The following is a 72,089-nucleotide window of genomic DNA, read 5'->3' on the forward strand; positions in this document are numbered from 1 at the left end:
AATTATAATCACAATTAAAAATATATAATACACCAAAAAATCATGAACCTTCAACAGGTAGGAAGGACTTCCTTGATTGTTTCCTTTGTGACCTGACTTAAATAAAACAAGAACTATTAGTGCATTTTTTGGGGTAAAATAACCAAATACAGTGAATGCATGGGGTTTGCTATAATTAACAAACCCTTAGCAGAAACCTATGATCCAATACACCAAAAAACTGTCATGCTCCAAACCCATAATCCTCCCAGATTTCCTAAACTTCGTTAATGTGTTTGAGTCAGCTGTAGAAACAGACTACCCCAAAGAATAAAGATTTTTAGTAATAATACATTTTTTTTTTTACTATTTTTAAGACCTTAACCCTGGGTTGTCTACTTACTATATACTGCTATACCACAGTATGGCAGTATATAGGGATTTTCTCCATCAAATCGCACATTGTAATAGATAGCCTATAATCAGGTCTTTGTATGACCTGAGGCTGTCATGGTAACAGATCACCGCTCATCTGTGACGTCACAATCTCAGCGCTGATGGCTTTTTTATGCTGCCGGCAGCTGTGCAGGTAGAGTTTTAATAGTTAACAACCACAATTGGTGCTAGCACCGATCGCGAGTGTTACAGGTGTGTGTTTGCTGCAATATGCAGCAAACACTCACCGTGTAGGCAGAGGGCTCAACCGGGAGTCCTCTTCAAACGCTCGCAGCCAACTTGTGATGCAGTAATACATCAGGTTGGTAATGGGTTAAAAGATTTACATGGGAAGCAACTTGCAAGAACGCCTTCTTATGCACTTTTTCCTTGTTACATTTCCAATTTAATTTCTTGTCTATATAAATGCCAAGATTCTTATCAGTATCTATAATTTCAGTAGATTTTTCAGCAATCAATACTGATACAGTTTGAAATCTTTTTTCCCCATATAAATAATCAACTCCTTCATTTTCTGTGTGTTAAAACGGGAGACACTCTTTGAGCTTCACGGTATTCTGATTCCCCTTCAGAGGGGCAAATATCACGCTGTCATAGGAACATTATTGCAGTTGACACAAAGCCCCGTGGATAGGGACTAACTTTGCTTAGTGGGAAAAGCCCTTTAAGCTAATGTGTCATACTCTGCCATTTTCTAAGATCGAGAATCGAGAATTGCTTCTATGCCAATCTTTAGTGATGGCATCCTATTGTGGTGATCTAGCACCGGTATCATAATTAACCCCTTAAGGACGCAGGTTTTTTTTGCTCATTTCTCGCTCTCCACCTTCAAAAATCCATAACCTTTTTCATTTTTCCGTGTACAGAGCTGTGTGAGGGCTTATTTTGTGCGTAACAAATTTTACTTTCCCTTGATGTTAATTATTATCCCATGCCGTGTACTAGGAAGCTGGAAAAAATTCCAAATGTAGAAAAATTGAAAAGAAATACATGTGTGTTTTGTAGGCTCAGTTTTTACAACTTTCACTCTGCGCTCCAAATAACACCTCTACTTTATTCTTTGGTTTGGTACGATCGCGGTGATGCCAAATTTATACAGGTTTTATTGCATTTTAATACATTTTCAAAAATGAAACAAATGTGTACGAAAAAGAAAAATAAATTTTTGCCATCTTCTGACGCTAATAACTTTTTCATACTTTGGTGTACGGAGCTGGGGGAGGTGTCATTTTTTATGAAAAATGAGCCGACGTTTTCATTGCTGCCATTTTGAGCACTGTGTGACATTTTGATCACTTTTCATTACATTTTTTTATGTCATGTAAGAAGGTGTAAAAGTCGCATTTGGGACATTTGGGAGCCATTTCCCGTCTCGGAAGTAACCGGTGGTTATAGCCGTTTATATATTTTGATAGATCGGGCATTTTGGGATGTGGCGATACCTAATGTGTTTGTGATTTTTATTGTTTATTATGTTTTATATAAGTTCTAGAGAAAGGAGGTTGATTAGAATTTTTAATATTTTATTAATTTTTTAAATTTTTTTAAACTTTTTTTTTCACTATTTCTTAGACCCGCTAGGGTACATTAACCCTAGATGGTCAGATTGTTCCTACCATATACTGCAATATTACTGTATTGCAGTATATGGCGTTTTTGCATATGATTTATTACAATGAGCCACTGGATTATTGAAACGAATCTCCTGAAACCACGCAGCCTCAGGTCTGATGAAGACCTAAAACTGTCATGGCAACCGAATGTCGCCCCCCAATGACGTTCATGGGAGCAACAATCTGAAGAAACATGGCGGCGCCCATGCACCACCACGTTTTAAGTGCTGAGCGTGAAGGGGTTAATTATAATAATTCCTTTAGTTATATGGCGCACTAATTATGCAGTGCTGCACAGAGCTTGCCAGATCAGTCCCTGTCCCCACTAGGGCTCACAAACTAATCAACCTACCAGTATCTTTTGGAGTGTGGGAGGAAACCCACGCAAACATGGAGAGAACATACAAAGTCTTTGCAGATGTTGACCTGGGTGGGACTTGAACCCAGGTCTCCAGTGCTGCAAGGCTGTAATGCTAACTGAGCACTGAGCCACCGTGCTGTCCCATACAATATCAGCACATACATTAAGTAGGACACGTAATAATCCTTTCGCCAGATTTTGGTATCAATCAAGCTTTATTGAAAAGAAGTGTAACAATAACAAAAAAAAGCGTTACAGTTGAATATATTTCTTGTTAAAGATATGATTAATCTTAAAGGTAAGTATAGTTTGGACAAGATAACAGTAAAACAATAAGATTCATCACAATTATCAATCTTGTAAGATAAACCTGAATGGGATGGGGGAGAGGAGAGAATGTGCAGGGGGGGGGAGAGGGGTGGGGGATTTGTGTTCTAATTTGTAGCGTAGGTCTATTTTTCGGTATGTAGGTACTTTGTATTAGTCAGCTATGGTAAGGTATCTTGGGGAACTCATGAATGTAATCCATGGGGACCAGATATTTGAGTATTTGTCTTGGGTTTCTTTGTTTTCTATTCTGAGCTCTTCCATTTTCTGAAGATATAATATCTCCTTAAACCAGTCAGTGATGGTCGGTCTTCTGTTTGTTTTCCAAAGTCTGGGTATCAGAGTACGTGCAGCTATTAAGAGAAAGTTCGTTAATGTATATTTGTTGTCCTTTCCTGACAAGTTGGATAAGGAGAGCAGTAGTCTGGATGGGTCATTGGGTATGATGTGTCCTGTCAGGTCAGAGGTTATTTTGCAGATCGATTCCCAAAAGGGTTGGATTATAGGACATTCCCACCAAATGTGTAGCATTGTTCCTGGAGCTCCTCTGCATCTCCAGCATTCGTTTGAACATGTCGGGTAGATTTTAGCTAGTTTAGTTGGGACCCAGTACCACCTTGACATAATTTTATAATTTGTTTCTTGTGCCTTGGTGGCAATCGACATCTTATGCGTCTGATAGAAGGCCTTGTCCCAATTTACCGAGGTGAAGCTTTGGCCTAGTTCTTCCTCCCAGGCTTTGATAAAGTGGGGAGGTTCGTCCGCCCATTTGTCTAGGATAAGACTATATATTTTTGAAATTGTGTGTGTGATGGGAGTTGGGGAGATACATAGGTCTTCGAATGGTGTTAGTTTTCTATGTAGGTTTAGTTTGATTTTGGATTTGTGGTAGAAATTGGAGAGCTGCCTATAATCCCATTGGGTCTTTTGGTTACCTGGAGTATTTTTGGTAAGTTCATCCATGGTCTTAAGTGAGGTTGAGTCTAGGAAGCTCTTGAATCTCAGGGGGTTATTATCCTCTCTGAAGGGGAGAAGGAACTCCTTGTTGTTTCCCGGTGGAAAGTCTAAGTTATCTGTTATAGGGGTAAGTGGGCCGTTGCTTTCGAAGAGCTTTGATGTGTCCGGGGGTTTATTCAGTGTTTTCAGAGTTTGGGCTGTTATGAATGGGAGAGCATTTAAACGATGCGGTAGTGAGATTGCACTTGGTGACCATGGGAGGCCCTGCAGAGGCCATTGGTATATTTGTTCCTCCAATTGAATCCAAGGCTTTGAGTTGTGATGATGTAAGTCGAGTATTCTCGCCAGGTTTGCTGCATAGAAATAGCCTTTTAAGTCTGGTAGTCCCAGGCCACCCTGCGATTTCCTACGAATTAAAACATTTTTGGCTACTCTAGTGGAGGAGGGAGACCATATGAAGTGGTTTATTGCTGAAGTTAGTTTATTGAAAAAGGTCTTTGGAAGTGAGAGAGGAATCGTTTGAAATAAATATAGTATCTTTGGTAGTAATGACATTTTGATACAGTTTACTCTTCCTAGCCATGAGATTTTTTTTTTCCCCCATTTTGTAAGGTCTGCTTGTGTTGCTGCAAGTAAGTTTTTGTAATTGTGTTGGAATATTGTCTCAGTGTTTGCGGTGATTTGTACCCCTAGATATGTAAAGGATTCTTTTTTCCAGATGAATTGGAACTTCTTTTGGAGTGTTTTGAGAGTCTGATCATTCAAGTTGATGCCCATTGCTGTGCATTTGGATAAGTTGATTTTGTGGTTGCTGTAGAACCCAAATGTTTGAAGTGTCTCCATTAATTTTGGTAGTGTTTTCTCTGGGTTGGATAGGTATATCAATACATCGTCTGCATAGGCTGAGCAAACGTATGAGGCATTTCCAATTTTAATCCCTGTTATTTCGGGGTTACTTCTAATTGCAATAAGGAGGTGTTCAATGACAAGAGCGTAGAGTAGGGGTGATAAGGGGCATCCCTGTCTGGTCCCGTTATTTATTGTGAAGGGGGCCGAGTATGAGCCGTTAATTTTGATTTGGGCTTTAGGGGTATTGTATAACGCTGAGATTTTATTGATCATGTTGTGTCCTAGTCCTATTTGTTTTAGCGTCTCCCTGAGAAATCCCCAGTCCACCCGGTCAAATGCCTTTTCAGCGTCTAGTGCGAGGGTGAGAAAAGGCATAGCAGATTTGTTAGCATGGTGGATAAGTGAAAAAGTTTTCAGAGTATTGTCTCTAGCTTCCCTATTAGGGATAAAGCCCACTTGGTCTGGGTGGATCAGAGACTCCATTAGTGGGGAGAGGCGTTTTGCAATTAATTTGGCGAATATTTTGGCGTCCGAGTTTATTAATGAAATGGGTCTGTAGCTTTGACAGAGTAACGGGTCTTTTCCTTCTTTTGGGATTACAGTGATGTGGGCATGTAGGAAAGCTTGTGGGAATTGGGTTGAGTCTGAGACTGCATTAAATGTTTTGAGTAAAGGTGGAGTGAGTTCTTCCATCAGTGTTTTATAAAATATTGCAGTGTATCCATCTGGTCCCGGGCTCTTACCGTTCGGGAGGGATTTTATGACTAGGTTAAGTTCCTCTGTGGTGAAAGGGGCTTCTAATTGTTCCTCAATTGCTTTAGTTATGGTAGGTAGGGGTGTACCTTTTATGTATTGTGTCAGAGTTTTAGGAATTGACGGAGGTGTGAATGTTGTTGCGGGGTTTGGTAAATTATAGAGGTTTTTATAATATTCGACGAAAGAACAAGCTATCTCTTCAGATTTATGGACTGTGTTTCCTGCTTTCGTTTTTATGGCGGAGATATAAGAGGCAGCTTTTATGTCCCGGAGGGCTCTTGCTAGGAATTTACCTGGTTTATTGCTCCAGAGATAACATGTCTTTGAGCAGATCTGTTGAATTCTTTTTTGTTTGGTTTCTAGAATTGTGCTAATTTCGTGCCTAATTAATGTGAGTTCCCTTTGGGTAGATGATAGTAGAGACTGCTTGTGTTTATTTTCGAGGGATTGGAGTTTGTTTAATAATGTCTGTAATTTGAGTTCAGCTTTTCTTTTTATGCGTGATCCATGTTTGATCAAGATTCCTCTAAGGGAACCTTTCAATGTCTCCCAATGAATCGTGGGCGAGGATTTATCCTGTTTGTGATCTTTATTGAATTTATCTACCTCTTGTTTGAGTTCAGCGAGGCAGTCAGGATTTTTTAGAAGACTTTCATTTAGTCTCCAGTTGTATGAAGATCGTTTTTGTTGTGGTAAGCTGAGGGAGCAAAAAACTGGTGCATGGTCTGAGAGATAGATTGATCCTATTTTGGAGGTTTGAGTTATGGATAATAAGTTGTGGTGTATGAAAATGTAGTCCAATCTTTCGCCAGATTTTATCATCTCACTATTGAGCATTGTTATGCGCCATCTTTTCGCAATGATCTCCAGCATCACACAATATTTGCTTATATACAACAATAGGGCATGTAGTATGGACGACGGTCTCCGTTACATTGATTTAGATCAGTAAATCTGGTGTTGGTTACAACATAATTGACTTCCAAATGTTCAGCAGATTTTCATGCGCATGCATCTGTCACTTTATGGGTACATCATACTGTGTTTACTGCCGGAGAGAGTCAATTCTCATCCAGATCTTCTCGTTTGTCCATTTTCATTGCTCATAAAACATCAAACAAGAGGTTTAAAGATAACAAAGCTGCTTACTCCCTCTTAGCAATTAGTTCTGAAGAACATCCAAGGTCCTGAACTCTATTGAATTGGATATAAAGCTTCCAATGTGAGATGATTTGGACAATATTCTATTTTATGCAGATTTTTTTTCTCACTAAATGCTACAGAATGGCTGTGCCCTATGTCCAGTGTGTGAGCCGCTATAAAGAATAGTGTGTAATAAATGTCGTTGCTCCATGCGTTTCTGATTTTCAGGCCACGGCTGTCACATCCGTGGTCTGTTTTCGGCTGAATTCATTTATGTAAATGAGGATGAGCTGCTATAACAAGAACAGCCACTATACAATATACAGCACTGTGCTTCGAGTGAGAGACAGCAGGATTGGGGTCAGCACTGACCATTCTTCAAACAGTGAAAGGGGGAAGAGTTGTTGCCACTCCTTCCATATATCTGATATTGATCACCTACTGTTGGGGTGAACTTAAACTCCCTGCTGCCTGAGGCATGCTATAGGACGGCGGCCCCTCTGCCCCATTCAGATGTAATATATCAGGGGTTTTACATTGATACTGACATCAGGTGTGAAGAGACACTATTTTTAAGTGGCAGGTCCTTCTTTGTAGCAGTTTATTGCACCCCTGATGCTGCCCCCATCTTGCTTTTGGTGGTGCTGCCTGACGCAAGAGGCTCAACATGCCACATAGCTATTGCACCCTGTATCTTTATGATTCAACATATCTAATTTCCCACAGCATTCACAAAAAAATTGCTCCTTACTACATCCCTCCCGTGCATGTTCATTTTGCCTTTTGTAACAACCAGCGGGTATGACCCCATTATGCTATTCTACCAGCTCGAGCCACAAATAAGGATGGTATCCCTGGATCACCTATTCACCTTTATTATGGTTCTCCGTTATTTGTTGAGAGAACACAAGGCTGCTACCTCTTGTAGTGGTCCTGATGTGAATAGTAGCCAGCCCAGAAAGAACAGAGACACTATTAAGGCAAGAGAATAGTCAGGGGCAGTCTGAGATTAGAGCAGGCAATATTGCAGAAAAATTGGGAACAGAGACCCCAGACAGGCAGCACAGGATCATAGGTCAGAAATGCGCAGACATCACACACTAATCAGGAACATAGTCAGTGATCAAGCCAAGTATCAACATGTGGAAACAGCAGAATCAAATGCACTGTAGAGTAGGAACTCTGTAAATCTTTGCTCAGACACTAAGAAATAAGAAATACTGGACTATATTATCCCAGGTGATTGGCAGACCCAGGAGGTAGATACATACACTGGTGCACACATGCCCTTGAGAAAGTCAACAGAGCCCAGGAGCCTGACTGCAGACATAGAAGAGTAGATGTGAGGACAGTATGGGGCAGGTGATTGCAGGGTTCTTATAGTAGTGTCAAAATAGACCAATTGTATTCAACTTAACGCATCCATATGCAGATTTGGACTTTGCTGCAGGGAGCCACCAGGTCACTACCCTTTGAAAGTGTCTCAATTTCTGGCAGCTAATTCAAGTGGGTCAACAGATTGTGGTAAGCTGCATAAAATGTTTGCCCTAAAAATGTAACAGCAGTTGCACATTTCGATTCACCATAGGTCACTTCAGTTATCATAAACCACAGGGTAACAGATTATCACAGACGTACAATGTGTTCTGTGTATGTGTCCTGTGTAATACGGGAGAGAGAGACAGATCAGTTTGTGGCTATTAATATTAATACACAACTAGCATAAAACAATATCTTCAGCCCTGAAACGTGCGGACAAGGATAGAGCGGTAATGTAAATCTGTAGTACACAATGACCTAGTAAGCAACATTCTCCCTGTGATAGCAGATTTGATTTATGAATATATTTCCCAACCAAAGTACAAGTAACTTTTCTATTACACCTTGTGGCTATTTGACTTTCGATGAACCGCACAGCTTAATTAATAAGGACAGCTTGGATTGTAGCAGTATTGATTTGGTTTGCAAATAGAAACTCCCTGAGGATTCGGATTTCTGAAAGTTTGCGAGGTAGCACAAGATTCAGACGACGCTCTTAGCATTTTGGAAAGAAAGCAGAATTTTCAATAAGGGAAACTTAAGAATGTTCATCTACTTACTGGCAAATATTAAGTTTGCGTACATGTACAAGTCAACATAACCAGGGTTTAAGGAAAACTTACTACCACGGATCTACCTAATAAGGTAGATCAGCTGGTAGGTTCAAGCCGAAGCCCTCTTCCCCATAGTATTTTTTCTCAAACAATCAAATAAGTATCATTTGATAAAACGCTTATCTTAGTGTTATGTAAATTGACTCAGACAACTGGGGCGTGGAGTAATCCAGTAGCCTGAGTCAATTCTGCCAGCAAGTTTCTCTAAAGCATGCAGCTTCCTGCAGCTGAGTGTCCTCATCTGGGAAGCCGGAGTTCTGCTCAGTAGCTCTATACACCTACAAGCAAAACACATAGCCAATTTAGCCAAAAATATGAAACCTTTATTACGTTATTAGCTTACATAAAATATAATGATACATAAACAAAATCAACTGGGGGGATCGCAAACGGTCAATGAGAATATCACACCGGAACATTAAAACATATGGCACAGGAATAAGTCACATGACACAGTACATGAGTAGTCACATATCTAATGGTCAACTGTTTGTGCAAAAACTTGCAATAAAGTGCTAACAGTATCAGCCCAAAGCAACGTTACATAGTGACATACCCATAGTCATGGTGTGCCTCCCGTCTGCCATGATTAAATTCCCCGACGCGCATTTCGGCACTAGCCTTCATCTGGGGCTGACCGAGGTCGAGCAGCTGTGCTTGAGCGCTCTGCATAGACAGCTGCACGGCCTCGACTCAAAGCAGACGAGTGTGCACAGCCGAGTGTTTTTTTTTTTTTAGTTGTATCAATTTTGGACCACATAACGTTTGTGCACACTTTTTAAAACATTTTTTGTGAAGGGATTATAAGAAAAGTCATCTTTTTTGGCAAGTTTTGGGGGTTTTTGTTTTACAGTGTTCACCATGCAGGTCCCATTATTTCTCATATTGTACAGATTGTTATGGATGGGACATCCACAGGGTGTTTTTTTTATACTTTATTGGGTATTTCTATATTTATAGCTTCTATTTTATTTATGCATTATATAAATTTTAGTTACTCTTTTTATTACTTTTGTACATTTTTTTTAAACATGCTTGTTGAAGTTCAAATCACTGCACTTACTGAATGTAATGTAACTCAGGCATGCTTAGTTAAATAGTCAGGCCCTGCTTGGAAAAGGATTGGAACGCCCCAGTAAGTGGCTCAAGGGGTCTGATCCAGGGGGATTCCACGATTGTGGGTGTTAGTGGAGGGTTTCAACTTGTAAACTGGTGCCAGAAGCTTGACGTAATATTACTGCATGGCTCCGGAAGTCACTTCCACCTCTTCTGCACTATTACGTCCTGCGTTGGGAAGGGGTTAAGGGATAAAATAGTTACAGGAATTCAACCAGTATAAATAAAGCATAAAAAACACTGAAAATACTCACCTACGCTCCTCTTCATCTTGATCCCTGCGTTTGTCCTCTCTGAGCTTGACTCGTCGGGATCACCAAGAAAAGAACCTTATAAAAGCAGGCCGGATTGCAGGGATGAGATATGCTTCTGGCTGCTAATTATGCTAATTATGCACCCCGTCGTGACATCACCTCCCTCTCCCATGCAAGTGATTGTATGGAAGGTTCAAATGAGAACTGGGAGGTCAACACAACCCAAAGACAGATTAGAGTTATGCTGATACCTCCGACAGAAATGTAGATGTCAGGGTTCGGTCGTCCAGTTTTAGAACAATTAAAGAGGACCTGTCACCTCAATTTTCGGCACCAGGAGCTGGTTACTAAAGTAAGCAGCTCCTAGTGCTTGAACAAACGCCGCAGTGCTACAGTGATAGCGTTACCGGAAACCTCCGGTAACGCTATCAAACACTGCGGCGGAGTACAATGTAATCATCGGACAGCTCGCAAAGCTGTCTGATGTATTCATGAGGGGGCGGTCCGTGGTGCTGCCTCTTCCCCGGACCGCCCTGCTCGCTCCATAGGTCGGCAGTGACTGCCGTGCGCTAGGCGGCAGTCACCGCCCCTAGTCACACCCCAACCCCGCCCCCTCATGAATACGTCGGACAGCTTTGCGAGCTGTCCGATGATAACACTGTACCCCGGTTTCCGGTAACGCTATCACTCTAACACTGGGCGTCTGATCAAGCACTAGGAGCTGCTTACTTTAGTAAGTAGCTCCTAGTGCCGATAAATTGGGTGACAGGTCCTCTTTAAACTTCAGGTAGAGAAAGAACATAATGTTAGAGACATCAAAGAGACAATCATTGGAGTTCTACAGTAAGACAGGGGTGACGTTACATGCAAAAGTATAAAGTTGGGTATTAGCAGCGTAAAGATGAAGGATGCCCCCCACTGTATAAGGAGGGTGCACACAGACTAGGGGTGTCCCAGAGTTATATTTATTACATAGGGCGTTTGCACTTTAAATGGGGGCTGTATTTGCCACTTTCTCCTCCCTGCTGCTGCTCAACCCCTCCCATAGCTGAGCCTTTATAGAGCAGGCACTGGGCATGCACTTCCCATCTTCCCTACTGTTACTTGTTTTTGTGTTTTGATGTTTTCGCTTTTTCAGTGATCATCTCAAGTCGCAGCTGGCGGAAAAGAGAATTGATGTGGATTTTGCCAGGAAGTTGAAATGCTGGTTCAGGAGTACGGCTGAGCAAAAAGCTTCGGGCAGCTACGGTTTCCAAAGAAACTGAGAATGTGGTTAATTTTGAGAATATTAAAATAACAATAATTGTGTTTATCAGCAATAAATAGCTGTGGCCTTTTTCTACAGGAAGTCTTGTGTCATCATTTCTTATAGTTATGTTTAGTTAACAAGGTTGAAGGGAATAATGTTACTGTTATGGTTTGAGGTATCTTAACTAAAGTGCCTTAATGTGGAGTTAAGTTGGTAATGTTTACTACCTCCCAGCCTGCTACTGAAAATCAAATTCGCTAATGGTTTGTCCAAGGGGGGCAGTATAGAGGTAGAAGAGGACCTAGGACTGAGCCCATTGGGAACGTCATCAGTAAGAAGACATTAAAGTGTGTTCATAGTGATAGGAAGAGAACAAAGAGAACACAGGCCGATGGAGTGAAGCATCCTAAGGAGGAACTGGTGGTCCAATTTATCAAATGCTGTGGAGAGATCCAGAAGACTGAGGAGAGAATAGTCACTTCTTTGGATTGGAAGATCAATAGGAAAATCCCTTTAAAAATGCAGTTAATGTATAGCAGGGACAAACAGGATGGAGCACCTTTTTTCTGGGACTCCTCGGAAACTGCGGGTTGTCCCACTAGGATACAACCTGCATCTGTGCAAAAGTTAAAGGCAGGTGTTGAAAAAAGCTTAAAAGTAAGAATCCTATGATTAATAGTACCTTAAATTAACAAACTTCAAAGTGAATGAACTGAAGAGAAACCTAAATCCCATGAATATTTGATATGACCATCTTTTGTTTCCAAAACATCAATTCTTCAAATCATTTCTTTTAGGTAGAACTGTATGGTGCATAGTTTATGAAGGAAATTGGTAGGGAAGATGTTCCAAACACATTTGAGAACCAAGGCCACAACTTCAGTGGATGTAGGCTTCTTCTGTCTTTCCATGTAATCTCAGACAGAGGATGTTGTTGAGTTCATTTGCTAAGAGTTGTGGATTGCAATCCCAGGCAGACCAATTGTCTCGGGATGCGACTGTCTCACGCAATCATGCAGCGTGTACATTGACAAAATTCTGCAACCATTTGTGCAAGCCCTCCCATCCTACTTACAAGATACTATCAAAAAGATACAAGAACTTACACTTCCATCTAATGCTATGACTGCAAGTTTAGAGGTTGAATACATCCGCCTCTTGATGTATCGGGCTGTCAGCAGTGCAGCGTTTATCCTACGCCAGGCAGGGCATGGCGTAGAAAAAACGCAGCCGGCGACTTTTCACGTATGAAAAGTCGCCAGCAGCAGCGAGTGCGCAGGCGCGGGGACAGTAACGCCCCGCGCCAGCCCACTCCCCTCCAGCCCACTCCCCTCCAGCCGCGCCCTCCAGCCGCGCCCTCCACTCGGTCGGCCGCACCCCCCCCCCCTTCATGCTCCTTCACGCCCCACTGGCGTGAAGGTGGCGGATTGGGGAAAATAATCGCAAAAGTTAGCAATAAGCTAGCATTTGCGATTATTTCAGGGGCTCAGAGGTCCTGATAAATATCCCCCTATGTCTCCAAAAGGTTTGCCATCACTGCACTAATCTGTTTTAACTAGCAGTGTCAAATACCAAGTAGTTCTCGTGAGTGCCTGTGCATCTGTATCATTATGTAGTTTTGAGCTAAATGTTATGTTAGGTGTGACTAAAAATGAGGAGGCAGCGTTCTGCCAGTACCAGTGTGTGAGACGAGTAGACTACCCATGTGCGTTAACACTCTACGAGCACAGACTATAATTCATATACTAATGCAGAGCCCGATCTGCACTACGTCTATGAATACAGAACTGCTACAGTATAATACTCAGTGAGGCGCTAAATACATACACTATAGTAGAGACCGATTTGGTCTGCGTTCATGAATATAGAACTGGCACGGCATAATATTCAGGGAGACGTTAAATTCTCAGAACTGCATCTCCACTCGGGATCTGTGCATATACCACGAAGCCTTGTGCTTGAGAGTGCTCTCCTATACAATCTATTATTGAGTGCGCTGAGGGCTACTGTAGATGCAATTATAATATACATTTTGGTGCCATAATCCCGTGTTTTGGAGCCCCTAGGAGAGTGATGGCGGACCTTTTCAAGATCAAGTGCCCAAAATGTGACCCAAAACCCACTAGCTTTTCCCAAAATGTCAACATGGCAGTAACATAACTGCCTGAGTGCCCTAATCACACCTTCACACTATTCCTACAGTCCCAGGCAGCATAAGAAGGGTCTTTTTAAAATAACACAGACTACTGTCTAAGACTACAGTTTGCCATGTCTGGCAAACTCAGTGCCTGGGAAACAGACTGAGTGCCCACAGGGCGGTTTCTGAGTGCCACCCCTGGCACCCGTGCCATCGGTTCGCTACCACGTCCTTAGGACATATTTTATAGCCACGAGCCTTACTGGTCACGGCAGCCTGAACTGAATAAGTTACCTAGTTGGAGCCCTTCGGTGTATTTATCTGAGGAGCACGTACTTCAAAATTATACATCTGTGTCTATCAAGTTACTACCTCTACTTAGCCCCCATTTACAGTGCTACAACCTACCGTTTACGGGTGACACTCGACACCCCCTAAGGTGCATTACAACCTGCACCGATTAAGTTTGTCTCTTTTAGCTCCTATACAACTTACTCAAAATTGCGGATATCCTTGCGTTTTACTTAGACACAGACGAGACCCATGGTATTTAGTACACTGTGCGGCACATTTACTAAGGGTTTTAATAATTTTTCCGTTGTGCGCCGAATTGTGCGCCGGGTTTTAATAATTTTTCCGTTGTGCGCCGAATTGCCCCGGGTTTTTGGTGCACACGATCGGATTGTTTCGCATCGGCGCCGGCTTGCATGCAATGAAAAACGGGGGGGCATGGCTACCAGAAAACCCAACGGATTCGGAAGAATTGCGCTATTTAAAAAAAAAAGTGTCGCTTGACACACACTTACATGAACCAGGAATAGGATGGCGAACTCCGGTGAACCTCAGCGCAGCAGCAGCACCTGGTGGACATTGGGCGCACGACCTTAGTGAATTGCCGGAAGTCCTGAATCCTTGAATCCTCGTTGGAGAACTTGCCGCTGAATAGCGACAGGACCGGGTAAGTAAATGAGCCCCTATGTTTTTAATCATTTTCATCCCCTGAATTTCTCATACCAATTGCTATTTTTCTACTTATGTATGGTTATAATAAAAGTTAAATTTTTTGTCCGGATATGGGCATGCTTTCTGCCAATGGCAGTTTTGTAAAAAGTTGTTCTATATATACCTGCCGCGACGTGAGGTCTAGTTTTTTGTAATTTTGATTGCACGTGATTGGATTTTGGCGCAGCTGCGCTGGCTTCCATGCGACAGAAATTGGGGGCGTGCCATTGGACGATCACGACTGATTCGGACTGAGCGCGGGATTTAACTTTTAAATTGTAAAGCCCAAGCACTTACATGCACCGGGAAGAAGATGGTGAACATCCGGCGGACCTGATCGGGGAAGCGACACATACAGGATATGCAGGAATGCAGCACAGTGCATTATCGTAGGACAATTCACTTTCTGTGAACTCCGTCGGCCGGGTAAGTAAATGTGCCCCATAGATATGAGATAGCAGAATATCCAACATTATGTATAATGTCCATGTAGACAGTAGAAAAACCATCAAGAATAATAAAGGATATTTCTATTCTGCTTCTGGTTTTGTAATATTCTATGGATTCATGGATTACCAGAATTTCTGGATTATGAGACACCTGATTAAGTGAAGTATTAGCACAATATATTACACTGATTGAACCAAGGACATGTTTGGGATGGTCACCAAATCTAAAGGTTGGTCTTTCCATGACCCTCTAACTACTGTATGACGCACCACACAGTAAACAGGTGGGAGCAGATCTATGAATAATCTCCATGTGACAACAGACATGAATCTGATATATTATGTGCATTAAGCAAGTGACATTCTCTGTAATCTCCTCTAACAAGGTCAGATTGACGTATATATACCACAATGGCGGCTCGTCTGTAAACAATTCTTTTGTGAAATTATCCGTGTTAACATTAATTAGCGAAGATCAGAGAATGACGCTGCTTGAAGAATGCATGAAATTATTATGAGAATGGTTCACTGCTGCGTGGCACATCTATCTAAATGGAAAAATGCTGGAGATCATAGATTAAAGCACAGAAGCAGAAGTTCACAGAAATTATATTTTATAAACAAGTCCTTAAAGGGATATTCTATACTGAAACGGATAGAAATTGGAATATTGGTTCTGATTACCAGCACCCCCAACAAGCTCCTCTTCCCCTTAATTCTTTCACTTCTATTCAAGTGAAAGGAATTAGGTTCTGCTACTAGTAGTACGGTGCTGTACCTGGTCAACATATTGAAGTGATGGTGGAAGACTGGCCAGGGTCTCAGAAGTCAACCCCTGCCACCAACACTGGTCTAAAGATCAATCATCATTTTATTCTCTACCTATTGGGGCACATTTACTAAGGGTCCATGGACCGCATTTTCGTTGGGTTTCCCGACTTTTTCCATTTTGTGCCACATTTAACTGGCACACACAATCGGATTTTGACACAATCGCGATGACTTTCATGTGACACAAATCGGGGGGTGTGGCCGTTGGACAACCCGACTGATTCGGACTAAGCACAGGATTTAACATTCAGAATTGTGTCACAAGACATGCACTCACATACACCAGGAAGAAGAAGGTGAACTCGGCAGAGCTGAGTGGGGAAGCGACACATGCTGGAAATTGGACGCAGGATCTTAGTGAATCATGGCAGCTCCGAATCCTCGTCGGACAATGCACCTCAGGGATGGCGACGGGACGGGTAAGTAAATGTGCCCCAATGACACTTCAAGTATGTAACAATAGTAATAAATAACAATAGAAGCAACAATATTGGGGTGATCAGGATTGGCCTTTGGTAAGGCGGCCACAGTAGGGGTTCTGAAGGGTTCCCAAGGGTCTAGCTTCCGAGACTGTATGTAGTCATTGTATGTTAGTCTTATTAGAGCATTGCATGGAACTTATATATCTAGAGCTTTTGTGGAGCCCAAAAAGGTCACTCCAAAAGTGTACAGTGTGGCCTCTTTATGGTAAAGCAACCTTTCTTTCAATATAGGGGAAATTCATTGTATAAAGTTGTTAAGGAATAGAGAGTACAGATGGCAGAATATCAAGAAATCATGCTGTATCTGATCATAAAGCAAGACATATATCTTGACATTTTCAACCTTTTGGTGCAGGGACAAAGTTCCTCTATCTCTCCATTATGGGATGGAAAGCGGAATGGATTGTGTGGACAGGCATGGTGATAGTGGTGCTGCTGGTGGTAGTAGTGGTAATGCAAATACTAAGACTAGTACTGTACGGTTACTCTGACACAAATACTGTAGGTCTAAGACTGGTATTTTAATTTAATACTGTATGATACAGGAGCAGGGAATTGTACCGATAATGTGCCTTTAAGATATTGCTGGATGATGGTGGCAATGCAAATTCTTCTGAGACTGCACCTTGAAGATATTGCAGGATAGTGCTATAAATTCAAACTTTACTGTGACTGTCTTTATGATACTGCTGGAAGATCTTGGAACTGCAAACTATATTTAGACTGTGACTTTAAGACATTTCTGGTTATGCTGGAAATGATAATAGTACTGGCCCTGCAGCCTATCAGCAAATTAATGCAATTCTTTAGAGTACCCTATAAAGGGCAATTATTTAGGATTTCCACCTATCCCAAATAATAGCAGCCTGCTCTCCCTACCACAGTGCCCTGAAAAGGGCAATTATTGGTATTTGCCTGACTGACTATATGAAGAATTGAAACCTCTCCTGTTTATAATGGTGTCTGGAAATTTGATCCTGCTCCTATACAGCTATACAGTCATATGTCCCACCTCTCCAATCACAGCCATTCCCACAAAGGACATGGCTGTAATTTCTGAGGGGGAGCAAGCTTGTTATTGGCTGCTGAGCCCCAAAACACGAACCTGAGGCATAGACTCTAGATACAGTTCGGCTTCAGGGCCTTACGTGTTAAATCTGCAAAATTCGGTACGGACCCAAATTTGGCATTTCAGAGCCACTCACCATTAATTCTGACAAAACAAAGCCATAGATATTGTTAGATTTGGGCTTAAAGATCAGTGTAATCATATCTTTGAGTGTTTTAGCCCAACTTTGAAATGGCTTTATATTCCAGGACTTAGCTAACCCTAACCCTCACACAATTTTTTCATCTCTGCATTCAAGCTGCTTCCCAGCCCTTTTCCCTGCTGTAATATCTAACCAGAAACCACACAAAGGTATGGTTACAACAATTTCCAGGGTCAATACCTAACAATGTCTGATGCTTTGTATGTTCAAAACCACCGGTAGACTCACTTTAAAGGAACTTTACCACATGGATACAGTGAGTCTAACACTTACATGCTGACACGTTCTTCCTGAAACAGGATCTGTAATTAGAGAAGAGAAAATACACCAAGCACCAATTCACACTGATTTCGTAAGACAGTTAAAGGAAACCTACCACTGCCCGCATGATGAAATCATGCGAGCAGACCACCCGGTAGGCTACTTAATGCTGATGCCGGCACATAGTTTTGTTAGGCTCGGCAAACTTTACTTTAGCTAAAAAAACTATTTTCTTACATATTTAAATGAGCCCTCCGGTGCTACCCTGCGCCATCTTCGGGCTTGCGGTGGCTTCCGATGTTTAATTATTCCTCCTTCAGGTGCTTAGAGCCATGACATCACCAAGCTCTCGGCACCTATCGCCGGCCGGCTGTGCGAGACTTAGTGTCTGCGCATGCGCGATAGGTGCCGAGAGCTTGGTGACGTCACGGCTCTCGGCACCTGAAGGAGGAATAATTAAACATCGGAAACAACCGCCAGCCCGAAGATGGCGCAGGGTAGCACCGGAGGGCTCATTTAAATATGTAAGAAAATAGTTTTTGTAGCTAAAGTAAAGTTTGCCGAGCCTAACAAAACTATGTGCCGGCATCAGCATTAAGTAGCCTACCGGGTGGTCTGCTCGCATGATTTCATCATTCGGGCAGCGGTAGGTTTCCTTTAATATAGAAGTTTTAATCGAGTTACTGAGGAAGGAGCCGATGAATGGCTCAGAAACGCGTCTAGCAGCTGTCTCATTTGTTCCGTGTATCTATGCTCATTTTTATGGTTCTGGACTGTCATCGTTTACCAGTTTTTATGCTGCACCTAATCTAATCCAGCTACAAGCCATCAGACGGACACTTACTAACAGTCCAACGGCAGCGGCTTCCCCACATACCCGTGTGAGCTGCGCTCCTACACACCTGTGCGATTCCCTCTCTGACCGCGCTGAATGGAGTGACATGCATGTGCAGAAAAATCGGAAAGACGCTGATTGACACAGATCTGACTGCTTTGTTTGTGGAGGTAAAAGCTGATTAACCGTCCGAGGAGTGGACTGTATTGTAAATATACGCTTTCACTGTTAAACAACTGAGGGTAAGCACAACATCCAAATAAAGGTTAACCATGCCAGTATATCTGATGAAAGAGAGATTTATCGCATCCAGCTACTTATTCAAACAAATGGCTGGCCACCTAATTTGAAGCCCACACCCAGTGTAAAATCATCCTGTGTGAACTGCAGCTTAAAAGATCCAATTGTGGAAACAACTGAACCATATGAGCATGTGACTGGTCATACAATTTAATCAAATATATGGACTTTGATATGCTTATACGGAACAAGAAATGAGACCTTTTTTTATCTTTTTTACATTTTAAACATATTTTTGAGGTTTATAGGTTAAGCACGTGGGCCCCTTTGAGTGCCACCTTACCTTTTAGCCCTGCCTGAGATCACACCGTATATGGCATTTTTGCAGCACATTCATTACAATGAGCCACTGGCTCATTGTAACGAATCTGCAGATGCCAGATAGTCTCGGGTCAAACGAAGACCCGAGGCTACCATGGCAACCGGTTCGGGGGCGAGGCAATCGTAACAAAGATGGCGGCGCCCGCGCAAAGTCGGCGGCGTTGAAAGGGTTAATAGCCGCGAACGGTGCAAGCACCGACCACGGTTATTAGCGGTGGGGGTTTGCTGCAATATGCAACAACCCCCACCTTTGTATGAAGAGGACTCAGCCCGTGAGCCTTCTTCATACATTCCCTATACCTCTGCGCCATAGAGCTACGGCGCAGAGCGTTAAGGGGTTAATGTCCTAATTGGGTATAAACATTACGTTTATATTGTTTTGCAGCTTTATATTGCTGCCTACTTATATAGGACAGATTTTCTATAATCGTTTGATATTCAGTACTGTTATGTATTTTATCTATTGTTGCTTATGTATAACATTGAAAATTAATATGTGAGAATAAGGATGTGTATTTTATTTTATTATTTTGATGTATTGAGACCACAACTCAATTAAAACTTCTATATTAACTGTCTTGCGAAATCAGTGTGAATTGGTGCTTGGTGTATTTTGTCTTCTCTTTTTAGTTTTTGTTTGATACAGAGAGACACCTGTATCACACCGACAGCACTTCCACTGCTTAGTTATCCTATTCTCTAACAATCAATGTCTGGGTAGTGCAGAGGTTTTATCTATTTTTATTTAATTTTTCATAGGATCTGTAATTACTTTCTGTTTGTTTTTGCTAAAAATATATGTATAATTTATGCAAATGAGTCTAAGGAGCTCCTGGTTACGGCACCAAAGCCCCACCTGGCTCAATCATCTGCTGATTTCTGCCCTCCCAAGCCAGAGAGCCAAATGGAGATGTGAATAATTAATAGACATCGCAGCCAGGAGCCCCTGAGGCTCATTTTAATCATTTTAAATGATGTTTTTTGTAAGAAAAGAAGTTATTAGAAGCAAAAAAAAAAAAGAATGGATCCTGTTTCAGTAGGCTCATGCCAGCATGTAAGTGTGCTTAGTTTAGAGGTGCTGCATCCATGTGGTACATTTCCTTTAACATCTTCTCCCCATGCAGGACTTTTTAGTACTCCCCATTGGAACCCCAATGGGCATCATTATAGTAATGCATCTGGTACCTGATCTAATCGATATGAAATAGGAGCAGGAGCAGCGCCAACACTGGGCATACCTGGGCAAGTGCCGGGGGGCCAAAGCTGCTTGGGGGGTCCACATAAGGCTGTACATAAGGAATCTATAGGGGATGATCGGGGCCTTATATAAAATAACCATAATAACCATTAGAATGATTAACCAGGGAATATTTTAGGGAACAGGAGACTGTTATAGTTTCTGAATCTTTAATGCCACCACAGTAGTTCACTGCAAAGGGACCCACTGAGGCTCTGCCGCCCAGGGGCCTACTAAAACCTGGAGCCGACCCTGAATATACTATATTCTAATATGAATGTATATCGGCAAGTTAACAATGTTAACGTGATTTAATAGGTTCACATACTATTTTACTTTTGAAGGTCACTGAGTATACCCTTATTATATCTCCTTCAAGTTTTCATCTTCTTTATGATTCACTTAGCCCTGGCGTCCCCTATAGTACACAGAGTCTTCCCAGCACATCATTAGGAGGCTCCAGTCCCCGACTCTATGACAGGATATTTTGATCAATACTTTTTGATTCATGGGTCTCATTAAATATTTCCAGGACCTAATTTTAAGAGGATAATATTGAGGTTTATCACTATCATCTGCCATCATATGAAATGATCTCAAAATAACAAATCGATAATGTAAAAATGAAGAGACAATATGTCTTTACCTTCCAGCGAGTCTCTGTAGGGGGATTATAGCCGAGCTTACCGCATAGAGCATCAAAGCAGAATATAAATAAGAAACAGTATGGAGGGCGGAAAGTTATCAGCCGCACACAAGGTACAGGGAAATAATCATCTGTCTGTCTATCCATCTATCTATCTATCTATCTATCTATCTATCTATCTCATATCTATCTATCTATCGATCTATCTATCTATCTATCTATCTATCTATCTATCTCATATCTATCTATCCATCTATCTATCTATCTATCTATCTCATATCTATCTATCTATCTATCTCATATCTATCTATCTATCGATCTATCTATCTATCTATCTATCTATCTCCTATCTATCTATCTATCTATCTATCTATCTATCTCATATCTATCTATCTATCTATCTATCTAACGATCTAATATCTATCTATCTCCTATCTATCTATCTATCTCCTATCTATCTATCTATCTCATATCTATCCATCCATCCATCCATCCATCCATCTATCTATCTATCTATCTATCTATCTATCTATCTATCTATCTATCGATCTACTATATATATCTACCATTATTATCTATCCTATATCTATAGTATCTCATCTTGAGTAGAATCGGCCATAGTAGTGTCTTTTATTCATCATAGGGTCATTTTTCATTAAGCAGTGACAATCCTAGGGAAAAAGGCAACGCAAATGAGCCCCGACCCCCCCTCCCACTATAATTCTGACTTTGGCTATGGAATTTAAATGGTTAATACCGTCAGATCACGGGTGTTACTTTGTGGGGGTGAGTCCAAACAACGAACCAAAACTTCTGACTGAAGTCTGGCTTCAGGGACAGAAACCCGCAATGTTTGTGAAGGACCCCCAACTGCAATGAGTGAAATAAGCATGGGCGTAACTACAGCGATAGCAGCCATAGCAGCCGCTATGGGGCCCACAGTGTAAGTGGGCCCCGGTATCAGACCTGACACATAAATCACGCCATAAATGTTCCTAAATTAAAATATGAGTAATAATGAGATATTGTACACATGAAGAAAGAGAGATGCAAAAAGCCATGGAAAGTCATGACACCAGCTGAAATCTATCAGTAATTAGAAAGCAATCTGTAACTTAGTGAAAAATAATACCAGCTAGTTCAAATACAGGCGGTCCTCTACTTAAGAACACCTGACTTACAGACAACCCCTAGTTACAAACGGACGTCTGGTAATTAGTAATTTACTGTACTTTAGCCCTAGGCTACAATAAACAGCTATAACACTTGAATTTAAGTGCCCAGTCTCTCTCAATGTTCCATACAGCAGAATATTATAGCCCTGAGACCTGTCAATCAGGAACAAGGAGGTAGAACAGTGCAAGTAATTCAAGAATTTGCAGGGCTTTATTGGACTCAGATAATGTGATGGACTTATACGTTTACAAACAGATTGGAGCCATGGAAATGAACCATTTAGAGATAAGGGCAATGCTTTTCAATCATAGTTTTAATGGAGTTTTTATTTTTGGTGGGTTAATTTGCATGACAGGTTCTTTTTAAGGGGTTAATCCTTCCTATCAGAGCTGTTTAACCAAACACAGGGAGATTAGATGTGAAATCAACCACCAGGATGAAGGATTGTAAACCAAGCACTGACATACTGGTGGGTGCCCCGTCTGGCAGGATTAATTATTCTTTTAACTTCTTATTCCCTTGTTTTTACAAAAAAGACTTTACAAATTATGCAATGAAGCCTTAGGGGCTTTGGGCTCGCTAGGTGTTAATGGAGCCTGGAGTCCCTGAGGCTCTTCTGCATAATTGTAAAGCCTTTTTTCCTTTAATACAAGGGTATAGGAAGCTCAAAGAAGAGCAGATCCTGCCAGAGGGGGCACACACCAGTATGTCAGTGTGCTTGGTTTACAATCCTTCATCCTGGTGGTAGATTTCCTTTAAGGACAGAAAATTCACTTTAATTTGAAAGTTAGATGGTGATTCGGGAAAGGTAGAGAATTCATATACTGTCATCTAAAGAAAATGTACCCAAAATCATACCCAAAAATTTTTATCATAATTTTTCCTATACAGGAAATTAACCCTATGCAAAACTGGGCTTGGTTTCTGTAAAGGCATAATAAGAGTATAATAATAATAACCCATAACTGGACATGTAATATGAGGATACATGACTGGAAACATCAAGGGCATTTCAAGGTCACCCGAGTGTAAACTTGTAGAAAAGCTGCGTTTTCAAACAAATATTTCGCCAATAATATACAAAAGTGATTAGGAGATACACAGCGCATTTCTGTAAATATTAACATTGGCTTTTCTATGCTTTGACCAAGTACAAGTTCATAGATGTCCTGATCTTCTGTGTAAACATTCGGATTAATGTTTATTACTTCTGATGGAGAAATATCGCCGCTTAACTCCTTTCTGGCAATAACATCATTTATGAGAACAATGGTGCAAAAGTTAAGGTTTCGCCTCGAAAGACCGATCAGCGTTATCAAAGCAGTAAATTAGAACAAATATGTATATTCCACTTCTACGGTGGAATGTTCTCAGCAGTGTGTGGTGATACTGCCATGAAGTGGCCATGTGTAGAATTACAGTTTCTGCTGGGAGAAGTGGATAATATTAGGTGACTATTAAATAGCGCAAAGAGGACAGTCATGCTTATCCATAGTGGTTGGTAGCTGCTGCCTATGTATACTGTAATTATGGCCGTCCTGCTGTGCCCACAGGCAACTTACGAGCTTTGGAATCTAAATTTGTTACACCACGCTGGGTAAAAATGTTAGATGACTTGAAACAATAAAACTGTTAACAGTGTCCAATGTATTATATATAACATGATCATCATTTGCCTTCAGAACTGCAGCAATTCCGCTATGTATACCTGTATGAAGTTTTTGAAGGAAGACAGCAGGGAGGTGGTTCCAAACATCTTGTAGGACTACGCACAGATCTCCTGCCGTTGAAGGTTTCATCAGATGCTTGTGAAACGTTATGAGACTACCATCATTTTGTTAACAATGAGGATAGTTCTTATGGACGGTGGTGGATGTTTGGGATTGTTATCCTGCTGCAGAAAATAAAAAATACTTAAAACTTAAAAAAGTACAATGGCTACTCTACTCACATATACGTACATGCTAGATATGCAAATGAATTCAGGATAACAATCATTTAAAGAAAAAATCTCCATGCTATGAAAAGATGCTTAAAGGAGTTTGCCCGTGAAAGAAAGTTCTCAAATTTTAACCCCATAGTGATGTTTACATTACAAACATTACTGTACGTAGGGCCTGTCCTATGTAAATTTTACCAATATTTGTAGCTAGGAGAACCCCTTTAATAAAATTATGTAAAAGAAAAACATTGCAAAAAACGCTGCAGAGGAACATGGAAAACGGGAAAAATATTGAAATGACAATGTAGGATGTGTGTGGAATGAATGGCATTACACCAGTTAACTACACACCTCGCCGGCCGCTCGCTTACTCATGGTGACGTACAACGGTAATTTGTAAAATTGACAGGACCAATTATGTGAATTGAATTATCCGCAAGTCCCGGAAAATACTGAGCTGTCACATAAATTCCCAGTTCCTGCAGCAAGAACAGTTATGATAATAATAATAATACAATGTATCCATAAAATATATCCGGCAGGGAATTAACCCATTGGTCCCCGATATCGCTGATAACGTAAAGTTACTTCCTGTAGGCACTTGAGGGCTTGTATTATTGGGGAACAAGTTGAACTTCCTAAACATTTAAGAAATTCAAAAAGAAAAAAAAAATCTGATTTTTATTACTGTGTTTGTTCCCTAAGTATTCACTTAGACATTACCTTTTTTTTTTAGAATTTCATCTACTGAGCTGTGAGTTTGTTTGTGGGTTGAGTTGTAGTTTTTATTGATACTATTTTAATAGGAGAGAGATTGTACCTGATAGATTCTGTAATGTTTTCTTATTTGCTGTTGGCAGCTGAGGGGTTAATTGTCTATGATCTTAGTTGTCCATTGTAAATGGATTGTGTTGAAGGGGTTGTCCACCTATAGCAAACTTTAACTGGGTAAGTATAAGACCTTAAAAGTGTCACTCGTGCTACTATGTTCCTATTAGGATGTTATACTTACCCTGTTATAGTTTACTATAAGTGGACAACCCCTTTAATAACAGTACTCCCTGTAAGTTGGATCAGCAAATTTCCTCCCTGGGGCATGAGTGCATTCAGATTTCTCTCTGTGCCCTGTATCAACACATGACCCTGACCATGCGTCACAACTTTTGGGACCCAGAGCGCAGCAGCAAACGGGAAACAGAAGAGAAGCTAGGAGAGGTGAGTATTCATTATTATCTCCATAATCATTGTCTTCTCTGGGATCTCTACTATTTATTGTATAGTTTGTGTGGTGGTCTGTATTATTATTTTAGGCACAGTAATAGTTATTGTCTGAATGCAGTATTTGGTTTCTAGGGTGGCATTTAGGGCTGTACTGTGGTGATTGGAATTTCTGGGGTGGCATTTAGGTCTATACTGTTTGGAATTTCTGGGGAGGCAGTTGGTGCTTCTAGAGTGCTGGGTACTGGTGCAGCCCCTTGAAGTTGAGCCGTATGACAGCGAGGCCCTTGGACCATGGAAAGCTGTGCACACCTACTGTAAGGGAAGTGGGCAATCCTAAATTCATCTATATAGATTTATATTGTCGTAGAACAGGGACTTGTATCTATAGGACCCTTGGAACCAGTGGTGAATAAAGTGTACATTATCATTAGTTTAGGTCTTGAACTTGGCCCAAGGTTCCTATCAGTACAGTCAGTCCCAAACATGCCCTGCGCCATACCCCCCTACCTCCCCAGGACATGTGGAGATTAGCAACAGTGTCAGATCCATATGGGACGTATGTGCTTGGGAATGGGAATGTGATTGTCATATCTTTTTCTTTTTTTATGTGACCACAGCGCTTTATACATCCGTACAAAGTGTATATACAGCCCCCCATGCCCCCACAGTTTATATACAGCCTCCCCACCCTCCACAGTGAACTTCCTTTAAGCCCTTTAAATCTCAGGACAAATCCTGCTAATTGTAGATTATCGTGTTTCCCTTTATTCTCCATTTAGCCCAGACCATCAAGACAATGGGGGTCACATTTACTTATCCGGTCCAGTCGCGATCCATCGACGTGTTCTCAGACGTGAATTCGGGTCTTCTGGCGACTCATTAAGGTTGTGTGCCCGATGTCCACCAGGTGTTGCTGCTGCGCTGAAGTCCGCCGAGGTCCGCTGTAGTTTACCAACCTATCCCCGGTGCATGTGAGTGATAGATTTTGCCACACAATTCGGTTTTTAAATTCCGCGGTTTTTCCGAATCCATCAGGTTTTCCGATGGCCAGGCCCCCCCACCCCCCATTTCTGTCGCGTGAAAGCCAGCGTCGATGCGCCACAATCCGACCGCCAAAATCCCGGGACAATTCGGCACAAAACGGAAATATTCGGGAAACCCGGCGGAATAAAGTGATTCGGACCCTTAGTAAATGTGCCCCAATGTTTTTCAGCCCTGATGCAGATACTTTTTTAACTTTTTGCTTTCCAAGTACCCCAGCTCACTTTTTTCACACCCATATACTCCCAGACAACAAAAAACCTTTTCAGACACCCCCTTTAAGGTACGTATTTCTCAGAAAGACTCCAAACACAGCAATTCTGATCTTACAATTTCAATTAAACCATTTAGTAAATTGTGTCAATCGATTACCCAAATCCTGCAAAATTAAGAAACAACAGACTAAATGCCGCAGCGGCTGACAGCCTCCTCACGCAGTGCGCATTTAAATGGAAGCAAATTATTAAAATTTTCAGTTCAGTAAAGCAAATAACATGAAAATTACTGTTGTTCAGTAAACAGACTAATGATTTTTATGCTAATCCGGCCGCTAATTAGCCTTTAAAAGCCCAAACATTGTTTGGCAAAAACAAATGTATTTTTTTTTCTGGTGTAATTTCTCCCTGATTAGTTTTCCTCTGGGAGCAAATGATTAATTAATTGAATGCAGACATCTATGAGACCGATTCATTATCGTTTCCTGTTGTCTATTAAGGGGTTAAAAGAATTTAAAAATATATATTATCAGCGAGATCTGTGAATTGGTGACAGAGGACGTAATTACATATTTTTTTTCTTTTTGTAAAAAAACCCCCAAAATAACAGAATAATTAATATAAATTGCTCTGCATCCGTTAATTGCTTCACATCAATGTTAAGTCGCCCCCTAGTGGACAATCAAACAAATTCTATAATATGTGTGATCTCTCAACTCCCTTTAAAGGGAACCTGTCACCAGGGACCTCATTTCACTTAAGGCAGGTTGCAAAAGCCAATTACAGCTGCATTGCAAATATGTCTTTTTGCTTTCTCTAAGCATTTACATTACAATATAATTGTGTGTTATAACTTACCTTGCACCCCGACAGAATCCTCTGTGTAGTTTCAGGGGTTGGGCTTTTTTTTTTGGATGCATTCCGCACCTGGCTGTGCTGCAGAATGCTCAGCTGTCAGTCCCCACCCTTGTGCTCCTGTACAGCTCCTCCCTCCTGCTCCCTCACAGAAGTCATAGACTGGTGAGCTGACATCAGTGGGAGAGGGAGGAGCTGCACAGGAGCACAAAGGTGGGGGCTAAGAGCTGAGAAGTCTGCAGCAAAGACACGTCACATGTTGTTTTTTGAAATGCATCCAAACCAAAGCCCAAACTCTGGGACTACACAGAGAATTCAGGGTGCAAGGTAAGTTATAACACACAATTATATTGTGTTGCAAATGCTCAGAGAAAGCATGAAGACAATGCAATGCAGCTGTAATGGGCTTCTGCAACCTGTCTTTAGTGAAAATGAGGTCCCTGGTAACAATTCCTTTTAACTGTTTTACAGAAGATTAGCAGAAAGATTAGCAGATTAGCAACTACCACCAGCAGTGCTTCTTAACCTGCGTGTAGCAAACCCCTTTGGGGTTGAACAATCTTTTAACAGGGGTCACCTAAGGCCATTGGAAATATGTGTTTTCCAATGGTCTTAGGAATTGAGACAGCACATGGCATAGAGTGGCGGCTCTCACCTCCCAGGTGTGGCAGCGTAGCTTTCGGTTCCCGTGCTCTGCTGCTCTCCACCCAAGGACCAAAATATAACCACACCCCAACACATGTTTCGCCTTTGCTTTCTCAAGGGTTACTGTGTGTCATAGACTTGACTATAAGGGAATACTGGATGAAGCTATAACCAGGGGCGTAACTTGAGGGGGTGCAGAGGCTACGGTCGCACCAGGGCCCAAGAGACTTAGGGGGCCCTTATGGTGTCACTTTCTGATATGAGAAGACTAGTACTATAAACCTTACATTATAGTCGGGGCCTGGCACAGACATTGCACTGGGGCTTCTAGTTACTCCACTGGCTATAACTATAGGGTTTTGTATATAGACTGTGGGAATGGGGGGGGTGTATATACATTTTGGAAAGATGCAAATAGGGCTGTGGTCACATGACACATGTGTTGGAAGGCATTGGTTGAAAGGCATCATTAAATGCATATGTGTTATAGTAAAGGAAACATTGTGGTTTTCTAGATCTCTGCTTGCAGTCATTCTATAAAAAGTTTATATGTTTCCTTCCAGTGTACAGAAATCTGACCATGGTCACACAGGTGCACGGCTCGTTATATCACAGAGAGTAATCAGAGCTGTGGGTTATAACGAGCCGTGCACCTGTGTGACCATGGTCAGATTTCTGTCTACTGGAAGGAAACATAGAAGCTTTCTATAGAATAAAAGATCTAGAAAACTGTGAGGAATTGTTACAGGAAGCATATGGGGAAATTAAATACCGTATATACTCGTGTATAAGCCGAGTTTTTCAGCACAAAAAATGTGCTGAAAAACCTCACCTCGGCTTATACACGAGTCAATAATAAAAAAAAAATTTATACTCACCCTCCGGCTCTCGGAACCTCGACGCAGGCTCCCGGTCCTCGGCGGCGGCTCCTGGTCCTCGGCGGCAGCTCCCGGTCCTCGGCGGCAGCTTCTCTCTTCTATCTTCACTTGCCGGCAGTCGCGTCTATGCGTCTTCCTGGTGCTGGTGGCCACGCCCCCTGCAGCCTGTGTGTGCATGTGTGTGTATAGGAGAGATACAACAGCTTCAGGCAGCCATGTTACAGCAGAACATGTCAGATTCATGTGTAGCTGATGCCTGTGTCTCTCACCTGTATATTAGGAGGATGCAGCATGTCAGCAGATGACATACACACACTAGCAATGCTTTACTATACATTACACACATACATAAGCAGGGGGAGGAGAGGGGAGGGGTAACAGGGGTGACATCACTGCCTCTGACCATGTGACCAGCCTCATTTACATGATAAAAAATAGATGATTTTACAATGAATAATGTATGAAATAACTAGATAAAAGCTGGGATGGGATCCTTGTGAGCTGCTCCAACAGGTAGAGGTGACAGGACTAGTGACACAGACCTGATGACAGGTGTCCTTTAAGTTTATTTTTTTATTATTCGCTAGGCATACTGAGGGCAGGCTGTATAATACATGGGGCAGGCTGTATAATACATGGGGGCAGGCTGTATACTTTTTGGGGCAGGCTGTATAATACATAGGGGCAGGCTGTATACTTCTTGGGGCAGGCTGTATAATACATGGGGGCAGGCTGTATAATGCATGAGGGCAGGCTGTATACTTCTTGGGGCAGGCTGTATACTTCTTGGGGCAGGCTGTATACTTCATGGGGGCAGGCTGTATACTTCATGGGGGCAGGCTGATTGTATACTACTTGGGACAGGCTATATACTACAGGGGCTGGCTGGTTGTATACTACAGGGGGCTAGCTGGCTGTATACTACACCCTCGGCTTATACTCGAGTCAATGGGTTTTTCCAGTTTTTGGTGGTAAAATTAGAGGTCTCGGCTTATACTCGGGTCGGCTTATACCTTAGTATATACGGTAACAATTCTTTATTCAAACAAGGTTTTTCCGGTTTTTCCAGTTTTTGGTGGTAATATTAGAGGTCTCGGCTTATACTCGGGTCGGCTTATACTCGAGTATATACGGTAACAATTCTTTATTCAAACAACATTGGAATAACCCTTTAAATGCTGTCACTAGGAAGTACAATTTGTTACACAGAAAACAAGCCTTATACATCTCTGTATGTGGAAAAATAAAAAAAAAGTTAATGGAATTTTGAAGTGGAGAGTGAAAAATGGAAAAACAAAAACAAAAAGGTAGGGAACCCATGGCTTGGGGGCCAGATATGGCTCTCAGACAGATCTCTAATAAATAGCACGGTTTTTTAACACATGTTTAAATCTCAGAATGCTCTACTTTTGCAAGTCACATGCATAAAAGACACACCATATGTAAATGCATCAAAAACGCATTCCACTCTGAGACACATGCAAGTGCAATGCGTTTTTCATGCATCAATTGCCATAGAAAAGATAGACCTCAGTCATGAGTCCTTGAAATTGCATTGAAAACGTGCATGAAAAACCAAGACACTGAACAAACTTTGACGGAAAACTGATTGCACTCTGATGCAAAATGTCAGTTTTTCACTGACCAAACCCTGATCGCCCCCTGAGCAAACTCTGATGTGTTCTGCAACGCAAGTGTGGAAGGGGCCTTAGACTCATCAATGTGGCTACCTATCTACTGGGAGGAATGTGCTGTGGCTACCTATGTACTGGGAGACATGTGGTGGGTGTTAGGATTTGGTATATTGATCCCCCTGGATCACCGTGGACGATGATGTAAGCAGACACCTGGGACCGGATCTAAGTAGCAGCCGGTCTTCACCAGAGCCCTTCGCAAAGCAGGATGGTCTTGCTGCAGTGTGGTGCCACCAGGTCGTTACACAGACGTGACTTTTCAACGGTGGCAGCCAAGGTCGAGGTGCCGGATCACTAGGCAGTCTCGTGGTCAGGAACAGGCAGACAGTCAAGGCAGGCAGCATTGATGCGAGGTCGGGGATGGAGCAAGAGGTCAGGGCTGGCAGTGAAGGAGCACAATCAGGAACAGGTCCGGGGTAACAACGGGAGGTCAACACTTCGGAAGGAAACACTGTGGAGAGCTTCCTCATAGGCATGAAGCACTAAGATCCGGCAGGGAATGCTGGGAGTCGCCGGTCTTTATAGGAACTCGGGAAGTGGGTAGCTCCAATCAGCGGCACGCTGGCCCTTAAAATAAAGGAGTGCCGGCGCCCTGACCAGCTGGGACTGTAGCGGGAACATGATGAGGTGAGTGAGCTCAGAAAGGGGCGCTGCCACAGAGAGGGGTATGGGTGTGCCCGCGATCCCAGACATAGATCGCAGGAGCACCTGTGACACTGGGACTACCTATCTACTTGGGGGCATGTGTATTTTGTAGAGCTCTTATGGAATAATATTTTAAAATATGTGGCGGTCATGGCTCTCTCAGCCAAAAAGGTTCCTGACCCCTGCCTTAAAGGGTCGTTCCCACAAAGTCAAAATTCCTAAATACACTCAGGATAACAAAATAAGACATTCTCTAATTCAATTAAATTAATAAAAATACAGAATTTCACAGATATAAATCCAACCTGTATCTATCAGTCCTGGTGTTTACATTTTGGTTGTCCTTGGATACGACCATAAACTCCTGACTGTGGTCGGGCAGATTCCTCTGGCATGAATATAGCTTCTCTTGTATTGCAGGGGGAGGGGCAGGAGACAGAGAGCACTAGCATCCCCACCACCCGCTCCCACGCACCCGGCCCGACCGCCCCACCACCTCCGCAGGACAAGGCCGAACTTACCGAGATCATAAAAGAAAGGTAAAGTTATTTTATCTTTGCATATGTAAATGTGTGTATATGTATGTGTGTATATATGTTACATTTTATACTACATGGCAGTATGCTGTATGCATTTTATACTACATAGCGGTACGCTGTATTCATTATATACTACATCTTGGTACTCTGTATCTATTTTATACTACATGGCGGTACGCTGTATGCATTATATAATACATGGCGGTACGCTGTATGCATTATATACTACATGGCGGTACGCTGTATGCATTATATACTACATGGCGGTACTCTGTATCTATTTTATACTACATGGCGGTACGCTGTATGCATTATATACTACATGGTAGCACGCTGTATGCATTTTGTACTACATGGTGGTATGCTGTGTGCATTTTATACTCTATGGCAGTATGCTGTATGCATTTTATACTACATGTCATTACGCTGTATGCATTTTCTACATGTCGATACTCTGTATGCATTTTATACTACATGGAGGCACGCTGTGTGCATTTTATGCTACATGGTGGTATACTGTGTGCATTTTATACTACATGGCGGCACGCTGTATGCATTTTATACTACATGGCGGCACGCTGTATGCATTTTATACTACATGGCGGCACGCTGTATGCATTTTATACTACATGGTGGCACGCTGTATGCATTTTATACTATATGGTGGTATGTTGTATGCATTTTATACTACATGGTGGTATGCTTAATGTATTTTATGCTATATGGCGGTACTCTGTATATATTTTATACTATATGGCGGTACGCTGTATGCATTATATACTACATGGCGGCATGCTGAATGCATTTTATATGGTGGTATGCTGTGTGCATTTTATACTCTATGGCGGTATACTGTATGCATTTTATACTACATGTCCTCACGCTGTATGCATTTTATACATGTTGGGACTCTGTATGCATTTTATACTACATGCCGGCACGCTGTGTGCATTTTATGCTACATGGTGGTATGCTGTGTGCATTTTATACTACATGGCGGCACGCAGTATGCATTTTATACTACATGACCAATATGATGGTTGTCCTGACACTCCCTAATATATTACATATATGAGCGGGGGACGGGGTTTCTCTCTATGGCTCGCCTCGGGCAGCAGAAAGGCTTGGTACACCACCAAATGATCTTTAAAATGATCTTTATTGTGTAAACATCACTAAGGGATTAAAGTTTAAGAACTTTCTTTCGTGGGCAAACCCTCTTTAAGGGGTTAAGACAAGCTAAAAGAAAACAAAGGTGTAAAAAGCAGTTCCAGAGATGAATCCCAGACAGGACAAAATGACTGCCAAAAATCCCACTATGATGCAAGTCTCAGTAACAAGTAGTAAAAAGTGCTGAATGAATGCTAGAAGAGATAACCCCTACATGTCCTATAGTAAGCCCAATGCGTGAGACTAGCTAAAACAGTAACTTGTAAAAGTAAAAGGGCTACTTACACAATAATGAGGCACCTTGTCTGGTGTCCAAAAAAATCCCTTGAAACTTATGTCGGGTTGAATGCCTCATCATTGTGTGGCCCTTTTACCAGCCGGGAATGCCAGCGCCAATAAGGAGGACGCTGGCCCTTTAAATTCTCGAAGAGTCGGGCGCGCGCTCTAGTCCGCGAGCAGGAGCGGGACTGGATCCAGGAGCCGAAGCCATCAGAACCCGGGTCAGGTAAGTAGCGACCCGGGGGAGCAGCGGCAGAACAGCGGGACACGGGTGCCCCCAGCGATCCTCTGCAGGGTCAACCGTGACAGTACCCCCCCCCCCCTTAGGGCCCTTCTTCTTCAGCCCGCTGTACTTCCTTCTTCGCCTCCTTCAATTCTTTTTGGTGATGAGACTCCTTAGGAGGAGAGCAGGCACCGAGAAGACTTCAGAAGCCACGGGCTGGGTCGGCTCTTGGCACACTGGAGCGGCCTCAGGGGAGGCCGGTGGAGACTCTGGAGCGGCCTCAGGGGAGGCCAGTGGAGACTCTGGAGCGGCCTTACGGGAGCTGCGGAGGCTGGTGGAGACTCTGGAGCGGCCTTACGGGAGCTGCGGAGGCTGAGGCGACTTCTGGAGAGCCGTTGGAGCAGCAATGGCACGCTGCGGAGGCTGGGGCACACTGGAACAGCACTGGCAAGCTGTGGAGGCTGGGGCGACCACTGGAGCAGCACTGGCAAGCTGCAGAGGCTGGGGAGCCGGTGGAGACTCTGCAGTGGCCTCAGGGGAGGCTGGTGGAGACTCTGGAGCGGCCTCAGGGGAGGCCGGTGTAGAGTCTGGAGCGGCCTCAGGGGAGGCCGGTGGAGACTCTGGAGCGGCCTCAGAGGAGGCTGGTGGAGACTCTGGAGCGGCCTCAGGGGAGCTGCGGAGGCTGAGGCGACTTCTGGAGAGCCGCTGGAGCAGCACTGGCAAGCTGCGGAGGCTGGGGCGCTGCTGGAGCAGCACTGGCAAGCTGCGGAGTCTCTGGAGCAGCTCTGGGAAGCTGCGGAGGCTGGGGCGGGAGCGGGACCGGATCCAGGAGCAGGGTGCCCCCGCGATCCGAGACATGGGGGGAGAGATTATGACTCATCCTCCTCTGTAAGTGAGAAAAAAAAGACACAGTGGGTGATGCCATTAGGACAGGCTAAGGGAGTGAGAGACAGGAAGTTGTGAAAATGCAGAGACATGTCTAATGGAAGAGATTTATTGAAAACTGGGCAACACCTTTAATAATGGGTGGTGGCCGTTATAGCCGTGTTATTACTGATGGATTTGTACATTTCAATAGCTTTCGGGACGAAGGAGTTTTCAAAACCGCGCTGTCCAGACCTCTTCAAATCGACCTGCCGGTGTGCCAACTGTGCCCTGGACCCTTCTTATAAGTTTTTGCAATTTTTGCTCTCATCCCTTGTTTTGACAGGTTCCCCCTACAGCAAAGAATAACACTCTCGAAATCGAGTCCTCATAAACCATTGTCTGGATTTTGTTGTATACGTTGAAGGACTTTCCTGAGGAACTAAGCTCTTGATGTAGCTTTTTTCACCACCAGTGAATTAGGATACCGAGGTACTAGTAAGTTCTGACTTCTTCAATGGTTTGGCCTTTGATGATGACTAGTCTTGAGGCTGTTTTATTCCTTCGTAGGTCGATGATCATTTCCTTGTTTTTTTAGAATGTTTAGGACGAGTCTATTGTTTTCACTTCATTCCATAAAGGAGTTGATGATGTCCCTGTAGTGTTCACCATCACGGTCCTTCATGCAGCCATCTATAACCGCATCGTCGGAGAATTTTTGCAGGTGGCATCGCTCCGAGTTTTTGATTAAGTCAGATGTATAAAGGGTAAGGGGAATGCTGAGAGAACAGTACCGTAGGGTAGGCTTCATTTGCTAGCAACAATGTTTGACCTCTTGTTACCCAGCTGTTTGAATTGACTCCTGTCGGTAAGGCATTCGAGTATCCAGTTAAGAATAGTGGGCTGTAAGTTGAGATGGGTCAATTTATCCCTCATATGCACCACGTCTATGGTATTAAAGGTGCTAGAGAACTGAACAGAACCGCATATTCCAGGTGAGGCCGAACCAAGGCCTTGTGCAGTGGAAATATTCCATTGTTGTCCCGAGAGTCCTGGTAACATCCTTCCATGCTAGAGCCTTTTCACCGACCTCTGACACTCTATGACATCTTTTTATAATAGTAGCCTTCAATTTTTGAGCTCCTGTAGCATTCTGGTTATTGCAGTAAAAAAAAAAACTGAGACACATATGACGGACACATAAGAGGATGATACTTTTATTGGTCTCGATTGAAAGTCACGGACAGTACTGTCCAGTCGTGTGAGGTTTAACCCTTTATTTCCAGACAGCACATGTGCACATGGATACAGGACATTCCATGTTAGTAGCTTGTATAGGCTTCTCTGCATGTGATTCTACAGATAAGGATACATTCACAGCTTGGAAAGGTAGAATACCTACAATATCACAATTTTGAAAGGTTCAGTGTTTCTCATTGACATATATAGATATATACCATATGTATATTGCACTGACCACATGGAATACCGCACCCTAAACAGCTTATTATTACTCAATGCAAAACACTTAACAGTACTCAAAAGTTTCGGCTAAAATGCTGATCTACTGAGCAACATACAAAGCACACGGTTTATATGGTTTTAGCCAGTTAAGGTATTCACTAACGCAAAAGCTAATCTATCTAGCTTCCCGATTAGTCGTAACGTCATAACAAAAATACTCTAAAACCTAAACTCATAGTCAGGCCGTCCGCTCGGTGAAGTCACACACCAATACTTTACGTACAGGTTCCTGTAGGTTTACAACATTTCTATAAGAAATCATAATGCTAGAACATATCCCGTCACAAAGGATTTACTTAAAGGGGTTTTCCAGTTTTTCCAATTTTTCTATCATCATTTTGAGATTTTAGAAAATTGCCCCCTGACTTGGTTCATGAAGTTAAAAACATTGATGTTAAATCGATTTCTTAAATACAAGTTTACAAGGTACATCCTAAACTATAGATTCTTAAAGGGTCCATTGCTTTGATACTTTGGATCTTTGGAGCCTTCAACGAGTCAGAATTTCAGGGGGGGTTATGAAGCCGGCTCTGTCCTCCAAACCAGGACTATGCCCAATGTGCCAAGGGACTTCTCGTGGTCCGAGGAGGCCATTCTTTCACGGAAGACTGTAAGGACAAAGTAACCGGGTGGGGCATTTTTTGCCACCCTACAAACTGCTCCACTCCATCTCCCGTGGGGCTTTACAGAATACCTAGAACTTCCCTCTGAAGGATTTTTCGGAGATATAGATATGTATAAGGGAGTGGTATGAGCTGGAAGACTTTCATGTGTGGCTATAGTCAATAGCTGTTAAGCAGACAATGTTTTTATAAAACTCATTAGTATAATTCTAGAAGGAAGGAGGCCATGGATAATAAAAATAAGACGATAACCACAGTCACAGTGCTTGGATCTATGAGAAAGTGTCCCTGGTTTATTGGGCTTGATTTTGAGTCACTGCAGCTGATCTCCCATTATTTTAAAATGAGAGGCCGAAGCAGCTAATCAGTGTTAGACACGGCTAATCTCACACTGGTGACCGATCCTAATGACAAAACATCTATATCTAAAATTACTACATTATTATCGGAGCGGGGGCCATGTATTTTTATGACATCACTTCCTACTCCACTCTTATTGGCTGTTTTCGCACCTCACTGACTTCCTGTTGTTCCCACCCCTTTTAAAATCACTGGAGGACAATATCTTGACAACTTCTTCTGCACAGCCCATGGACATGTAGAAGTAATTGCTTATTTTCTCTACTGTGGGCTTTTATTTGGGGAACCAGTCATGTAATGGCTTAGAAATATTCTGTATCTCTTAGGTTGTTTTACATTCTTAGAAAACTTCCTCACATGTAGAGATGAGCGAACCCAATAGTTGGGTTTGGGTTTGGCTGCCTGACTCAGACATATTGCGGGTGTCCCTCTGGCCAATCATAGCCATGGCTAGTTGCTAGGGGTGTCAATTTGTCGGATTGGCTGTGCGGCCACCCATCCGGCAATATGTCTGCGTCAACTGGCCGAACACAAACATCAAACCCAACCATCAGGTCTGCTCATCTCTACTCACATTTTAAAAAATATTAAAACTGGAAAACCCCTTCAATGATTGTAATGGGCACAAAGTGTGACACAACAATAAATAAGTCGTCTTCTATGGGATCCATCACATTATTAAATTATAGGGTAAGTGCTATAAAATGCTTCTAATCCCACTACTACCAGTATTACGGTGTTAGGTGTATCCAGTGTACCGGATTTAGGGCGTCCTTTTTGGACATCTGTTGAAATATGATATAGTTTTTTACCAAACATAGATATCAGAACGTGAACCATGTTTTGAACAATCACAGTTTTGGTTGTAGAATGTCTATTAATACGAATAAGATTCAGTGTCATGTCTATGCCCCATATCCATGTCCATATCCATGGATCCTTTATTCAGTATTGAACTTTTGAAGTAGGCAACCAAAAAAACACATTGTGTAATGGATTCAGTGTAGAAACTGAGTAAGGCTACATTCACACAATGGGTGCCCGCTGTACCGTAGCACGCCGGGGAGAGGAGGAGGGAGTGAGCGCTGCTCACCCTCGCCCCTCTCCATAGTGATATATGGCGTACGGTGCCGATTCCGGGGAAAGATAGGACATGTCCTAAATTTCTCCCAGTTATAGAACGGTGCGGCACCGTACCACACTGTACGCCCATTGCCGTCTATGGCGGACATATATATTGCGTATATATACGTCGGCTGTATATACGCCCCCCATACGGCCGTGTGAATGTTGCCAAACTGTAGCATAACCAGTCCGAAAAATTAACTACAGTGCTTTGACTTTATATTGGCCATGAATACTAGGTGCCCTCTGTTTATTCATCTATATTATATGGATTCCCCTAAAATAGCTCCTTATCATAGGGAAAGTTGTCTGTATGTCATAGACTCGCCCCCATCCGCTGCCCTGACAATTGAGTGGGGTATCCGTGACTTACAGATAGTGGCCATTTTGGGGGACACCAGATGGAGAAGAGGCACTAGGAAAGTAACGCACCAAGTATTTTACTTATGCCTAATGTGTTGTCAAACTTAGTTTTCTAGTGAAGCGGAGGGGTGGTTCTTTAAAATTTAAAGTAGAATAATTCAAAGGTTTCTTAAAGGAAGAATATTCCACATATTCAAAGTTAAAGGCAGCTTTACTCCAAAAACAGCCCCAGATTGTGCTGATATTGCAACTTAGAGGTATAGAGATGAATGGAGTTGCAATTCCAGCACAAATCATGGTCTAGGGTGGCGCTGTTTTTGGAAGAAAGCTGCCAAGTTTTTAAACCTCCGGAAAACTCCTCTAATATCTTTTGTCAAACATTGAAGACTTTGGGAAACACTTCAAGACAGAACAAGATCCAACAATAGTGTACAACCAGCTTTGGAAGCTCAGTCATATTTCTGGGATAGTTTTGCTGGTTAAAAAACATTTACTTAAAGGAAATCTACCATTTGATTTCACGTATTATGAACCAAACATACCTCGAAAATGCTGTAGCTACACTGTTGCAGAAACATATCTTGTTTAACCCCAATGCTGAGTGGTTTTGCTTTTGTGCCTGGTTGCAGAGCTTCTCCTCTCACATTATGAATGATGTAATAACAGGGTTGTGCCTGACAGGCAGAAGTAATCAATTGATGCACCATCCCCCAGCTGCTGTGTATGAGTCATCCAGCTCAGGTCGATTAGTCCTGTCTGGGCAGTTCAGAAAGCTCCTTAGAATGTGTTTATTAACAGGCTGAAGGAATCCAGCTTTCCCAAAAACCTGAATGTTATAATTGTTTTTTGAGCAAAGCCACTCAGCTCCGGGATTAAGATTAAACAAGATATATTTCTGCATCAGTGTAGCTACAGCATTCTAAAGGTATGTTTGGTGCATAATGCATGAAATCAAATGGTAGTCATCACAGTCATCACATTGAAAATGCAACTTAAAAGCAGCTTGTTAAAGAGCAGGAGGATCTGATGATTACCCCGCACTGATAAAGCTGCATTTTCAACGTGATGTTTTTTTAATTTAATTTTTTCCTCCAAAAGCACCAAAGAACAATAGATAAAACCTGAAATAAACATTAAAAAATATGTGATACCAATATAAAAATACTGTACAGTAGAACACAAGTGATATTGATGCCATCTGATGACCATGTATAATGTTCTCTCTTGTGATGTCCACATCAAGGCCTGATGCTCCTCTATCGGTAATCTGTACCCGTGGGTTTTCGTCCATGTAAAGGTGGACAGAAAAGCTCTTACGTTCAGGATAAGGTTAGAAGCAAAGCTCTGTTGAGCATGACAAATAATAGGCTCCTGAAAACTAGGTCTTGGGTTCTACGAGCACTAAATCCTAGCATGGGTTTGACTAGTGCACAAATTCTCACATACTTCCATTTAGGCAGGCACATCGAGATGTAGACAGGATCACTATTATTTGGCTGCACGCTGACCTATCTGCCGAATGCAGCAGAGGAACATACCTACATAAGGCCCTGTTGGTAGACAGAACATAGACCAAAGTCTACAGACAAAGCAACAAAGACAATGGTGGACCAGAGTCACTGTAAAACGAATGTAATTGTACTATTGTGGTTCCCTCTTTTATTGTAGATGGCCTTCTCTTTGAATCCGTAGACGTTCCTTCTCGACTTGAAGACGTTCCTTCTCTATGTGAAGCTTCTCCGACTCGAACTTTAGGAGCTGTAGCCTCTCCTTTTCGAGCTGAAGATGTTCCCTTTCCAGTTTTAACTTTTCAGCTTCTATGTCCAAGGGTTGCGATACAGTCTTCTCTGCCGGCACATAATCACTCTCCAGGTTGGCCTTCTCAGCGTGCATGACTTGTAGGCGGAGCTTCTCTCGTTCAACCTGCAAACGCTCTTTCTCAAGCTGCAGTCTCTCGTGCTCCATGTCTAGGTGCCGCAACCGCTCTCTTTCGATTTGTAATCTCTCTTTCTCTACTTGTAATCTCTCGGCTTCGATGCTTAACCGTTGTCTTTCCATCTCTAGCTTCTGCTTCTCTAGATTTATGAGGAGGTGGGAATCTTTATAGGGGATTCGAGCTATAGAACTTAAGGTGCCGAACTCTTCGATTCTGGGAAACTCCTCGGGAAGGTCGTTTTCTTCTCTAGAGTCGGGCAGAACGGTGGATAACATTTCATCTTCTTCCATTTCAAACTAAGGGGAAGGGGAATAAGAAACTGTTAGTAAACAGATGAGGTCCACTTCATCAAAGAGACTCTCGAAAAGACCACCATGTTTAAATGACTATCCCTTTATCATGGCTATATTTTCTGTATCACCATATATCATGCACAGTGATCTTCTTCTTTGAGAGGGATGCTGGCACTTGTAAATTTAGGACCACCTTTGTTTAAAAAAATATGCAAATTACCTTCAAGTGCTACCAGGGACGTACTATAGCTACTGCAAGACAGGAGACACTGCACATGCCTGGGCCCATGCCATCAGCTTTAATGTATATTGTGAACAGGCAAGTAATGGATTATATAAAGAATATGAGATGTTTGGATGGTAGCCCAGGGCCCAAGCCTTTTATGGGACCCATGGCCACCCAAACCACCCACCAAATTTTATACTGAGAAAGGACCTTCACCCATGAAATCCTTGTACATCTGTTCCTGCTCTCAATACACATGTAAATACACAAGAACCATTTCATGTCCTTCAAAGAACCTGAAACCGCAGATTGAAAGCAGCAGTAGGGACTCATCCTCTATTCTACAAGAAGCTTGATTCAACTATCATATGTAGGGAGTGACTTCCAGACTTGTAGGGGCTATAATTTTCATAAGGCCCAGGGCCCATGGCAGTCTTAATCCGCCCTTGCCAGGGGGGAATGTGATAGCCATGGCTATAACACACAGGGGCTATGGTACGGCCCCAGTATCATTTTCAGGTAATTTGGATATTTTAAAAACATTTTTGGGGGATAAAGGAGGCCCTAATTTTACGAATTAAGTACACTGCCAGCATCCTGCTGTCCTGGTGAATCTGCCATCACTTTACTACGGTCATTTACTTCATCACAATGTAGTGTGGTTCTCTAAATGAGGAAGCCGAATTGCTCGAGAGGATCTTCTTTCCATGTAGTTGACCAGAAATTATACTTTTTTTTATTACCTCTGAAGAATATGTAAAAAATGAGAATGAGGATCTTTTGGGGTTGGAATGGAAAGAACCATGAGTGGGGGGTGGTGTCGGTCCAGATCCTCTTAGTAAATACACAGCGCCGGACCACCAGTGGGGGATGGGGGGTTGAATTTTAAGGCGTTCTATGTGCTAATCTAAAAGAATTCCCCCCATGGAGTGACTGGCATGAAGTGCACCACCATGTGGTACCGTCTATTGCCTATGCAGCAATAAAACTTACACTCTAGGGAATAATACACAGGGAATATGACTGATCAATCCAGATTAATTCCTATTCCTCATGAATAGAGAAGAGCAGACCTGATGTTTCCCTTCGGGTCACACAGGTCGAAACTGAACCCTGAACCTGAATGGAAACATTGGATATACTCATATCTACTCATGAATCCTTTCAGCAGAGACCTCCATAGATCTGTGTGTGACACTTGACACGTATAGTGTGGATTTAGCCATATGTTGCGTTTTGTTTGCATTTAACGCATGTGTTAGCAAACGCACGTGTTAACAGTGCATTAACGCATGCATTAACAAATTGTTAACCTTAGTTTTGTAAACGCAATGTTGACAACAATGTAATTAGGCAAATCTCCTCTTTAGCCGTTTAATGCACTTGTATAAACGGAATGATGGTTGTGGATTCTATATTGTGACCACTGGACTGGCTGAGGTATATTGAAGCACAATGCTTGCCTATTAGCCTTAACAAGGGTCACAAATATCAGATTAATTGGGCTCTGACACCTGGCTGTTGGAGGAGACCTTAGTATTTGTACAGTCTCTTCATTCCAGACCGAGAACAGTGCCAAACATTCTATAGTGGTGGTTCCTGGTATTGCAGCTCAGTCCCTTTTGTATAATCATGTAGCTAATCATGTAGCCGATCACCATGGTGTCACAGAGCACCGGAGCACCGCTGCCTCCGATGACTGGTGGTTTTTGAGAGTTGCACCTTGACCTGTTTATAAAAAGAGGTTATCAATATTTTAGTGTCAAATCCCAGTCAGATATATAAAATATTTTCTTACCCTACATCTAATTCTGCATCTCTTATTACACTGACAAAAAAAAATCCTCACTTCCTATCTTGGCTAAAAATGGAAAGAAATGACAAATGAAGAATCACTTCTGCTGCTTCTCTCTGACGTTCCAGCATTTATTTCATTTGCTTTTTCTAAAATTTCCTGCTGCTTTCTCTGAATATCCTCCCAGAGAGAAACACCCCCTGCCGGGCAGAGAGGAGGCGGAGATAGAGGCTCCATATACACTATTAGGGAAGATGTTACAGGACTGACAGAGTTATTTTCCTTATATATATATAGTTTTTTGGGAATAAGTCAAATTACATTTTTTAAAATTATGTATAGTTCAAATCTAAATTAACATTCAAGGGAACCCATTACATGGTTAATCTTAAAATGGTACATATTACAGCAAACTGAGCTGAGCAGATTGATATATGGCTCTGTAGTGGGTGGGTGGGCCTAATCCATGATTGACACCAATTTAAGTTGTAGCAGAATACAGGAAACGTGAAGATGTAAATTGTGAAGACAAACGTATTTGCATATATATAAATAAATTCACAACATGTCATCTGCTGTGCTCTATAACATGCTGCCTGCAGATAGGACACTATGTACAATCTGCTCAGCTCCTCCTGCTCTATAACATGCTGCTTGCAGATAGGACACTATGTACAATCTGCTCAGCTCCTCCTGCTGTATAACATGCTGCCTGCAGATAGGACACTATGTACAATCTGCTCAGCTCCTCCTGCTCTATAACATGCTGCTTGCAGATAGGACACTATGTACAATCTGCTCAGCTCCTCCTGCTCTATAACATGCTGCCTGCAGATAGGATACTATATATATAATATTCTTACCTCCTCCTGCTCCGCAACACTATGTACATTCTCCTCAGCTCCTCCTGCTCTATAACATGCTCCCTGCAGATAGGACACTATGTACATTCTCCTCAGCTCCTCCTGCTCTATAACATGCTCCCTGCAGATAGGACACTATGTACAATCTCCACCCCTCCTGCTCTTTAACGTTCTGCCTGGAGATAGGACGCTATGTACAATCTGCTCAGCTCCTCCTATTCTATAACATTTGTCGTGTAGATACAATACTATGTGCAATCTGCTCAGCTCCACCTGCTCTATAACATGCTGCCTAGAGATATGACACTGTGTAAAATCTGCTCAGCTCCTCCTGCTTTATAATGTTCTGTCTGGATATAGGACACTGTATAAAATCAATAATGTCCTCCTGGTCTTTGGCGTTTTCACTATGAGGAAAAAAAACATACATACTGTACATGAGTATAAGTTGAGGCACCAAATTTTACCAAAAAAATGGGAAAATGTATTGATTTGAGTACAAGCCTAAGGTGGGAAATGCCACCACTACTCTTTAATAAAATGTCTGCAGCTGCCACACATCATTAATGAAGTGTCCAGAAGCCTCCCCTCACTAATAAAATGACATGTCCACAGTACAGTCCCCCTTTAATAAAATGTCCACAGCAGAGCGTCCCTTTAATGAAATCATGGCAGAGCACCCCCAACTATTATTAAAGAAATGTCCTCAGCAAAGTCCCCCCCTTTAATGAAATATCCACACTAGAGCTCCCCCCCAATTAACATAATGTCCAGAGGAACACCCCTTAAAAAAACTCTATATTTACCACCGGCTTCTTCTCCCTGCCGCTTCGTCGTCTTCTCTTTGCGACTTCTTGGCAAAGTGCACACACATGACACCGCCACATCATAGCGTGTGTGTGCCGGCAGGGTGCATAGATGTGCTTCTGCCCGCTTTGCCAAGAAGCTGCAAAGAGAAGAAGAAAGAGCTGCAGGGAGAAGAAGCTGGAGGTAAGTATATATATTTTTTTTCACGTCCCGGAATCGGGTGCACCATGGCCCCTTTGTCCGTGGCCCGGTGGTTGGGGACTGCTGATGTAAGGGGTTAAATGCACATAATTTCCCCACAATAACATAGCTGGTAAGAGTCTGCTCATGGCTGTATATATGTTCCATCTCTTACACAATGGTTATGTAGAAGCACAGTCCACGGTTAGTGTCATGTTATCATGGCATTGATCTCTCTAACATTAAGGGGTCACATACCTTCTCTTCACTAGGCGTCTGATTATACACAATTCTATTCTGACGGGAGTTGAACTGGATTCCAAAGCAAGGATGTGACATTCTCTTTTTCCAGCTAGGACCCTGTAATGTCAGAAGAGGTCAATAGAATTTTCCTGTCCCTCAGTAAGATCTATTCAAGGTAAGTGAAACAGATTTGGATGTATCTACCCAATAGGTCAACGTTGTCATTGGACTTCTCATACAAATAAAAAGGGACAATGTTGGGTAGAGAGTTTTTACCACCATTCCATTGGTTAGGACTGTTATATTGTGTAGAGCATTGTCCCTGATATGTGCATGTTGTAAGTCACTGACATGTGATAAAATTTGTGGCCAAACTTCCTTCTTCTTCCCTCTTTCCCTACAGGCCCAAGGGTCTGGTGTCTCGGAGCTGCGGTGCTTTACTTACTGTAGCCAGAAGAGATAGAGCAGTGGAAGTTTGATGTAATGAAGGACTCAAAAGGTCCAGATTTTACTCCACAAGTGGAATGGATGGATGGTGTCATGGGGGAAGGTTTGACAAAACTTATCCGTTACATATTATAAAACATGTTGGTCTACAGATTGAAAAGAACCCATCAGGACGTTCAGTGACCATACGATAAGGGAATTTTACATTCATACTAAAGTTATCTCATCTGCAAGTACCTGGTTTTTGGCAATGACAGACATAGGAAGCTAATTTTTCGGACTATAAGACGCACCCCAAGATTTAGTCATCGATAGTAAAAAATAAAAATTGGAAAAATATATTTGATGTTGGTCAAACATAAGCCCAGAACACACAGTACTGCTACATCCATTCACTCACACACAGCTATGCTATATCCATTCCTTCACACACAACTCTACTGCCTCCATTCACACACACACAGCTCTGCTACATCCATTCACTCACACAGCTCTCCTACATCCATTCAGACACACAGCTTTGATGCATCCATGCACTTACACAGCTCTGCTACATCTATTTGCACACAGCCCTGCTACATCCATTTGCACACAGCCCTGCTACATCCATTTGCACACAGCCCTACTACATCCATTTGCACACAGCCCTGCTACATCCATTTGCACACAGCCCTGCTACATCCATTCACTCACACACAACTCTGCTACATCAATTCACTTACACAGCTCTGTTTCATCCATACACTCAGATAGATCTGCTACATCTATTCACTTACACACAGCGCTGCTACATCCATACACTTACCCATAGCTCTGCTTCATCCAATCATTCACAGACCACTCTGTTTCCTCCATACACTCACATACATTCATTCACACACCTCTTGCTACATTCACTCACTCAAGTCTGCTACATACATTCACTCACATGAACACTCTGAGCACTACTAATTGTCAGCATTTTGCCCAAACTCCAAGACAGCGGTCAGGGTCTGATAGTGATGGTTCCTCCTGACTTTCATACCATAAGAAAGTTTATTTTTTTCAAAAAGTGTGTAGTATAGTCCAAAAAATTGTTCATTTGTTCATTTTCTGCATTATACAAGTTAAATAGACAATATTAAACTTATAAAGGGACTTCTATTTCCTTTGGGATAATAAATTCTTATTAATATTATTATTTCCAATCGGAATCTGAATGGGGTAAAATCTGCTTACAGGTTTCCTTTAAGGAAAATCTACCAGCAAAATCCATCATGATAAACCAGGGACACTCACTCATAGATCCAGCCACAGTGACTGTGGTAATCTTCTTATATTTGTGATCCATGGCCTCCTTCCTTTGAAAAGCAACTTTTTATGATTATCCTAATGAGACAGAATGGCTTTGGGGTTATTAGCAGAGCCCCTCAGGGTTGTAGCTTTACTGGCTGTTACACTGTGCAGGAGCACATCTCCCCCTCACCCCACAGCACTTCCCCCTTCCCACTGTATGATAAAACTTCCTCTGCTGCAATGAGATTACATCAGGCAGAGGGACGGGTTGAAGTGTTGATGGATCAGAGGGGGAGACTGAGACAGTTTGTGAAGCTGCAGCACAGAGGGGCTCTGGTAACGCCCTTCTGACTCATTAGCATAATTTTAAAAGTTGATTTTAGAAAAAAGGAGGCCATGGATGATAAATATATGAAGATTACCATAGTCACGGTGCCCCTAGGTTTATCATGCTTGACTTTGATGGTAGAATGATCAGGTCTTCTTTTAGTCTCGAACTCTGACTGTACACTCATCAGTCTATTAGCATCAATGTAACATTATTCTTACTTCAAAGCTCTGGGGTTCTTCTTCCTCTTCCACTTTGATTTCGGTCATGGACTCATTGGCGTCGCGGACATCCGGTACACTTTTCCACTCCAAACTATTGTCATTCCCTAACCCGCTGGGCTTGTCATCCGAGTCATCAATGATAGAGTCCAGATCGGATAACGGGAGGTGCATTCCAGAATTTCCAATCTTAAGTTCTGAATTGAGACTTTTCCTCTTGATGAGGGACCTCCAGTCCAGATATCTGCGTTTCACCTCGGTCCCCGTCCTCTGCTCGCCCTCCCCGAGCGCGTTGACGCATTCGGCGATTTCCTCCCAGGCTTTGCGCTTCATCTCGTTGATGGTGGTGTTGAGCTGCTTGGAGAAGATGACGTCTCTTCTCTTCTTGATTTCCGTCAGTAACGTCTGCGTTTCTTGGACACTGAAATTACTTTTTCTCTTTCTTTTTAACTGTTTCATCATAGACGGCTGTAACGTCATTTTCTTCACATCGGCAGAAACGCCGAGATGAGTCCGAGGCGGAAAGATCTGCGGTAACTGCTTCTTTCTGCTGAATTTGGCCAGGTTTAATGATTGACGGGTGGCGTTTTATAAAGAATTCGGAAAAAACTGTAACAGAAACATAAGCGGTAGGTAATGATTAGTAATCGAAAGTTTTTTTAGATACAAACCAACAGTTGTACAATGGAGCAAAGCAACGAAAATCATCTTTTTATGGATATGTAAATTAGCTGTTAAGTGCATTGGGGGCGGGTCCTGACTTACCTACAGGACAACCATCACATAGGCAAAAAATAAAATTGTCAGTCACCCTTCAAGAGGTGAATTCTCAGCGAGTTCAGAAGGGACCCAAAGCAATAGTAGTATTGTATGCAAATGAGGAAAATTGGACCCTCCCTTCTTGCACTTGCTGACTGATTATCTCAAGTCTTCATAACTGTTTTAGTGCTTATCCCCAAAAGGAAGTAAAAATAGCATTTTATCTCAACAACAATGACCGTGTATGGGGGCTGTTAATGAAGACTACTTGTCAAACACAAAAGGACCAAATCGGCAGCGATTTGTGCAGCGCTGCGTAATCTGTGGGCACTATATAAATAAAGAATTATTATTATTATTTTATCTTCTTTATTACGGACATTGATTCAGATCCCATTACCTGGTACTAATAACACACACATGACTCCTGACGGATCATTATAATACTGCTAGGTCACTTGACCTGAGCTCCTCCTGCTCTATAACATGCTACCTGTAGATAGGATACAATGTACAATCTGCTTAGCTCCTCCTCCTCCGTAACATGTTCCCTGCAGATAGGACACTATGTACAATACCCTTAGCTTCTCCTGCTTTATAACATGCTCCCTGCAGGTAGGACACTATGTACAATCCCTGCAGCTCCTCCTGCTCTATAACATAATCCCTGCAAGTAGGAGCCTATGTACAATCCCCTTAGCTTCTCCTGCTCCATAACATGCTCCCTGCAGATAGGACACTTTGTACAATCCCTTAAGCTTCTCCTGCTTTATAACATGCTCCCTGCAAGTAGGATACCATGTACAATCCCGTCAGTTCCTCCTGCTCTATAATATGCTGTCTGCACCTAGGACACTGTGTACAATCCCGTCAGTTCCTCCTGCTCTATAACATGCTGCCTGCAGATAGGATACTATGTACAATCCCCTCAGTTCCTCCTGCTCTATAAAATGCTCCTTTCAGGTAGGATAATATGTACAATCCCCTCAGCTCCTCCTGCTTTATAACATGCTTCTTGCAGGCAGGCTACTATGTACAATCTGCTCAGCTCCTCCTGCTCTATAATATGCTCCCTGCAGGTAGGATACTATGTACAATCCCCTCAGTTCCTCATGCTCTATAACATAATCCCTGCAGGTAGGAGCCTATGTACAATCCCCTTAGCTTATCCTGCTCTATAACATGCTGCCTGCAGATAGGACACTTTGTACAATCCCTTCAGCTTCTCCTGCTCTACAACAGGCTTCCTGCAGGCAGGATACTATGTACAGTTCCCTCAGTTCATCCTGCTCTATAACATGCTGCCTGCTGATAGGACACTATGTACAATCCCCTCAGCTTCTCCTGCTCTATAACATGCTACCTGTATATAGGACACTTAGATGGATCCCCTCAACTCCTCCTATATGCATAGGATATTCCAGATGGATTTCAGGGACCCCCCTCAAGCACTAGAACTGTTCACTGTTTCCAGCTGTAAGTGAATGGCAGAGGGTCTTGAATTTAGCAGTCTCTCCTTTCACTTGTACAGAAGTTCCAAAAATAGCTGAGGCTGTCTGAACGCTGAGAATACACCCCGCTATAACTATTCTGGGCCTCACTTGTTAAAACTGTCTTCCCTCTATTATTATGACTTTTCTGCAGAGCGTCTGCCTGTTCCTAGCGGTAATGTCTTCCCTGGGAGAGATCAGGAGTCTCATAATGGATTGTTTCCCTTGATTTTAGCTAAACTCTCTACTTTATGCATCACTATACTGTGTTAAATATTTTTATCATTTTAAGTAGGTTTTCCATTTCAGGGGGGGGGGTCATTCTTGGCTGTATTATTGCTATATAATTGAAAAGTGATATCACTTATACATTTAATGTTTTGCTTGCTGTCAGTGAATGGTGGCTCTCTAGTACTTTGCCAGCCCATCTCTCACCATTGGAATCTTACAATTTTAAGCTGCCTGCTTGTAACACTAGGGGGAGCTATGGATGTATACAGTCAGTATAGGCATTCTGGTACTTCCTCTCTTTGGTGGGATGGTATAGGGCAGTGGTGGCGAACCTATGGCACGGGTGCCAGAGGTGGCACTGAGAGCCCTTTCTGTGGGCACTCAGACCATCACTCCAGGATGGAGTTCACCAAATAAAGCGACACTTCATTGACTGTTTGGAACTGGGGGAAAAGTGAGAAGGTGTGGACAGAACTGCAATATGTTTAGAGGTTCTCATTCAGGACCCACCATTCTTCCTGAACAGAGAGACCCTGGAGAGAAGCTACAACAAGAGTCTGAATTTGCCCTTCTTTCAACTGTATTGGTGGCCTCAGGGGGGCGATATGATTGAAAGATGTGGAAGGACTGGCAGCAATAAGTTACTGCTTAAAATGCTAGAGCTTAAAATGTCATGTTGGCACTTCATGGTAAATAAGTGGATTTTGGCTGTAGTTTGGGCGCTCTGTCTCCAAATGGTTCGCCATCACTGTTCTAGGGGGAGTCACATGACCACTTTGGTCAATGAGTAGCCTCTTATAAGTGTGTATATATATATGTGTCAAAGACTGAAAGTCCTGGAGCAATATATGAGAGTGTTACAGGGTAGGTAGGAAGTAGAGCTGCAAGGGAAGGAACAGAGCAGGAGTCTGAACCAATGATGAGACAGAGTGGCGTGTCTCAGACTATCTCAGACTCCCCATAGACTCTGTAGGCAAACTGCAGTCACTGCTCACAGCTTTGCTGTGAATATATAGAAGGCAGGGGCATTGCTGGGGTGGTAAAAGATCCGGGGCACGGGCACCAATGCATGTGTATCGCACTTTAGGTAATGGCCCCTCCTGTACATAACGCCCTCACATTTATTGAGGGTATATACAGCTACAGAAACCACAGGAGAAATCCCTACACGTTACATGCAGCGCCTGTATGTGACGCGTCCTCCATCTTCTCCATTAGGCATCACCGCGTCTTATGTTCCTCATTGTCCCTACATCTTGGTTCCCTGACAGCGTTATCCTGCTGCTGCCCCTAACAATCTCCCCCAAATACTGTAAAGCTACACTAAACCAGGAGATCGTTACCGATAACGTGTGTTTCACTGGAAAACAAATAAGATCAAACCTAGGCCTGTCATAGTGTCATGTGTGAACGCGCCACAAGACATGTGCCCCACACATTCCCCCAGTAATGTGCCCCACACAGCTACCCCCAGTAATGTCCCCCACACATTCCCCCAGTAAAATCCCCCATAAAGCCCCCCGGTAATGCCCCCGAAACAGCCCCCCCAGTAAGTAATGTTCCCACACAGACCCCCATTAAGTAAGATGCCCTCATAGCCCCCCAGTAAGTAATGTGCCCAAAAGCCCCCCCCCCCAGTAATCTCTCCCACATAGCCCTCCGAGTAATCTCTCCCACGCAGCCCCCCAATAAGTAATGTGCCCACACAGCCCCCCCCAGTAAGTAATGTGCCCGCACAGCCCCCCCCCAGTAATCTCTCCCACACAGCCCCCCAATAAGGTATGTGCCCCACACAGACCCCCAGTAAGTAATGTGCCCGCAAGCCCCCCCCCCCCCCGTAATCTCTCTCACACAGTCCCCCAATAAGGTATGTGCCCCACACAGACCCCCAGTAAGTAAAGTGCCCACACAGCCCCCCCGAGTAAGTAATGTGCCCACAAAGCCCCCTCAGTAAGTAATGTGCCCACACAGACCCCCAGTAAGTAATGTGCCCACACAGCCCCCCAATAAGCAATGTGCCCACACAGCACCCATCAGCAAGTAATGTCCTCACACAGCCCCCCAGTAGTCTCTCCCACACAGCAATCCCCAATAAGTAATGTGCCCGCACAGCCCCCCCCCCCAGTAAGTAATGTGCCCACACAGCCCCTAGTGCGTAATGTGCCCACACAGCCCCCTAGTAAGTAATGTGTCCCACACAGACCCCCAGTAATTAATGTGCCCACACAGCCCCCCCCCAGTAAGTAATGTCCTAACACAGCCCCCCAGTAAGTAATGTGCCCACACAGCCCCCAGTAAGTAATGTGCCCACACAGCCCCCCAGTAAGTAATGTGCCCACACAGCCCCCCAGTAAGTAATGTGCCCCCCCCAGTAAGTAATGTGCCCCCCCCCAGTAAGTAATGTGCCCACACAGCCCCCCCCCAGTAATCTCTCCCACACAGCCCCCCAAAAAAGTAATGTGCCTACATAGCCCCCATCAGTAAGTAATGTGCCCACACAGCCCCCAGTAAGTAATGTGCTCACACAGCCCCCCAGTAAGTAATGTGCTCACACAGCCCCCCCAGTAAGTAATGTGCTCACACAGCCCCCCAGTAAGTAATGTGCCTCACACACAGCCCCCAGTAAGTAATGCCCCCCCACACAGCCCCCCAGTAAGTAATGTGCCCACACAGACCCCCAGTAAGTAATGTGTCACACACAGACCCCCAGTAAGTAATGTGTCACACACAGACCCCCAGTAAGTAATGTGCCCACACAGCCCCCCAATAAGCAATGTGCCCACACAGCACCCATCAGCAAGTAATGTCCTCACACAGCCCCCCAGTAGTCTCTCCCACACAGCAATCCCCAATAAGTAATGTGCCCACACAGCCCCCCCCCCCAGTAAGTAATGTGCCCACACAGCCCCTAGTACGTAATGTGCCCACACAGCCCCTAGTGCGTAATGTGCCCACACAGCCCCCTAGTAAGTAATGTGTCCCACACAGACCCCCAGTAATTAATGTGCCCACACAGCCCCCCCCCCAGTAAGTAATGGCCTAACACAGCCCCCAGTAAGTAATGTGCCCACACAGCCCCCCAGTAAGTAATGTGCCCACACAGCCCCCCCAGTAAGTAATGTGCCCCCCCCCAGTAAGTAATGTGCCCACACAGCCCCCCCCCAGTAATCTCTCCCACACAGCCCCCCAAAAAAGTAATGTGCCTACATAGCCCCCATCAGTAAGTAATGTGCCCACACAGCCCCCCAGTAAGTAATGTGCTCACACAGCCCCCCAGTAAGTAATGTGCTCACACAGCCCCCCAGTAAGTAATGTGCTCACACAGCCCCCCAGTAAGTAATGTGCCCACACAGCCCGCCAGTAAGTAATGTGTCCACACAGCCCCCCAGTAAGTAATGTCCTCACACAGCCCCCCAGTAGTCTCTCCCACACAGCCCCCCCCCAGTAAGTAATGTGCCCACACAGCCCCCAAGTAAGTAATGTGCCCACACAGCCCGCCAGTAAGTAATGTGCCCACACAGCCCCCAGTAAGTAATGTGCCCACACAGCCCCCAGTAAGTAATGTGCCCACACAGCCCCCAGTAAGTAATGTGCCCACACAGCCTCCCAGTAAGTAACCCAGTAGTCTCTCCCACACAGCAACTCCCAGTAAGTAATGTGCCCACACCTCCCCCAGTAAGTGTTGTGGCCACACAGCCCCCCATTAATGTACACCACACAGCCCCCCAGTAATATACACCACACAGCCCCCCAGTAAGTTATGTGCCCACACAGCCCCCAGTAAGTAATGTGCTCACACAGCCCACAAGTAAGTAATGTGCTCACACAGCCCCCCAGTAAGTAATGTGCCCACACAGCCCGCCAGTAAGTAATGTGCCCACACAGCCCGCCAGTAAGTAATGTGCCCACACAGCCCCCCAGTAAGTAATGTGCCTCACACACAGCCCCCCAGTAAGTAATGTGCCTCACACACAGCCCCCCAGTAAGTAATGTCCTCACACAGCCCCCCCAGTAAGTAATGTGCCCACACAGCCCCCCAGTAAGTAATGTGCCCACACAGCCCCCCAGTAAGTAATGTGCCCACACAGCCCGCCAGTAAGTAATGTGCCCACACAGCCCCCCAGTAAGTAATGTGCCTCACACACAGCCCCCCAGTAAGTAATGTCCTCACACAGCCCCCCCCCAGTAAGTAATGTGCCCACACAGCCTCCCAATAAGTAATGTGCCCACACAGCCCCCAGTAAGTAATGTGCCCACACAGCCCCCAGTAAGTAATGTGCCCACACAGCCTCCCAGTAAGTAATGTGCCCACAGTTACCCCAGTAGTCTCTCCCATACAGCAACCCCCAGTAAGTAATGTGCCCACACCTCCCCCAGTAAGTGTTGTGGCCACACAGCCCCCCAGTAATGTACACTACACAGCCACCAGTAATGTCCCCCACACAGCCCCCCAGTAATGTACACCACACAGCCCCCAGTAATATCCTCACACAGTTCTCCCCTCTCTTTAGCTGCTGTTATGTTCCTCCCTCACCTCAGATGCAGCTCTGTGTGTGCATTACTTCCCCTGCCGGTCATGTGATCATGACATCATCACAGGTCCTTCAGCCTCCAGGAGTCTTATTCTAACTTCTCCCAAAGCTAGTACCTGCAGGGGGAAGTATTGCACATGTTCTCATCATGATCCGTGTTGTGATGAGAGAGGGGAGGATGCCCGGGCAGTGGGGCGGATGTCCTGCTGACCCAGGGAGATCCGGGCTTCGGCCACAAGATCTGGGGCACTGGTCGGTTGCTTTAAAGGGGTTGTCCACTTTCTGCAAATATTAGATATTGTTTCTGTAAGAAAACATTATAGAATTTTCCAATATACTTTCTGTATCAATTCCTCAGGGTTTTCTAGATCTCGCTTTTGCTATCATCCTATATAGGAAGCTTCATTGTTTACTTCCTGTGGATAGAAATCTGTGTGACATCACATGACCAGGGATATATAACGAGCCGTGCACTTATGTGACATCACATGACCAGGGATTTGATGAGCAGTGCACCTGTGTGAGATCACATGACCAGGGATAAAATGAGCCGTGCACCTGTGTGACATCACATGACCAGGGATATAACAAGCCGTGCACCTGTGTGACATCACATGACCAGGGATATAACGAGCCATGCACCTGTGTGACCTCCCATGACCAGGGATATAATGAGACGTGCACCTGTGTGACATCACATGACCAGGGATATAACAAGCCATGGACCAGTGTGACATCACATGACCAGGGATATAACGAGCTATGCACCTGTGTGACATCACATGACCAGGGAAATAACGAGCCGTGCACCTGTGTGACATTACATGACCAGGTATATATAACGAGCCATGCACCTGTGCAACATCACATGACCAGGGATATAACGAGCTGTGCACCTGTGTGACACAACATGATGGGGGATATAATGAGCCATACACCTGTGTGACATCACATGACCAGGGATATGATGGGCCATGCACCTGTGTGACCTCATATGACCAGGGATATAACGAGCCATGCACCTGTGTGACATTACACGAACAGGGATATAACAAGCTATGCACCTGTGTGACATCACATGACCAGGGATATAACGAGCTATGCACCTGTGTGACATCACATGACCAGGGAAATAACGAGCCGTGCACCTGTGTGACCTCACATGACCAGGGAAATAACGAGCCGTGCACCTGTGTGACATCACATGACCAGGGAAATAACGAGCCGTGCACCTGTGTGACATAACATGACCAGGGAAATAACGAGCTGTGCACCTGTGTGACATCACATGACCAGGGAAATAACGAGCCGTGCACCTGTGTGACATCACATGACCAGGGATATGATAGCCACATTCTGAAGGAATCCACAATCTGGATGACATTACCAGATAACCAGCGAGTGGAGAAAGGCATGGGGCCTGCAGATGAGGGGAGGGTTGTTGATGAGTCGAAGGGGATTGGGAAGTAGAGGACAAACTGTCAGTAAATAATGAGGAATATAGTGAGGCTGGGGACTTTGTGCTTTGAGCATTTCCAACCAGGGGGAAGAGATTTTGTGGTATTTTGGAAGGTTATGTTTCTGAAACGCGCAGATCTCTTAAGTCTACAAAATTTGGGGAGGAGAGGGGGCGGTAGGGGATCTCCAAAGGGAGGGGATAATTGCTTTTGCAGCTAGGAGGAGTTGTAGCCACTAGGGTTTATTGAACCCCATAGTGTGGCATGAAGGGATAAGGTGCCAGGGGGCGGATTAAGACTACCATGGGCCCGGGCTGTATAAGTGTTATAGCTCCTGCAAGTCTGGAAATCACCTTCTATATATGGTTCTAGAATCAGCTTCTTGGGGAATGGAGGATACGTCCCTTCCTTCTGCTTTCAATCTGTGGTTTCAGGATCTTTGGAGGACCTTCAAAGGTCCTGAAATGCCTCTTGTGTACATGTGTATTGAGAGCAGGAACAGATGTACAAGGATTTCATGGGTGAAGGTCCTTCTCAGAATAAAATTTGGTGGGTGGTTTGGGTGGCCCCCTACAAGGCTTGGGCCCCGGGCTACCCCCCAAGCCACCTATATTATAATCCAATTTTCCAATCCAAATTTTCAGTTGTAAGCGCTGGGGCTCCTGGGAATACTTTAGAGATAATAGTTGTCCCAGAAGGGGAGGACTTTAATACAGCCCTGCCAAATGTAGGGAACTAAGTTTCCTATAGAACGACAGCAAGCAGAGATCTAGAAAACCATGAGGAATCGATACAGAAAGTATATTAGAAAATTGTGTGACTTTTCAACACACAAACAATATCAATTATTTGCTGAAAGTGGATCAGATCTGATTATGATATATTGGAAAATGATGATGAATTCCAATATATTTATAGTATAAAGGAAAGGGGAATAAACTACATGAACAATGAGGTTAGACCCCGGAGTTGTTACCACTTCCCTCTGACCTATTGTAAACTTCCCATTGATCAATTTGCTCATTTACATAAATAGCAAATATTAATAGACTGCAACAACTATAACAATCACTAATAATATTTAACTCATCTTTATAATTATTATGAAAGTGATTGGTTCCAATTACGATAAATTTGAATGAATGTCCACACTATGACATGTAGGAAGTACTCAGGCCCTACCTAGTTAGATATTAGTACAGGAGGTCCCCTACTTAAGGACACCTGACTTGCAGACGGCTCCTAGTTACAGACGGACCCCTCTGCCCACTGTGACCTGTGGTGAAGCTCTCTGGATGTTACTATAGTCCCAGGCTGCAGATGTCTGTAATGAAGCATTATTCATAATCCTTGGTCACATTACAGCCCAAAATTTTGAAAATCCAATTGTCACTGGGACAAAAATAAATTTTGTCTGGATCTACAATTATAAAACATACAGTTCTGACTTACATACAAATTCAACGTAAGTACACACCCAAGTAACCTATCTTGTAAGTAATCCAGGGACTGTGTGTGTCTTCATTGTGCTCCGTATTAGGGCCATTGTGCTCCGTATTAGGGCCATTGTGCTTTATGTTAGGGCCATTGTGCTCCGTATTAGGGTGGTAAGTGCAAAAATAAATATGACGGTGTAATAAAATATAGAAGTGTAATAAAGTGTAAAAAAATATAAGGTGCACACAACACTCTTAAGTACTACTGATACATCGTTCCTTCCTGCAGACGTAGGAATAACCAACAAGTCAGAATAAGCAGGTGGATGGATGCGGAGCAGGAGCGAGTATCCGCATCCACTGCAGTCCTAGTGATGTAGTAAGGGAAGCAAAAGCAATGTAAATGTAAATGTGCATAGTATCTACTACAGGTAGTTACTATAGGACAGTGCAGGCGGCATTATGAGGGACAGGTGTGAGCAAACACTGAGTAGGTTTAATACCCAAAGTAATGAATGTGTCATTGTCCTGAAATCCAACCCCCACCATAAGCTACAATCCAGTGTAATACCCCAATATGTTCTCTCAAGTTACGACTGCAAGTAAAACCGACTCCATCGCCGCAGCTCAGAGAGTCACCAATGCAGCTGCAAAAGAGTTAAAAGACACATTCGGCTCTGCTACATCCGCACGTAGATCAGCGACATGATCCCAATTTACACAGCGGAGCTCTGCATTGGCAGACAAGATGGCGATGTGGAGCACAGGGAAAGAGCAAGGAGAGGCCAAGCTGTGAGCAGAGCCCCGCAGGGAGACAGGGGCTCTGCAGGTTGCAGACATGCAAAGTTACTCTTACCTGCAGACGCAGTGTGTGGAGTAGTATGAATCCCCCCGGGCACAGACACAGCAAGGGATGCCCAGCCCCAGATAATAATAGCAGAGGGGGGCATAGGAGCTGGCGGACACAGGGAGAAGGAGGGGGGATCCTCACAGCCACTGGGAAGAGGGGAGGGAGACAAGCTGCAGAGGAGGAGGAGGAAGGGCAAAGCTACTACAAGGAGCTAGAGAAGGGTGAGGGCATCAGACTCCGGCTACTCCAGACACAAAGAGGCTGCGGCTGTGGAAACAGAACAGTAATAATATTACTAATAATAGTAGTAACATAACACACCGGCTACATACTGGATACTATGTATACACTGCAGATGTGTAAATCCTGAGCTGCTTCCACAATACATCACCCCTCGGTCTAGACGATACAACCTATAGAAGACTGGATGTAGCAGAGCTCAGTCTGTCACATCTGTGGCTTCTAGGTAGATGTTCTGAATAGTCATTCTTTACACTACATTTGCCTTTATGATACACAAACACAGAAAAATAACTATATATCTATGCAGTATTACAAGTGGGCAGATACCAGGGGCCGCCAGGTAAGGAGGCCTATGTGGCTATAGGTGGTGGACTGTAAGCTCTTGTGAGCAGGGACCTATAGTTTCATCTGACAATGTTATTACCCTGTAATGTCTTACTTTGTCTGTCTATGTCCCCCATGATCTGTACAGCGCTGCAGAATGTGATGGCGCTATAGAAATAAAAACATTTTGTTATTAGAAAAATAAGAATTCACATGATCTGGAACATGTGACTTCCAGCATGCTCTAACAGAGCCGAGCAATAGGGAAGTGCAGTAATCCTGTCCTGTGACATCACCGCAACTACTATCTCAGTACTGCAGAATCACTGTGTGTATCATCTCTGTACTGTGACATCACCGCAACTACTATCTCAGTACTGCAGAATCACTGTGTGTATCATCTCTGTACTGTGACATCACCGCAACTACTATCTCAGTACTGCAGAATCACTGTGTGTATCATCTCTGTACTGTGACATCACTGTGTGTATTATCCCTGTACTGTGACATCACGGTGTGTATCATCTCTGTACCGTGACATCACTGAGTGTATTATCCCCGAAACTGTGACATCACTGTGTGTATTATCCCTGTACTGTTATCACTGTGTGTATCATCTCTGTACTGTGACATCACTGTGTGTATTATCCCTGTACTGTGACATCACTGTGTGTATCATCTCTGTACCGTGACATCACTGTGTGTATTATCCCTGTACTTTGACATCACTGTGTGTATTATCCCTCTACTGTGACATCACTGAGTGTATGATCTCTGTACAGTGACATCACTGTGTGTATTATCCCTGTACTGTGACATCACTGCGTATTATCCCTGTACTGTGACATCACTCCGTATTATCCCTGTACTGTGACATCACTGTGTGTATTATCCCTGTACTGTGACATCACTGTGTATTATCTCTGTACTGTGACATCACTGTGTGCATTATCTCTGTACTGTGACATCACTTTGTGTATTATCCCTGTACTGTGACATCACTGTGTGTATTATCCCTGTACTGTGACATCACTGTGTGTATTATCCCTGTACTGTGACATCACTGTGTGTATAATTCCTGTACTGTGACATCGCTGTGTGTATTAACCCTGTACTGTGACATCACTGTGTGTATTATCTCTGTACTGTGACATCACTGTGTGTATTATCCCTGTACTTTGACATCACTGCGTGTATTATCCCTGTACTGTGACATCACTGCGTGTATTATCCCAGTACTGTGACATCACTGTGTGTATTATCTCTGTACTGTGACATCACTGTGTGTATGATCTCTGTACAGTGACATCACTGTGTGTATTATCCCTGTACTGTGACATCACTGTGTCTATAATCCCTGTACTGTGACATCACTGTGTGTATTGTCCCTGTACTGTGACACCACTGTGTGTATAATCCCTGTACTGTGACATCACTGTGTGTATTATCCCTGTACTGTGATATCACTGTGTGTATTATCTCTGTACTGTGTCATCACTGTGTCTATAATCCCTGTACTGTGACATCACTGTGTGTATTATCTCTGTACTGTGACATCACTGTGTATTATCCCTGTACTGTGACATCACCGCAACTACTATCTCAGTACTACAGAATCACTGTGTGTATCATCTCTGTACCGTGACATCACTGTGTGTATTATCCCTGTACTTTGACATCACTGTGTGTATTATCCCTCTACTGTGACATCACTGAGTGTATGATCTCTGTACAGTGACATCACTGTGTGTATTATCCCTGTACTGTGACATCACTGCGTATTATCCCTGTTCTGTGACATCACTCCGTATTATCACTGTACTGTGACATCACTGTGTGTATGACATCACTGTGTGTATAATCCCTGTACTGTGACATCACTGTGTGTATTATCCCTGTACTGTGACATCACTGTGTGTATTATCCCTGTACTGTGACATCACTGCGTGTATTATCCCAGTACTGTGACATCACTGTGTGTATTATCTCTGTACTGTGACATCACTGTGTGTATGATCTCTGTACAGTGACATCACTGTGTGTATTATCCCTGTACTGTGACATCACTGTGTCTATAATCCCTGTACTGTGACATCACTGTGTGTATTGTCCCTGTACTGTGACACCACTGTGTGTATAATCCCTGTACTGTGACATCACTGTGTGTATTATCCCTGTACTGTGATATCACTGTGTGTATTATCTCTGTACTGTGACATCACTGTGTCTATAATCCCTGTACTGTGACATCACTGTGTGTATTATCTCTGTACTGTGACATCACTGTGTATTATCCCTGTACTGTGACATCACCGCAACTACTATCTCAGTACTACAGAATCACTGTGTGTATCATCTCTGTACCGTGACATCACTGTGTGTATTATCCCTGTACTTTGACATCACTGTGTGTATTATCCCTCTACTGTGACATCACTGAGTGTATGATCTCTGTACAGTGACATCACTGTGTGTATTATCCCTGTACTGTGACATCACTGCGTATTATCCCTGTTCTGTGACATCACTCCGTATTATCACTGTACTGTGACATCACTGTGTGTATGACATCACTGTGTGTATAATCCCTGTACTGTGACATCGCTGTGTGTATTATCCCTGTACTGTGACATCGCTGTGTGTATTAACCCTGTACTGTGAACTCACTGTGTGTATTATCCCTGTACTTTGACATCACTGCGTGTATTATCCCTGTACTGTGACATCACTGCATGTATTATCCCAGTACTGTGACATCACAGTGTGTATTATCTCTGTACTGTGACATCACTGTGTGTATGATCTCTGTACAGTGACATCACTGTGTGTATTATCCCTGTACTGTGACATCACTGTGTCTATAATCCCTGTACTGTGACATCATTGTGTGTATTGTCCCTGTACTGTGACACCACTGTGTGTATAATCCCTGTACTGTGACATCACTGTGTGTATTATCCCTGTACTGTGATATCATTGTGTGTATTATCTCTGTACTGTGACATCACTGTGTCTATAATCCCTGTACTGTGACATCGCTGTGTGTATTATCTCTGTACTGTGACATCACTGCGTATTATCCCTGTACTGTGACATCACCGCAACTACTATCTCAGTACTACAGAATCACTGTGTGTATCATCTCTGTACCGTGACATCACTGTGTGTATTATCCCTGTACTTTGACATCACTGTGTGTATTATCCCTGTACTGTGACATCACTGCGTATTATCCCTGTACTGTGACATCACTCCGTATTATCCCTGTACTGTGACATCACTGTGTGTATAATCCCTGTACTGTGACATCACTGTGTGCATTATCTCTGTACTGTGACATCACTTTGTGTATTATCCCTGTACTGTGACATCGCTGTGTGTATTATCCCTGTACTGTGACATCGCTGTGTGTATTAACCCTGTACTGTGACATCACTGTGTGTATAATCTCTGTACTGTGAACTCACTGTGTGTATTATCCCTGTACTTTGACATCACTGCGTGTATTATCCCTGTACTGTGACATCACTGCGTGTATTATCCCAGTACTGTGACATCACTGTGTGTATTATCTCTGTACTGTGACATCACTGTGTGTATTATCCCTGTACTGTGACATCACTGTGTCTATAATCCCTGTACTGTGACATCATTGTGTGTATTGTCCCTATACTGTGACACCACTGTGTGTATAATCCCTGTACTGTGACATCACTGTGTGTATTATCCCTGTACTGTGATATCACTGTGTGTATTATCTCTGTACTGTGACATCACTGTGTCTATAATCCCTGTACTGTGACATCACTGTGTGTATTATCTCTGTACTGTGACATCACTGCGTATTATCCCTGTACTGTAACATCACCGCAACTACTATCTCAGTACTACAGAATCACTGTGTGTATCATCTCTGTACTAACAAGCCCCAAAGCAAATAGCGAAGGGGCTGAGGACTGTAGGGGGTGGTTTCAAGCCTTCTGGTAGGCTGGTGGGGCTTGCCCCTTTACTCCTCCCGTGTGAGGTCACAGGAGGTGGTGTTTGGGGGCGGGTAAGGACCCGCCCGGTGGTTTTATAAAGTCCGAGAGCACGTGGGGGGGCCTCTTTCCTTCTGCCCCCTGGACCGAAGAGGCGAGAAGTCAGAGACCCCTCTGCAAATACCCAGCATGGCTTCCCTAGAAGAACAGGTACTCCAGCAAGTGGCCAGGGTTCAGCCATGCTGGACACCCTCCTGCAGCGCCCTGCTGCGGGGTCGGTTCAAGAAGCGGACGTCCCTGAAGAGGACACCCATCTCCCTGGATCGAATCCTCCTGCAGTGGCTTCCACCCTGGAGGGTACAGCCACCACCCCCGCCCGGCGGCCTGCCACCCTGTCACCACCACCCACCCAGTGCTCCTCACCTCCTCCACGGGAGCAGCTGGCAGAAGATGGAGGACGTCCCCTAAGGAAGATCAGGCCTCCTGTCCGCCTGAGCCCAGGATCTCCAGCACCAGCCAGGAAGCGCGGCCCGGGCCAGAAGAAGATGGCGTCGCCTGGACCACGTGGGACACCGTCTGCCCCTGAGGATCGTCGGGGGATCCCTGCTGTGTAGGCCACAAGGGGTAAGCGCTTTCCATCCCCTGCCTGCTCCCCTGCCTTCATCCCAGCGCTGCTGCCTGCTCCCCTGCCCTCCATCCCAGCGCTGCTGCCTGCTCCCCTGCCCTGCACCCCAGCACTGCGGCCCGCTCATCCTCCCACCCTGCCAGTATGTCGCGCCAGCGCTCCCTTCCCCGCTCCCAGCTCCGGTCTCCTCACGTCCAGGCCAGGCCCCGGCCTAAAATTTCACCCAGCCCCGATGTGCGGCCTCCCGAGCATCCGGCCGGCAAAGCGACCCCCCCCCCCCTCCACACCTCCGCGGCGCCCGCGCTCCCGCTCCCCCCAGCGCTCACCTCTCCTCCGGTGCCAATTGGAGCCTGCGGCCTACGCATTCGGGCCTACGATGAGCCCAGGCGCCCTCCTCGGCAGCGATCCTCCTCTCCATCCCCTCTCTCGCGTGCCGGCCCTCACACAGTCCTTCCGGCACCCCCAGGGACCCTCCCCCGCCGCGCGGCAGGCTTCAGGCCTGCTCGCCATCCAGGCCCGGGCCTACACTCCATACAGCCCTGGGCCTGCTACCAGGCCTCGGGCCTACTCCACAGCCTACTCCACAGCCTACCCCACAGCCAGGGCCTACTCTCCTGCCAGGGCCTGGGCCTACTCCCCAGACAGCCCCAGCCCCCCCCCCCTCCTGTCACATACCCCCCACCCACTCAGCAGATCACCAGCCTGGGTCCCGGCTCCCTCCCCCCCCCCCAGGCCGAGCCAACACCACAGTCCTGGTTCCCTGGGCAGCTCCTTTCCCTTCTCCTCCCCTATTCCCCCGAGTCCTCTCTGCATAGAGACCTCTATGCACCACAGATCCCCGTCCTACAAGCAGCAACGGCCCAGCAGAATGGACTCACAGAGGCCATACCGCAGGCGGGCCGCCGATACCGGCCCCGAGCTCATCTCACCAGACCGCAGCCGCCATCACGGAGGACGCCGCGGACACTACAGCAGCCCACCGTCATCGGGTTCCAGTGGCCGCGAGGCGGCGCACTCACACGCCCGCACCTGTCACCGAGACTACCGACAACGCCTCAGAGACTCCCCTCACCGCCTGACCAAGCGCTCCAGGCGGACATCAGAGCATCCAACATCTCGCCAGGAATCCGAAAACAGATCCTCAGCTCATCTACAGCCACTGCAGTTCCAGAGGTCATCCCGTCATGGCAGCCAAGGCTCTCAAGCTCCACCTCGCAGCTCTGACATCATCAAGCAACCACCTCAACGCATCACTTCAGCTTCCGAACATCACCAACCATCTGAACAGGACAAAGCACAGTCTTCTCATCAGGACAAGTCAGCTCCACCAGAGAAGACTTCATCCGGTGAGTTCAGTGGCCTCCCCTCGTGGTCGGCCATTACCTCCTCACACAAGAACACAGAGGTCATCACGTCCATTATCTCATCACACAAGAACACAGAGGTCATCACATCCATTATCTCATCACACAAGAACACAGAGGTCATCACGTACATTAGATCACTGCTCACACAATTAGAAGGCAATCAGGATACACCTGTGGGCGTAGGGAAGTTAGCTAACGCAGGACAGAGTAAAACATTTAGGGACACCATGTTCTGCAGGGTAGCTCCCCTATTTGTATGGTAACACATTTAGGGATCACAGCCCCGGGACTGCTAGTGCCCGGGGCTGCGTGATTCTCTTTCCAGGAGCCGGGTCCGTGCCCTCTGGCAGGACCTGGCTGTAACACACTGAGCATGTGCAGTGCAATACATGTATTACACTGTGTAAGGTGAAGAATAGCTTGAACAGGCGATCAGTGGATTGCTTGATTAAGCTTACCGGTAAAAGGGATTAAAAAAAAAAAAAAAGTTATGTGCACCAAAATGGTATCAATTGAAAAGACAACTCAACACTATCAACGTAATCGTAGTGACTAGAGATGAGCGAACACTAAAATGCTCGGGTACTCGTTATTCGAGACGAACTTTTCCCAATGCTCGAGTGCTCGTCTCGAATAACGAACCCCATTGAAGTCAATGGGAGACTCGAGCATTTTTCAAGGGGACCAAGGCTCTGCACAGGGAAGCTTGGCCAAACACCTGGGAACCTCAGAAAAGGATGGAAACACCACGGAAATGGACAGGAAACAGCAGGGGCAGCATGCATGGATGCCTCTGAGGCTGCCTAATCGCACCATTATGCCAAAATTATGGGCAACAGCATGGCCATGACAGAGTGACAGAATGAAGCTAGATAGCATCTAAAACATCCAATAATTGACCCTGACACTATAGGGGACGGCATGCAGAGGCAGCGGCAGCAGGCTAGAGAGTGTCATGGCGACATACCCTAAATGGACTCAGGCTTCAAACCAATGGGTGGCAGAGAGGAACCAAAGGAGGTGAGCAAGAAGCGCTCAAATAATATCGGTACATGATAAAAGTTTGCCAGTATATTTTGTGGATTACACAGCAGGGTGGCGACAAAGTTAACATGGAAGCCATGAAAACAACCCAAAATTCTGCCTGACACAGCTCGTTTGATAAGGGGACCATGTATGGAGGCAGTGAACTAGTAGTAGATTAAAGGTGCTGCAGTTAAAACTATGTTAGTTGGATCTTGGCATGGAGCTGGCGCTCCGCTGCCAGGCGAGCTTTCGCCAATCCAAGCCCCTGTCTATAGGCTACTCCCCAAACAGCACTTCTAAGAACCTTTTGTATAAGATCAAGTGTAGTAGCGTTCTTATAAGTTTGGGATATGGCGGGTGAGGGGAATGTAAACAGATGCGCAAGAAGCGCATGATGCGCATGGAGCTGGCGCTCCGCTGCCAGGCGAGCTTTCGCCAATCCAAGCCCCTGTCTCTAGGCTACTCCCCAAACAGCACTTCTAAGAACCTTTTGTATAAGATCAAGTGTAGTAGCGTTCTTATAAGTTTAGGATATGCCGGGTGAGGGGAATGTAAACAGATGCGCAAGAAGCGCTGAAATAATATCCCTAAATGGTAAAAGTTTGCCAGTATATTTTGTGGATAACACAGCAGGGTGGCGACAAAGTTAACAACTTTGATGTGGAATCCATGAAAACAACCCAAATTTCTGCCTGACACACCTCGTTTGATAAAGGGACGATGTATGGAGGCAGCTATATGGACGACTTTTGGAGGTAGCAATGGAGACAACGTGTGGAGGCTGCTATGGAGACAATTTAATTTGGATAGTGCCTGTATGTGGCAGTCCCAAACATTTTTCAAACCAGAGGAGCAGGTAGGTGGCCCTCCAGTAAAATGGAATAGATTGAGTGCCTGTATGTGGCAGTCCCAAAAATGTTTCAAACCAGAGGAGCAGGTAGGTGGCCCTGCAGTAAAATGGAATAGATTGAGTGCCTGTATGTGGCAGTCCCAAACATTTTTCAAACCAGAGGAGCAGGTAGGTGGCCCTCCAGTAAAATGGAATAGATTGAGTGCCTGTATGTGGCAGTCCCAAACATTTTTCAAACCAGAGGAGCAGGTAGGTGGCCCTCCAGTAAAATGGAATAGATTGAGTGCCTGTATGTGGCAGTCCCAAAAATGTTTCAAACCAGAGGAGCAGGTAGGTGGCCCTGCAGTAAAATGGAATAGATTGAGTGCCTGTATGTGGCAGTCCCAAACATTTTTCAAACCAGAGGAGCAGGTAGGTGGCCCTCCAGTAAAATGGAATAGATTGAGTGCCTGTATGTGGCAGTCCCAAACATTTTTCAAACCAGAGGAGCAGGTAGGTGGCCCTCCAGAAAAATGGAATAGATTGAGTGCCTGTATGTGGCACTCACAAAAATTGTTTCAAACAGAGGACCGGGTAGGTGGCCCTCCAGAAAAATTAAATGCATAAAGTACTATAGCAAGAGCCAGTGGGCCCTGTCAAAAAATAGCCATTTTCCTCTGCTTTACTGTACAAAGAGGAGGAGAAGGAGGAAAATGAGGAGGAGGAGGAGTGGATCAATTATTCAGGTTGAGCTTCCTTCACCTGGTGGAGATTGGAAATTCTGAGAAATCCAGCCTTTATTCATTTTAATAAGCGTCAGCCTGTCAGCGCTGTCAGTCGACAGGCGTGTACGCTTATCGGTGATGATGCCACCAGCTGCACTGAAAACCCGCTCGGACAAGACGCTAGCGGCAGGGCAGGCAAGAACCTCCAAGGCGTACAGCGCCAGTTCGTGCCACATGTCCAGCTTTGAAACCCAGTAGTTGTAGGGAGCTGTGTGATCATTTAGGACGATGGTATGGTCAGCTACGTACTCCCTCACCATCTTTCTGTAAAGATCAGCCCTACTCTGCCGAGACTGGGGACAGGTGACAGTGTCTTGCTGGGGTGACATAAAGCTGGCAAAAGCCTTGTAAAGCGTACCCTTGCCAGTGCTGGACAAGCTGCCTGCTCGCCTACTCTCCCTCGCTACTTGTCCCGCAGAACTACGCACTCTGCCGCTAGCGCTGTCAGAAGGGAAATACTGTTTCAGCTTGTGCACCAGGGCCTGCTGGTATTCATGCATTCTCACACTCCTTTCCTCTGCAGGGATGAGAGTGGAAAGATTTTGCTTGTACCGTGGGTCCAGGAGAGTGAACACCCAGTAATCGGTGCTGGAATAAATTCTTTGAACGCGAGGGTCACGGGATAGGCAGCCTAGCATGAAATCTGCCATATGCGCCAGAGTACCAACGCGTAAGAATTCACTCCCCTCACTGGCCTGACTGTCCATTTCCTCCTCCTCCAACTCCTCCAACTCCTCTTCTTCTGCCCATACACGCTGAACAGTGAAGGACTCAACAATGGTCCCCTCTTGTGTCTCGCCAACATTCTCCTCCTCTTCCTCCTCATCCTCCTCCACCTCCACCTCCTCCGATATGCGCTGAGAAACAGACCTGAGGGTGCTTTGGCTATCAACAAGGGAATATTCTTCCCCTGTCTCTTGTGACGAGCGCAAAGCTTCCGACTTCATGCTGACCAGAGAGTTTTTCAACAGGCCAAGCAGCGGGATGGTGAGGCTGATGATGGCGGCATCGCCACTGACCATCTGTGTTGACTCCTCAAAGTTACTCAGCACCTGACAGATATCAGACATCCACGTCCACTCCTCATTGTAGACTTGAGGAAGCTGACTGACCTGACTACCAGTTCTGGTGGAAGTTGACATCTGGCAGTCTACAATCGCTCTGCGCTGCTGGTAAACTCTGGATAACATGGTCAGTGTTGAATTCCACCTCGTGGGCACGTCGCACAACAGTCGGTGAGCGGGCAGTTGGAGGCGGCGCTGCGCTGCCCTGAGAGTGGCAGCATCTGGGCTGGACTTCCTGAAATGCGCACAGATGCGGCGCACCTTCGTGAGCAAATCAGACAGATTGGGGTATGTCTTGAGGAAACGCTGAACTATCAGATTTAACACATGGGCCAGGCATGGCACATGTGTCAGTCTGCCGAGTTGCAGAGCCGCCACCAGGTTACGGCCGTTGTCACACACAACCATTCCCGGCTTGAGGTTCAGCGGTGCCAGCCACAGATCAGTCTGCGCCGTGATGCCCTGTAATAGCTCTTGGGCGGTGTGCCTTTTGTCGCCTAGGCTCAGCAGTTTGAGCACCGCCTGCTGTCGCTTAGCGACGGCACTGCTGCTGTGCCTAGAGCTACCGACTGATGGCGCCGTGCCCACGGATGGTAGTTCGGAGGAGGAGGTGGAGGAGGGGTGGGAGGAGGAGGAGGCATAGTAGGCCTGAAACACCTGGACCGAGGTAGGCCCCGCAATCCTCGGCGTCGGCAGTATATGAGCAGCCCCAGGGTCAGACTCGGTCCCAGCCTCCACCAAGTTAACCCAATGTGCCGTCAGCGATATATAGTGGCCCTGCCCGGCAGCACTCGTCCACGTGTCCGTGGTCAGGTGGACCTTGTCAGAAACGGCGTTGGTCAGGGCACGGATGATGTTGTCTGACACGTGCTGGTGCAGGGCTGGGACGGCACATCGGGAAAAGTAGTGGCGGCTGGGGACCGAATACCGAGGGGCGGCCGCCGCCATGAGGTTGCGAAAGGCCTCGGTCTCTACTAGCCTATAGGGCAGCATCTCCAGGCTAAGCAATCTGGAGATGTGCACATTAAGGGCTTGGGCGTGCGGGTGGGTTGCACTATATTTGCGTTTCCGCTCCAGCGTCTGGGGTATGGAGAGCTGAACGCTGGTGGATGCTGTGGAGGATCGTGGAGGCGACGATGGGGTTTTTGTGGCAGGGTCCTGGGCAGGGGGCTGACTAGCAGCTGACACAGGGGAAGGAGCAGTGGTGTGCACGGCCGGAGGTGAACGGGCTTGTTGCCACTGAGTGGGGTGTTTAGCATTCATATGCCTGCGCATACTGGTGGTAGTTAAGCTAGTAGTGGTGGAACCCCTGCTGAGCCTGGTTTGGCAAATGTTGCACACCACAGTCCGTCGGTCATCCGGTGTTTCCTTAAAGAACCTCCAGACTTCTGAAGATCTAGCCCTCGCCGCAAGAGCCCTCGCCACGGGAGCTTCACTAGTTGACACATTTGGCGCTGATGCACCAGCTCTGGCCCTGCCTCTCCGTCTGGCCCCACCACTGCCTCTTCCAACCTGTTCTGGTCGAGGACTCTCCTCCGTCTCAGAAGCACTGTGTTCACCCGGCCTCTCAACCCAGCTTGGGTCTGTCACCTCATCATCCTCCGAGCCCTCAGTCTGCTCCCCCCTCGGACTTCCTGCCCTGACAACAACTTCCCCACTGTCTGACAACCGTGTCTCCTCATCGTCGGACACCTCTTTACACACTTCCACTACGTCAAGAAGGTCATCATCACCCACAGACTGTGACTGGTGGAAAACCTGGGCATCGGAAAATTGCTCAGCAGCAACCGGACAAGTGGTTTGTGACTGTGGGAAGGGTCCAGAAAACAGTTCCTCAGAGTATGCCGGTTCAAATGCCAAATTTTCCTGGGAGGGGGCAGACTGGGGGGGAGGAGGCTGAGGTGCAGGAGCTGGAGGAGTGGCGATTTCGGTGACATGGGTGGACTGCGTGGAAGACTGACTGGTGGTGGACAAATTGCTCGAAGCATTGTCAGCAATCCACGACATCACCTGTTCGCACTGTTCTGGCCTCAACAGTGCTCTACCACGAGTCCCAGTAACTTCAGACATGAACCTAGGGAGTGTAGCTCTGCGGCGTTCCCCTGCTCCCTCATCAGCAGGTGGTGTCTCACCCCGCCCAGGACCACGGCCTCTGACCCCTGCAGTAGTTGGACGCCCACGTCCCCGCCCTCGTCCTCTACCCCTAGCCCTCGGGTTAAACATTTTTAAAATGAGAGTTATAACTTTTTTTTTTTTTTAACTTTTTTGGTTTTTTTTTGTGTTTTTTGTTTTTTTTTGTGTTTTTTGTTTTTTTTTTGAGTTTTTAAAACCAAACAATGCTATCCTATTGCTATGGCTATTTTCTAGCCAAGTATCAAAGCACACTACTATGCCAGATGAGATGACACTGAGTTAGTGCCTAATTGAAATCCAACCCCTACTAAATTTTCCCACTTCGGTCTTTGCTATGGATATGTGCGTCACTAAGCGCAGAACACAGCGGTCGCAAGTCTCACTACAAATTGCTCAGAATTGGCTAGTACATGCACTGCAGAAAGTACAGCCACCAGCAGATCAACCAGAAATCAAATATATAGAACGCTACTGTAGGCGTAAGTAAGCTCTTTGTATTCTCCTATGGCTATTTTCTAGCCAAGTATCAAAGCACACTACTATGCCAGATGAGATGACACTGAGTTAGTGCCTAATTGAAATCCAACCCCTACTAAATTTTCCCACTTCGGTCTTTGCTATGGATATGTGCGTCACTAAGCGCAGAACACAGCGGTCGCAAGTCTCACTACAAATTGCTCAGAATTGGCTAGTACATGCACTGCAGAAAGTACAGCCACCAGCAGATCAACCAGAAATCAAATATATAGAACGCTACTGTAGGCGTAAGTAAGCTCTTTGTATTCTCCTATGGCTATTTTCTAGCCAAGTATCAAAGCACACTACTATGCCAGATGAGATGACACTGAGTTAGTGCCTAATTGAAATCCAACCCCTACTAAATTTTCCCACTTCGGTCTTTGCTATGGATATGTGCGTCACTAAGCGCAGAACACAGCGGTCGCAAGTCTCACTACAAATTGCTCAGAATTGCCTAGTACATGCACTGCAGAAAGTACAGCCACCAGCAGATCAACCAGAAATCAAATATATAGAACGCTACTGTAGGCGTAAGTAAGCTCTTTGTATTCTCCTATGGCTATTTTCTAGCCAAGTATCAAAGCACACTACTATGCCAGATGAGATGACACTGAGTTAGTGCCTAATTGAAATCCAACCCCTACTAAATTTTCCCACTTCGGTCTTTGCTATGGATATGTGCGTCACTAAGCGCAGAACACAGCGGTCGCAAGTCTCACTACAAATTGCTCAGAATTGCCTAGTACATGCACTGCAGAAAGTACAGCCACCAGCAGATCAACCAGAAATCAAATATATAGAACGCTACTGTAGGCGTAAGTAAGCTCTTTGTATTCTCCTATGGCTATTTTCTAGCCAAGTATCAAAGCACACTACTATGCCAGATGAGATGACACTGAGTTAGTGCCTAATTGAAATCCAACCCCTACTAAATTTTCCCACTTCGGTCTTTGCTATGGATATGTGTGCCACTAAGAGCTAAACACAACGGTAGCAAGTCCCCCTGCTAATTCCTCACAAAATGGTACTAGATGCAAATTAAAATAAAAAAAGTAGAACGTTATTGTAGCCCTAAGAAGGGCTGTTGGGTTCTTTGAGAATCACTCCTGCCTAACAGTAAGCTAATAGAACACCCTAACGCTTTCCCTGACCAGCAGCAGCTCTCTCCCTAGCGGCATCCAGACACAGAATGATCCGAGCAGCGCGGGCAGCGGCTAGTCTATCCCAGGGTCACCTGATCTGGCCAGCCAACCACTGCTATCGACGTGTAAGGGTACCACGTCATGCTGGGTGGAGTGCAGAGTCTCCTGGCTTGTGATTGGCTCTGTTTCTGGCCGCCAAAAAGCAAAACGGCGGGAGCTGCCATTTTCTCGAGCGGGCGAAGTATTCGTCCGAGCAACGAGCAGTTTCGAGTACCCTAATGCTCGACCGAGCATCAAGCTCGGACGAGCATGTTCGCTC

The 72,089-nt window shown here is 44.7% G+C and overlaps 1 protein-coding gene across 2 annotated transcripts; it reads right to left on the reverse strand.

Moving 5' to 3' along the window:
* Positions 1-35,562: 35,562 nt before the first annotated feature.
* On the reverse strand, positions 35,563-57,941 carry MSANTD4 (Myb/SANT DNA binding domain containing 4 with coiled-coils). 2 transcript variants are annotated; one of them, XM_072134218.1, is made up of 4 exons: positions 57,743-57,934; positions 46,982-47,590; positions 44,726-44,827; positions 35,563-40,599 (listed from the first exon to the last, which is right to left on the reverse strand). In XM_072134218.1, exons 2-4 carry the CDS (start codon positions 47,459-47,461, stop codon positions 40,027-40,029), a joined length of 1,155 nt encoding a protein of 384 aa, XP_071990319.1. In that variant the 5' UTR covers positions 47,462-47,590; positions 57,743-57,934; the 3' UTR covers positions 35,563-40,026. The 2 variants fall into 2 exon arrangements, with proteins under 2 accessions (XP_071990319.1, XP_071990320.1); XM_072134219.1 differs by lacking the exon at positions 44,726-44,827 and having other exon boundaries at positions 57,743-57,941.
* Positions 57,942-72,089: the final 14,148 nt, after the last annotated feature.

Source organism: Engystomops pustulosus, chromosome 2 (assembly GCF_040894005.1).
Source record: "Engystomops pustulosus chromosome 2, aEngPut4.maternal, whole genome shotgun sequence".
Classification (NCBI taxonomy): Eukaryota; Metazoa; Chordata; class Amphibia; order Anura; family Leptodactylidae; genus Engystomops; species Engystomops pustulosus.

Bases quoted from the DNA above. Each gene is read 5' to 3' on its own strand.
- MSANTD4 (XM_072134218.1), bottom strand. From the start codon at position 47,461: ATGACGTTACAGCCGTCTATGATGAAACAGTTAAAAAGAAAGAGAAAA. The intron at 44,828-46,981 runs GTAAGAATAATG...CTGACATTACAG, and splicing joins AAGAACCCCAGAGCTTTGAA to GGTCCTAGCTGGAAAAAGAG. The intron at 40,600-44,725 runs GTATGTGACCCC...CCTTCCCCTTAG, and splicing joins AGACGCCTAGTGAAGAGAAG to TTTGAAATGGAAGAAGATGA.